At 35.6% G+C, this 72,089-nt stretch overlaps 2 protein-coding genes, 1 long non-coding RNA gene and 3 pseudogenes across 3 annotated transcripts; 3 read left to right on the forward strand and 3 right to left on the reverse strand.

Moving 5' to 3' along the window:
• LOC132190876 (putative inactive purple acid phosphatase 27) overlaps nucleotides 1-22,398 on the forward strand; it is a 26,923-nt pseudogene extending 4,525 nt beyond the window's left edge.
• Nucleotides 22,399-27,261: 4,863 nt separating this feature from the next.
• On the forward strand, nucleotides 27,262-35,876 carry LOC132190196 (putative inactive purple acid phosphatase 27). Its single transcript, XM_059605109.2, has 13 exons — nucleotides 27,262-27,635; nucleotides 27,735-27,822; nucleotides 31,235-31,501; nucleotides 31,797-31,905; nucleotides 32,428-32,542; nucleotides 32,719-32,851; nucleotides 33,112-33,299; nucleotides 33,484-33,670; nucleotides 33,758-33,825; nucleotides 34,895-34,985; nucleotides 35,092-35,280; nucleotides 35,389-35,469; nucleotides 35,549-35,876. The coding sequence occupies exons 1-13, from the start codon at nucleotides 27,262-27,264 to the stop codon at nucleotides 35,615-35,617; spliced, it is 1,959 nt and encodes a 652-aa protein (XP_059461092.2). The 3' UTR covers nucleotides 35,618-35,876.
• Nucleotides 35,877-36,297: 421 nt separating this feature from the next.
• On the reverse strand, nucleotides 36,298-38,376 carry LOC132190395 (uncharacterized). Its single transcript, XR_015909148.1, has 4 exons — nucleotides 38,154-38,376; nucleotides 37,959-38,026; nucleotides 36,682-36,756; nucleotides 36,298-36,536 (listed from the first exon to the last, which is right to left on the reverse strand). It is a non-coding gene; the product is annotated as an uncharacterized LOC132190395 (long non-coding RNA).
• Nucleotides 38,377-41,528: 3,152 nt separating this feature from the next.
• On the reverse strand, nucleotides 41,529-44,463 carry LOC132173373 (putative disease resistance RPP13-like protein 1 pseudogene; annotated as a pseudogene).
• Nucleotides 44,464-49,315: 4,852 nt separating this feature from the next.
• On the reverse strand, nucleotides 49,316-57,493 carry LOC132173369 (putative disease resistance RPP13-like protein 1). Its single transcript, XM_088510740.1, has 7 exons — nucleotides 53,254-57,493; nucleotides 53,094-53,163; nucleotides 52,480-52,542; nucleotides 50,828-51,560; nucleotides 50,509-50,704; nucleotides 50,252-50,399; nucleotides 49,316-49,647 (listed from the first exon to the last, which is right to left on the reverse strand). Exons 1-4 carry the CDS (start codon nucleotides 57,491-57,493, stop codon nucleotides 51,314-51,316), a joined length of 4,620 nt encoding a protein of 1,539 aa, XP_088366866.1. The 3' UTR covers nucleotides 49,316-49,647; nucleotides 50,252-50,399; nucleotides 50,509-50,704; nucleotides 50,828-51,313.
• A 9,783-nt stretch (nucleotides 57,494-67,276) lies between these two features.
• On the forward strand, nucleotides 67,277-67,385 carry LOC132183511 (U6atac minor spliceosomal RNA; annotated as a pseudogene).
• Nucleotides 67,386-72,089: the final 4,704 nt, after the last annotated feature.

Raw genomic sequence — 72,089 nt, forward strand, 5'->3', positions numbered from 1 at the left:
CTTTAAAAGTCGACCCTAATACTTAAGTATTAGGGTCGACAAAAGTCGACCCTAAAGATTAAGTCGATAAATGAAAAAAAAAATTAAAAATTAAAATTGATGACCAATAGCGTCCACTAAAAGTGGACGCTAAAGATCCATTATTAGGGTCGACTTTAAAAGTCGACCCTAAAGAGAAGGTCGATAAATGAAAAAAAAAATTAAAAATTAAAATTGATGACCAATAGCGTCCACTAAAAGTGGACGCTAAAGATGCATTATTAGGGTCGACTTTAAAAGTCGACCCTAATGCTTAAGTATTAGGGTCGACAAAAGTCGACCCTAAAGATTAAGTCGATAAATGAAAAAAAAAAATTAAAAATTAAAATTGATGACCAATAGCGTCCACTAAAAGTGGACGCTAAAGATGCATTATTAGGGTCAACTTTAAAAGTCGACCCTAAAGATTAAGTCGATAAATGAAAAAAAAAAATTAAAAATTAAAATTGATGACCAATAGCGTCCACTAAAAGTGGACGCTAAAGATCCATTATTAGGGTCGACTTTAAAAGTCGACCCTAATGCTTAAGTATTAGGGTCGACTCCTAAAGATTAAGTCGATAAATGAAAAAAAAAATTAAAAATTAAAATTGATGACCAATAGCGTCCACTAAAAGTGGACGCTAAAGATGCATTATTAGGGTCGACTTTAAAAGTCGACCCTAATGCTTAAGTATTAGGGTCGACTCGACTCTAAAGAGTAGGTAGATAAATTAAAAAAAAAATAAGAGTACGATCGATCGCATTCGGCCAAGGATGTGAGTGGTGATTCTGTTACTGCGATCGATCGCACCTTGGGTGTGATCGATCGCAGTAATAGAATGTTGAAATCCAATATTCGATTACTGTGATCGATCGCACCTTGGGTGCAATCGATCGCAGTAACAGAATGTTGAAATCCAATGTTCGATTACTGCGATCGATCGTACCCATAGTGCGATCGATCGCAATAACAGAAAGGCTCAAATATATATATTTTATTGCTGCCCAATAACGTCTACTAAAATTGTGTATATATCACTGCATTATTTAAATTTTTTAAATAAAGTGACACAATATGCACCGTCAATTCCATCCTCCTAAAGAAAGATTTTAATTTGTATATATTTGTCATTTGGTTAGTAGTTACATTTGGGCTAATTTGAAGAGTTAATTCCCATTTCATAATTCATATTAAATTTTACAGATCTAATAGTGTATATATATTATATGATGAATATATTGATACCTTATGGAAAGATTTTACACTGTTAAATATAACAAAATAAAATCTAAATTGTAAAATAATTCATCTCAGTTTTAAGTGAAAATATATTGATACCTTACAATTCAAAAACCGGCCATGTGCAAATACGGGGTCATTCCCATAAGAAAACACAAAAGCAAGTCAAAAGAAACAAAACTAAAGACAAATAAAAAGATTAACTTAAAACATACGAAACAAAATAAAAATGGTAAACTATGGGGTGCCTCCCATGAGCGCTAAGTTTAATGTCTTCAGCCAGACGGTAGTCCCTGCTTACTGTTGTCCAGAAGATGATGCTCTTGCAGATGGTGGTGGCAACCGGTTGACAATGGACTGCATCAATTCTTCTAAGGCGCCTAGGCGTTTGTCCATCAATTCGTTATTTTTCCGAGCCTCCTTTCTTTGGCCAGCCAACTCTCTCCGAAGGCCCGCTATTTCTTCACTAAGTGAGCGGTTTCGTGCTTCACGAACAATTCTCGGGGCCTGCTCCTCAGCTGTCTCTGAATCAACTACAGGTTCATCTTCGGCCATTGGCTCGGCCTCATACTCTTCCGCACCAGCTGCAGGTGCTGGAGCTACTTGGGGCATGTGGGAGAGACTCTTGTTCCATTGGCGAATGCCAAATATGGGAGTAGTAGTGACTGGTTCATCAGCTGCGGTACCCTTGACGCCTTTCTTCCGGAGGATGTAGGAGATTAAGTATGGGAAAGGCAACCCCCATGAATGTGTGGACCCCGCTCCTCCAACGTGCACCCCATTCCAAAATTTGTAAATTTGCTTCCAAATTATGTCGGGAATGGAGTACCAAGCACCTTTATGGAAGGCGTAGAGTGCTTGAAGAAATTGATCCCGCCTCTGACTTTTGTGCCCCAAGGGAAAAGCATTACTGTGTAATACGGAGTCCACAAACCAAAGCCGTTGAGGTAGCTTGGATCGGCTGGCGGCATTATGGTGGGCATCAGCATATATCCCTTCGCACATGTCCTCAATAATTTCCGCCACGTAGAAGCTGTCTGGTTGGTCAGCAAGTTGTGTGGCTTCTGGAGGTTGCTCATCATTGCATTGAAGGGCAGCAGCAATGTCAGCCCGTGTTACGTCAATAGCTTTGCCTTGTACTTTCGAAGAGAGGACAGCCAGCCTCCTGCAGTCATGAGATAGGTGGGCATAAAACTCAATCACCAATTTTCTGTCAGCAGTGGGGGTGACCGGCTTGAAAAGCTTCTTGAGCCCCCATCGCTTGAACTCGGCGATGGCCCATTGAGTCCCCTCAAGATTTTCAAAGTCTTCGCGAATGACGAAAGTGGTCTCAAATAGCAGCTCCCGTTCCTCAAAAGTGGGTGGGGGAGAAATAGCTCTGGTATCAGACCCTCGGGAGGACGAAGCTCGAGTTCTTGGCATGATGAGCTTGATTGGGAACTTTTGTCGAACACCTGGTGTGTACTAGAAATAGGCAAAATTGCAAAACAACGCAACTCCGCTCAAAACCCCCTGCAAAAACAGCAAAATCCAACCACAACAAAGCAATGTGGGTGGATGAACACCCACAATTGCAGAAATATGAGAGAAAAAAAAAATTCGAAAGTGATCGTGGTTGGGGTGTTGATGGGAATGGGGAATGGGGTGTAAAGTAGAGGTGGTGAAAAGTACCTGGTATGGTTGCCGGAGAAGAGAGCCGTGTGGTGGTTGTGTGGTAGAGGTGATTAAAAATGGTGGACGAGTGGTTGTGCCGGAGGTGCGTGGGTGGGGTGCTTGGAGAGGTGTACGGCGCAGGGGGAGGGGGAGAAAATGTTGTGGGGGGCGGGGGGAAAGTGACCTAAAATAGGTCATGTGGTGTGCTGTCCGAGTGCGATCGATTGCACACATGGTGCGATCGATCGCATTCGGCGAAGGGTGTGCGTGGGGTGATTCTGTTATTGCGATCGATCGCAATAACAGAATGGCTTATATATATATATATTATGCAATTATTATTATTATTTTTTAATTTTTATTGCATAATGCACAACAACTTCGATCATGATATGATCAAATGATCGAACAAACTTGAAACAATTGAAATTGAATGTTTGATCAGACATCCAATTGGTCCTACCTAGTGCATTCGTTCGATTGATCATGATAAGATCAAATAATTGAACAAAATTCAAACAAATTAAATGTTCGATCGAACATTGAATTGAACTCTAAGCATTTTATATTATATTAGTGCATTACTTAAATTGATCGGGATACAATCTATAAAACTTGACATGATTGAAGGTTCAAGCTTACATCTAATAAAATCAATTCCAATCGATACTATTACATATTAGTTCGATTGATCGCGATAGGATCAATCGTTCGATCAAACATCCGATCGATCATAATGAATTAGTTCGATTGATCGTGATATGATTAAATGATCGATCAAACATCCAATCGATCCTAATGAATTAGTTCAATTGATCGCGATAGGATCAATCGTTCGATCAAACATCCGATCGATCATAATGAATTAGTTCGATTGATCGTGATATGATTAAATGATCGATCAAACATCCGATCGATCCTAATGAATTAGTTCAATTGATCGCGATAGGATCAATCGTTCGATCAAACATACGATCGATCATAATGAATTAGTTCGATTGATCGTGATATGATAAAATGATCGATCAAACATCCGATCGATCCTAATGAATTAGTTCGATTGATCGCGATAAGATCAATCGTTCGATCAATCGTTCGATCAAACATCCGATCGATCATAATGAATTAGTTCGATTGATCGTGATATGATTAAATGATCGATCAAACATCCTATCGATCCTAATGAATTAGTTCGATTGATCGTGATAGGATCAATCGTTCGATCAAACATCCCATCGATCATAATGAATTAGTTCTATTGATCGTGATATAATTAAATGATCGATCAAACATCCGATCGATCCTAATGAATTAGTTCGATTGATCGCGATAGGATCAATCGTTCGATCAAACATCCGATCGATCATAATGAATTAGTTCGATTGATTGCGATAGGATCAATCGTTCGTTCAGACTTCCGATCGATCATAATGACTTAGTTCGATTGATCGTGATAGAATTAAATGATCGATCAAACATCCGATCGATCCTAATGAATTAGTTCGATTGATTGCGATAGGATCAATTGTTCGATCAAACATCTGATCGATCATAATGAATTAGTTCGATTGATCGTGATAGAATCAAATGTCGGATCGATCGTACTGAATTAGTTCGATTGACTATGGTATGATCAATTGATAAATCAAACTGGATACAATTGAAGATTCAATCGAACATTCAATTCAACTGTTAGCTTTTTATATTATCTCAGTGCCTTAGTTATATTGATTTTATATTCTCTTTGGATTTTGTATTATTTTATAATTAATTATAAGATAAATATCAACTTAATGATCTTTATCATAAAAATTTATTAAACGAAAATTTTTAGTTAATATTATAATAATAAAAACATATTATAAGTGACAAATTTAAAATGAATAACAAAATAAAAAAATAAAAATTAAAAAATTGGAAGTATATTTTTTGTTTGGAAAAAATATAAAAAAGCCACTAAAAGTACCAGTCGCTTGCAATATAACCCTCAAATGTTCAAAAGATACTAAAGTAGCCTCCCGAACTACCAAATTGTATAAAAATGCCACTTATTTTTAATATTCCTAGAATACCCCTATTATTTTAACAAATAAATAATAAAATAATTGAAAAAAAAAACGAAACAATTTTTTTTAAAATACAAGAAAACCAATGGGTGAATAAAAACAAAAAAAGAAAATGTTATTTGGAATAAATAATAAATAATTAATCACTGTAGCTTACCTAAATCACAAATTGCTTCATATCGTATTAAAGTAAAATTAAAGGTACAAAATTTGACTTCAGGGAATAAACTGTTTATTTTTTTAAAATATCTAAAGAACCGTACATTTGATTTTACTTTGTTAAAAGAATAGGGGTATTATAGAAATATAACAAAATAAGTAGACTTTTTGATACAATTTGGTAGTTTGACAGGCTACTTTAGTCCGTTATGAACATTGAAAGACTATATTACAAACGGCTCGTAGTTTGGAGGGTTTTTATTTATATTTTTCTCTTTTATTTTTTTTGTAAATAAAATACCCCAAATATATATTTAGCTGCACAAAATAGTTTACCAATATAGATGGCGGTAAACTGGCGGGGGTTCTTAAATTTTCGGAACAAAATTTTCACCAAATCCCACACCTCCTGCCAATCGTCTCTCACTCTCACTCTGTCTCTCACTCGATCTCACTCTCTCACTCTCACTCTCTCCCTCCCTCTCTCTCGAGCTCTCTCTCTCTCACTCACTCCACGCAAGTTTCTCTCTCTCTCCGGCAGCTGTTTCCGGCGCACCTCTCTCACTGCAAGCTCTCACTCCGACGACACTTGGGATTCTCTCCTGTAGCTCTCTCAGGTATGAGTTTCTCCTAAACCCTTGCAAACCTTAAATGCCTCTCAATCACTCAAATAGTATCCATGAATTGTGATTTGAAGAAATTATGTATTTGGGTACTTCCTCTCTTCTTCTATTTCTAGTTTTTTCCCTATCGAACTGATTGGTTTCATTCAAAAACTGAGGATATTTTGTTACTATGTCAGTGGGGTAGAAAGGTGAAAGGGTGCTCAAATATCCATTTTTTTCACATGGATATTTGTCTCAAGTTCATACGAATTTAGACTTTGAAGTTCTCAAACGAGTACCTTAAATTTGGCTCAGAAAAAACAAAAAACAACCTTAAACAAGATAACAGTGGTAGTGCAAAGAGTCGAAATTACAAAAAGGCAGACAACAATAACATAACCTGCTATTGGGCAATTAAAGACGTGAAATCTTAACTCATATGTATGTGTTTATCAAAAGATCATACCGAGAAAATGTAAGCTTACTTTTTATTGGTCTATATCTAGCCATTCCTTCATCGAATTATTTATTTTTGTTGATTTTGAATCGAGTTGCTTGTAATCTATGTTGAGGTGAGAATTCTTATTAAAGGCATCAGTGGTGATGCTCCCACATATAACGTATGAGTATGATGTTGTAGACCATCTTGATGGCTTTCTTGGTTTTTAGAATTGCACGATCCACAAATCACTTCATTTCATCTTATTTTACCTTGTAAAAAAGGCGCTTCATTTTTAACATTCACAATTTTGTGGTATTATTTTTTAATCTTTGCTTTGAATATGTGTGTGAATCATTAACTAGTCTGGATTTACTAGTTAATGATATAGTATGTAAATCTGGTATAGTATGTAAATCTGAGGATGTATTTACCTAATAATCTGATGACTGAGTTATTGCCCACGGCATCTCTGTCATTGTGGGCCTTGTTGGCACATATTGGAATCTTTAGTGTGAATGAAGAGAACCATACTATGGGAAATTGGGAATGGCCATTTTCTATGATCCTTGGTATAAATACTATAACCTAAAGCACCATGAAAGTGAGTGGAATGAATGCCTTGCTATGTATTTAGATCCTAACAACAAACATTGGATTATGAATGAGGTCGTAGATAGAAAGAAAAAAGAAGAAGAGAAGTTTGGTAGGATGAGGTATGGTTAGGCCCCTCTTAAGTAATTTTCCAACAGGGAGAGGCTTTGGACATGCCCAAATATGGGCGCCACATTTGACATTCGGTTGCCCACTTGCCCCCCGATGTCTCTATTTCATATTTGCTATTCAAATAGCTAACCAGCGATATGATATTTAGGATTACTCATTTGTGACCAAAAAAAAAAAAAGGCAGAGTAGTGTGTATGATTGTAAGGTTCATGATCTCTTTGAATAAGTGAGCTTGAATCCTTAAAATATATATATTGTGAAATTATCCAATCCTTTAATCCTTTTAATCAATTAATTTAATCTCATAATGACTTCTGTATGAGAAGGTCCAAGGTCAAATATTTATAAAAAAAAAAAAATTGTGAAGATATTATGTAGTTGTCTAGGGTAATTTTGTCAAATGATGTGCATCGTTTTATAGTTGTCCATTTTAAGGTCCTTAATCTCCATCATTTTGGTTGGAGTTTGGATATTTGACATTTTGTGCAGAAAAGCACAAAGCTTCAAATCCAAGCATCAAATCTATAGTGATTGTAGCTAGCTATATATATATGGTTCCTTGATATGATAGAAAGCCTTGTATTTTCCTTATCCCTCATCTTGATAATTTAGCAAAGAAAGAGAAAGAAATAAGCGTTGGCCTTGACTCATCTTGAGCTTTCAAACTTCCAAGTGATGAGAGATTGAAAGCATTGTTAAAAGCTGGAAATCTAGATCATCACAAGTGGGAAATACAGGCTATAATGAAGTTTTTTCCTTATGTTTTTTATGGCATTGAACACCTATCTGCGATCGATCGCATCAGGCCTGCGATTGATCGCATCAGGCTTGCGATCGATCGCAGAGTACTCTGATTCTCAGTTTGAGCTTTTGATCCTGCGATGGATCGCAGTTTGCTCTGATTCTCACATTGAGCTTCTGATCCTGCGATCGATCGCAGGATCGATCGCAGTTTGCTCTGATTCTCACCTTGAGCTTCTGGTACTGCGATCGATCCTGAGATCGATCGCACGTGCCCTGCGCTCGATCCCTTAAGGACAAGCTTTAACATATATAAACACATATACTTTTGCGGTTCCATTAAACCTATCTTCTTCTCTTGTGGTTGTATTAAACCTTGCTTCTTCTCTTATTACTTTTAGATTAGTATTAAGTCTTATTCTTATATTAGGATTATGTTATTAATTTTCTACTTCACATCTACTTCTGTTATCAAAGTTGGTATGGATTATGATTGTATTGTCTTTCCTATTTAAGTTCAATAAGGAAGCAGCACAGTAAACTTGAAACAAGACAACATTCTATAATAAATATCAAACCTAACAACAATACTAAAAAAATGTAAAACTGTCATTGAGCTAAACTACTAAATAAATTACAAATAGAAATTTGTTCTAAACTAGTAACCCACTTCTAGAATATTTTGTTAGGTAACATCGCATTGAGCTAGCATCATTTCGTGTATATTTGTTCTAAACTAGTAACCCACTTCTAGAATTCTCTCATTACCCATGCTCCTTTTAAACGTTCCCTCCCTTAATATTTGAGAACAGACCTCCCATTTAATTCTATTAATTCTTAAGAATCTGATCTTCTAATTCCCTTGTGTGCGTACATGTACGTAACGAATAACCTCTAATAGGGACATCAATATGGATAGGAGTTGGATGCGGGAAAGTACTCGATGTTCAGAGCGATTTCAAAAAGGTGTGGAAGAATTCATGGGAATGGCAGTTAAATCAGTTGATTCACGTGATATGACAAAGTGTCCATGCCGTGATTGTGCAAATCGATATTATTCTCATATTAGCGAGGTGAAGGGTCATTTGTATATGAATGGATTTACTCCAACGTACACTAGATGGATATTTCACGGGGAAGAAGATCATTTTAGGGAAAACACTTCTACAAACATGCACACACATACAAGTGAAATGATGGAGGAGGTTGATGCTAACATCGGAGAATCCTCTACTTCACAGGGCCCTACAACTGATAATCACGAACAAACAAGCTCCTTCTACCAATTTTGGGAAGATGGTTTACGAGAACTTTATCCAGGCTGCAAGAAATTTACACAAATTGCTTTTATACTGAAGATGCTTCATATAAATGCGTTCTGCAACATGAGTAACAAGGCGTTTGATATGATGATTGATTTGATAAAGATGGCTCTCCCAGATGGAGAGACATTGCCACGCTCGTATAGAAAAGCAATACAGTTTAGGCGACATTTGGGATTCGGTTACGATAAGATACACGCATGCAAGAATGGTTGTGTGCTTTTTTGGAAAGAACATGCAGACAAAGTGGTATGCCCAAAGTGCAACAATTCAAGATGGATTGATGGCAAAGGCAGAAAAAGTAATATTCCTCAAAAGGTCTTACGGTATTTCCCAATAAAATCGAGGTTACAACGGTTGTTTATGACAAAAGAAATGGCCAAGGAAATGCTGTGGCACAAAGAAGGTCGAGAAGATGATGGCAATACTCTCAGACACCCCGCCGATTCTATTGTATGGAAAGAGTTTGATAAAAGACATGAGTGGTTTGCAAGTGATTCCCGCAACGTGCGGCTTGGTTTAGCAAGTGATGGTTTCAACCCATATGGTAATATGAGTACAACATATAGCATATGGGCAGTAATGTTAACGGTGTACAATCTCCCTCCGTGGATGTGTATGAAGAGTCCAAATTTGATGTTGCACCTTATTATCCCAGGGCCTTCAGATCCTGGAAAGAATATTGATGTATATTTGCTGCCATTAGTTGATGACTTGAAAGATTTATGGAATGAAGGCATACGCGTGTACGATGCATCAAAGAAAGAGACATTTCAATTGCATGCGACATTACTATGGACTATAAATGATTTTTCCGCATATGGAAAATTATCTGGGTGGTCTACAATTGGAAAGCTTGCATGTCCAGTATGTAATAAGGATACATTGTTCAGGTATTTGAAGTATGGGCATAAGGTGTGCTTCATGTGTCATCGTTGGTGGCTTCCTCAAGAGCATCCATGGCGCAAAAGAGGAGATTTGTTCGATGGTACAGAGGAGCATAGATTGCAACCTGAAGAATTGTCTGGAAGTCAATTGTTGAAACAGCTAAGAGATGCTGAGGGTTTGCAATTTGAAAAAACAAGCGGGAGAAACAGAAAGTACACAGATGTTGTGTTGAATTGGAAGAAGAGAAGTATTTCTTTGAGTTGCCTTACTGGTCAAGCTTGAAACTACGTTATAATTTAGATGTAATGCATATTGAGAAGAACATATGTGAAAGTATCTTAGGTACGTTGATGAATATCGATGGGAAGACCAAGGACACAATCAAGGCACGAAGAGATTTACAGTTGATGGGTATACGTAAAGAATTGCATGTGCAGCCAAATGGTGAAACTTATAGGATGCCACTTGCGAAGTACACCTTGACAAGAGATGAGAAGAAGAGTTTATGTGAGTGGTTGAAAGGTGTTAAATTTCCTGACGGGTATGCATCTAACATTGGTCGATGTGTGAACAAGCTTCCTGGTAAAATTTCGGGTATGAAAAGCCACGATTGTCATGTCTTCTTACAGCGCTTGCTTCCTGTTGCAACTCGAAATTTCTTTACGTCGGAAATACGAACAACATTGACCGAGTTCAGTACATTTTTTACGCAGTTATGTGCACGGACGTAGAAAGTTGATATCCTAAAACAAATGAAAGTCGACATTGTAATAATTTTATGCAAAATGGAAAAAATATTTCCGCCAACTTTTTTTGATGTTATGATCCATCTAGCACTTCATTTACCTCGGGAGGCCGAGCTTGCTGGTCCCGTACAAAACCGTTGGATGTATCCGTTAGAAAGAGAACTTGGAAGATATAAGAAGTGGACGCGTAACAAAGCGCGTCCAGAGGGGTCTATTGTCAAGTGTTACCTAGCTGAGGAGAGCTTGACCTTCTGTTCCAGGTATCTTCGGGGGATTGAGACAAGATGGAACCGTGAACGGAGAAATGTTGACGTTGATGTTGTAGAAATGAGCCAGCGCTTGGATGTGTTCTCCCAACGAGTTCGGCCGTTAGGAGCATCTAAATTAGTAACACTGGATGCTAATGATTTTGCTAGGGCACGATGGTATGTGCTTACAACTGTAACGAAACGGCCTCATATTTGGAGTAAGTTTAGTAATGGCCTTTGTGTTTTACTTGTTACGACATGTTATAATTGTAGGGTTGATGATCATTGACCAATACATTTATTTTTCATGCAGTGAACATTATAATATGATCAAAAGAGAAGGCGGCCGTGACATTGATAAAAAGCATGAGGCTAACTTTGAACGTTGGTTCCATAAACGTTTATACAATAGTGGGCGTACTGCAGACAATGACTCAAAACAATTATATGATCTTGCATGTGGGCTTGATTGTCATGTTAGATCGTATAGAGGTTGCATCGTGAATGGGGTTAGGTATCACACGAAAGAATGTGCAGAAACTCGTACTACCCAGAACAGTGGTGTTTCTGTTTCAGGTGAGGACGAAACTTCAATAACAGAGTATTATGGTGAGTTAAAAAATATTCTAGAGTTACGTTACCCTGGCCAAAATCTCGTGTACTTGTTTGAGTGCGATTGGTGGGACACTGAGAGTGCAACAGGAGTACGAATGGACCAAGGCTTCACGATTGTGAATACTTCTCGTAAATGGTGTGAATCTGACCCGTTCATCTTAGCATGTCAAGCTTCGCAAGTGTTTTACTTGGATGATCCCAAATTGGGTGGTAATTGGAAAGTGGTGCAGAAGTGGATCAATAGAGACATCTATGATATTCCAACAGTACAAAAGGGAGATAATACAGAAGATGACCAAAGACTTAGTGATGACGTATACCAAGAAGGTGAATGTGTTGGGGGTAATATGGTCTTTGTTGATGAAGCAAATGTTGAAGCCTCCACTCAATTACGTAGAGATGATGCAACAATAGCAATTGACGAATTATATATTCAACTTGATGCATGCATGTTTGCCAACGATAACTTGCCGGACGAGGACCATGATACAAACTTTGATGAGGAAGAGGAGTTATGTAGCGACAACAATATAGACTCTGAACACGAAGAGGACTCTGAACACGAACAATCACCTTCAAGTAACAGTGATACAAATTCTGAATATGAATCTGATGATGAAATGTGTTGAACACATAAGCTCACATTTGGTGTAAGTACAAAGTGTATTAGCATATTTAATGAAGTTGATGCTCTCTCTCTCTCTCTCTCTCTCTCTCTCTATATATATATATATATATATATATATATATATATATATATATATATTGTGGTTTTTTTTTTTTTTTTACCAGCATGATTATTGTATGTTTGTAAAAAATATTGAACATGCTATATGGTTATAAATTGACTAATATAATTTTGTGGTTTTTGACTTGTTAGCAGATTGATCATAACAATGACAACAACATGACGCAAACGTGTTCCAGCAGCACGAGGCCGAGGCCGAGGCCAAGGTCAAGGTCGAGGCCTTATTGACGAGCATGAGAGTCCGACTCTCAATTCTGGGTTTGGTGATACAGATATGCAAGTGTCGCCCTTGCCCTCCCTCCTCCTCGAGTTAGTGGATGGGCATCCTTCGCATGAGTCTAATAATCCTATTCACTCAGTGGCAGGATTGGATTCATAGGGAACCGCCCCTACTGCATCTTGTAAGTTCATGAATTTTATGTTTATGAACTGTTATTTTTGTATTATTTTGGTTTGTTATAGACATTTGACAATATACTTTTCCAAATATAACTTACTATGTTACCATGTTTTGCGTAACAGCTACCACGTCTGTCAGAAGTGTAAGGGGTAAGGCCAAGTGTAAGAAGTTGAGTGACCACGTACTTAAGAATGGTCCCTTAGTGCTAAACATCCCAAATAGACACCGGGCACCTGTAGGCGAGAATGCATCATGGTTTGCAAGCAAGATTGGGGAGATTATTCGTAACATGTGCGAACTCCATCACGGTGAATGGAAAAAGGTCCCAGCTGAAGAAAAGAGCAAGTTGTTATTTTATGTTTAGGTATGAATATCAATGTAATGTTTAATAATATGTTTCGTATGGAAAATTAATGTGACAGATTTTTTACCATTGTTTTCTTATCTATTATGTATCAGTCAAACTTCGCACTGAATATGGAACGATACGAGCACATCAAAGCTGTTGAACATAAATTGGGTCGTGCATATGCTGGGCTTCGTTCGAACTTGTATAGGGATCATTACAAGAAATATTTTGACGGCATTGATAAAGACGATGATGAGGGGATTGCCAAGGCTAAGGCAATAGGGAGGGAAAACGTGCCAGCAGGGTATGGTCCTCAACAATGGAACCTAATATGTGACTCATTTGATGACGGTAAATGGAAGGTAAATATATATTATTATACTGATTAGAATATTCAAATTGATATAATTTGCATGCACTTGAACACATTTTATGAATAATTGTGTTTTTTTTTTCCAAATTTCATAGAAAAAGTCTGAACGAAATATAAAAAATAGAAGCAAATTGGAAACAAAGCACACAGCTGGGACTTGTTCATTTGTCAACGTCATTTACAAAAAGGTAAGTATCTCGTACCATAATTTAATGAAAGTAACGTTATTTAGTGTAAACTTTGATTATATGTATTATGTGTAGGAACAAGAAACAAAAGTGAAGCCTAATCCTGTTGAACTATATGAGGCTACCCATACAAGAAAAAAGGATAAACAGTTTGTGAACGACAAATGCAAAAGTCTATATGTAAGTAACTGTTTATGCTCCGATCATTAAGTTGATTAGTGAAGAACATGAATAGTAAACTTGTATGAAGTATATATTAAACTAAGGCCAACTATGACTTGTGCAGCTTCAAATGCAAGAATTAACAACCAGTGAGGCCTTAGAGGAAGGCAATGTGGAGGGAACAAGTGTGGATGACCGAATGCAAGAAATAGTCACATAAGTACTAGGGGGCCGACGAGCTGGGCACGTTAGAGGAATGGGATGCGGTCTTATTCCTACCCCTTTAAGAACTTCATCTCAAGCGTTCACCCACTTCGACAACCACGATGAGTGTAGGAAAAGACAAGAAGATACTCAAAGCGAGCTTCAACAGACGAGAATCGAACTTCATCAGTACAGGGAGAATTTGCAAGCCAACGTTGAGGAAACGAACAAATTGAAAGCCACTGTTGAGTTCTTAATGTCACGTATTGGAGGGTTAGTGAAACTCTACCTATGTATTAATTTTACAAAAACACACGTACTAAGTAATCGTTAAAAAGCTTATTGATCATTATATGAAATTTTATTCTTCTTAGGTCTGGAGGGAGCTTGCTTGGAGGTGCATCAAGTGAAGCCAACAATTGAGGGAGCTTTGGAATAACTTTATTTAGGATGTAGTCTTTGATAGCATCTATTTGTGATATATTTTTTGATACTATGTATTTGGATAGTTGTTGGTACTTTCTATTTGCTAATGTGTATTTGACTATTTGTTGATCGTGATCTGTTTGGTAATGTATATTTGTTGGTACTTTTTATTTGGTTTATATTATATTTAGATATTCGCAAAATTTTTGGTTCAACAACTTTTGAGTTAGTAAATCTCCCTTGACATGGTTATCAAGGTTAAAGAACTTTGAGTAAACAATGTAAGGGAGTAATAATATCTTTCTAAATTTTATTTTTAAGTGTATGCAGGATGACAAGAGTACAAGAAAGTTAAACCACCCAAGCAGGTTCTCGCTTTAATATATTTCATGAAGAAACACATTTTTAGTATCTCTTTCTCTATCATTTTGGGTTTCATTTTCATTGTCTTTGATATTATATATTGGTCCATTGTGGTAGATTACTCAAATTGCTTATGAGGATGAATTGGCAAGGAAGAGGATGTAGATAAGTACTTTATTTTGGGTTCTGGAATTTTGCTGCCCATGGATTGTAAAACATATATTTAATAGTTTTCTCCCTTGGCAGGTTTGGTTAATGGGGCAGTTCTCACATATTTTTTATGATTTTGATGAGGTTAGTCATTTTGAGTTATGTTTCTTGTGGGCATTTAGATTAGTTTGATTATTTCATACATTAATTGATTCATCAAACAATGTTGTTGTGTACTTAAACATAAATGCAATGTTTCTTATAGAGGTACTCTACGTGCATTTTATTTGCCCATGCATGGAGTTATATTTCTCCGGATAAGTTTTCCTGCTGAATTCTTTCAGTGTTGGTTTCTTTATAGTGAACTTTTTTTTTTTTTTTTGCCTCAATCTTGTTATTAGGCACACACTGCTTATCATGGTGTTGACATTGTGAAATTGATGGGCCGTAGCAGTAGATATATAGCTATGCATGCATCCCTAGCTAGTGGACAAATTGACATATGTTTGATTCCTGATGTACTTACTACTAGCAATTAATTGGATAGTTATCTTTGTGAGCTGTTACTGATTCTACTGATATGCACATCTAAGGTATCTTTTAATTTGCACGGGCCTCATGGTGTTTTGAGTCATCTGAAATACCTGATTGAGACAAAGGGTTCGGCTGTTATTTGTGTCGCAGAGGGAGCACGGCAGGTGAGTTACGTAAGGAATTCATATTTTCGCTTGTGGGTTGAATACTATTAATTGATCAGGTGATTTAAATTGTGCAGTTCTTTTTTGGCTTCATGAAATACTATGAAAAACCGCCTGTGTTCATTTCATTGCATTGCATAGATCTTATAACTACTTCATTATATTTTTCCCCAAGATGAAGAGTAAAATTCAGTATGTCGTTGTTTTTTGATGCAGAATTTTCTTCAGAAAACTAATGCTAAAGATGCGTCTGGGAACATTGTATTTGGAGATTTCGGTGTCCACATTCAACAAGAGGTTGGTGGTTGTATTTTGACTAATTTCATGTGGTCTTCATCTCTCCATGACACTTGAGACAAGTTAAGTGGGTTGATAAATAATGAGCTGACTGAAAGTCTAATTTTTAACATCAGTTGATATGTTTTGCATGGATAAGAATGGACTGCAGTTTGGCCTTTTAGTTGTCATTTGTCAGAGTTACAAATATGCTATATTTAAGCCTTCAAGATCTTACTCTATTAGTGACTCTTTTTGCTAAGACTAGTCAGTTGACTTTTGATGTTATTTGTGTGAATTGTTCTTCACTTGAACTGGAAATCATTAGAAAACCTACTGATGCTGTGATCGATCGCACTCCAAGTGCGATCGATCGCAAAATTTCGAAAACCTACTGATGCTGCGATCGATCGCACTCCAAGTGCGATCGATCGCAAATTTTTGAAAACCTACTGATGTTGCGATTGATCGGACTCCAAGTGCGATCGATTGCCAAATTTTGAAAACCTACTGATGCTGTGATCGATCATACTCCAAGTGCGATCGATCGCCAAATTTTGAAAACCTACTGATGTTGCGATCGATCGCACACTTGTGTGCGATCGATCGCAGTTGTTTTTTTTTTTTTTGATTTTTTAGGACCATTAGGGTCCACAAATGTGGACCCTAATGGTCAACTATTAGGGTTCACTTTTGAAGTGGACGCTGATAGTCAATTTTTTTTAAATATTTTTTGGACCATTAGCGTCCACAAAAGTGGACGCTAATGGTTGACTATTAGCGTCGACTAATTCTTTTATGTACATCATCTTTAGAGTCAAAACATGCGTCTTTTAGGGTCGATAAAGTGGACGCTAAAAGTCATCATTAGGGTCGACTCTAAGTGGACGCTGATAGTTAGTTTTTTTTTTTTAATTTTTTAGGACCATTAGCATCCACAAAAGTGGACGCTAATGGTTAACTATCAGCGTCCACTTTGATTTGGACGCTAATAGTTATTTATTATTTTTTTTAAGGGCCATTAGGGTCCACAAAAGTGAACCCTAATGGTTAACTAAAAGTGGACGCTAATGCTTGACTATGAAGGTCGACTTTCGCTTCCATTTACATCATCTTTAGAGTCCAAACATTGCGACTTTTAGGGGCGATAAAGTGGACGCTAAAAGTGATCATTAGGATCGACTTTTAAGTGGACCCTGATAATCAGACATTTGATCATTAGGGTCGGACTATTAGTGTTGACACCTTTAGGGTCGAAAAGTGGACGCTGTTGCCAACAGCGTCCACTTTAGGACCTTTAGGGGCGACTCAAAGTCGCCCCTAAAGACCTAATTTCTTGTAGTGAGGGTGGCTTCCAAGGTTTTTGCCTTGTGTCCACCGGCAAAATTCATTTCTAGAGTCTAATTTTGTCCATTTCTTTGTTTAACTTCTTATGATGATCATATAGTTTCCTGAATTCCTAGTTTGTGATGCAACAAAGTTGCTGCGGGTATTACAGATTTTATTATAAATTCATTCGTACAATCTGATATAACACGTCAGCCAATAAAAAATTAAATTCACCATCTTATATGAGTTTAAGTTTTTGAGATAAATAATAATTAGATGAATCATTTAAACACAATTTGATATTCCGCATGTTCTATGTTTCCTTATAAAGAATATGAATTAATAATATAGAAGTCCTTATATATATATTGAATCTTAATAATTTTGTATTTATTTAAAATTTGCGGGCAATGTACATGAGTAAAGATCCAGGCTATCTGAGTTGCAAGAATAAGCATCGAAAGAAATATAGGAGGGGTAAAGGTATAGTGACCAGCTGCAGAGGAATGTTAACATTTCATGTCATTAACAACAGAACCGACATCGAATTTGTCTTCTTCGGCGGCGGATTTGAAACGCCTTGCGTTTTGGCAAGATCACCTCCCATCAATTTTGCTAATCCAATCAAGCCTTTATATGGACATATCTGAAGTGTAGATTCAACTGGAACCGCGGTGAGTCACCATCCTTAATTACTCATTAAGATTGCATTCATAAAAGGAAAGGTAATATAAAACAGGATTTGGGTCTCCAGTAATTTGCTTCTTGAATTAGTAAAATTGATGGGAATTTTTATCCTATAAAAAGAGGGGCCAATGCGCACCTCAACATCTAGTACAAACATTATAGTGTAAAATAGAATCGAACATTTGAAAATTTGTCAAATAAATGATTTGGACCAATAGTCTCTTGGCCCGTAGTCCAAGAAAGGGACGGCCAAAAACTACATTTTTGAGACACGGTCCACATTGATTGTATTTTCTAAGTCATGTGGTAGATTACGAAGCTTGAAAGTGATTATCTTGCAATGAGCATTCACATCTTTTTAGCAAATTTTCTTTTCATTTTAGCTAAAAAATACAAAATTTAACTATCCACTTTTTCAAAGCACTTACATGTCACTTTCTATTTTAGCTATCCACTCTTACTATTCTACTTAAATATTTTTTTCTCAAGAATTTCTTTATTGTTTCTTTATCAAGAAGAGAGACAATGACAAACTTTTTTTTTTTTTCGTCATTGGTAAGTGAATAGTGCTCATCAACTTTAGTGAGTATTGTAGCATCTCACCAAATTTGGAGTTAAATTATATTAGCTTGCCAGATCTGGGTTATACTTCACCCAAATTACATCCCGGCTAGCCCAAATAACTTTTCGCTAGCAGGGTGTAAATGCTCAAACGGCTTAAGAGTGATATCTTGCAATAAGGCCATATATATATATATATATATTGCCTCCTGGAATAGATAATGAGGCTTGGCGACTTGAGTTTGAGCCATAAGAAGCAGCTTGTTTAACAAAATAACAAATTGTCAGATTAGAAATTAACAAATTGTCGAAGGTGCATCTGTTGCTGCTGATATTAATTATAAGCATCATGGGGCTGGTTTACTTTAACCCATACTAAGAAACCATGCAAAGCAACCATGCATTACTCTAATTTGAACTCTTGAACATGACATGAGATGCAGATGAGATTAACATGGGTTGGTGGAGCTAAGGAACCTCAACAAGTACAATATGGAGATGGAAAAACACTGACATCACAACTTACTACATTTACACAAGATAACACGTGTAGTGAGTTCCTCAACATACTACTTTTCTTTGCTCCTTCGATTCCAAACATAAGTATCTAATTTGACATTGACACGTAATATATATATATATTACGTGTCAATGTCAAATTAGATACTTTTGTACTTTTCTCTTCAAAATTCCTTTGACGTTATAAGTTTAGAGGCATAAATGCTAATATGATAGTAACTCAGGAGCCTAAAGTAAATTTTCTCATTTTTTGGTGAATATCATATATAAAAGAGGGCAATTACATATGGCTGTCACCATCATATATATATATATACCCTTTTCCTTCCTCTTAATTATCTTCTACTTAGATTTTGCCCCTATGTTCTGAAATTGACAAATTCAAGTAGTTTTCAAAGTCCAGCAAAGGATTTTGGGTGGCATGACCCAGGATACATTCATTCTGCAATAATGACAGGACTTGAACCTTCAAGCAACTTCTCCTACAGATATGGAAGGTTTTAGCAACCTTCTTTTCACGAACTACAGATATGGAAGGTTCCCAAATTTAATCATTTTATTAAGGGTTAAATACTAAATACCTCCTTGGGTTTGATAACTTTATTTTTTCCCCCTTGGGGTTTGGTTTTTATCACAGGAGGTCCTTGTGGTTTTGATAAATGACCAAGTTAGTCCTCCGTCAGTTGACCGTTAGTTGACCTAATAGAATTCCACATGGACCAATCAGATATTGACACGTGGCACATACTTAATTTTTTTTTAAAATTAAAAAAAAAGGAAAAAAAATTGGGGGTGGCTCTTGGCCATTTGAGAGTGGCTCGGCCACGGGGGTGGTTTCGGCCACCCCCTAGGCTCCATGGGGGTGGCCGAGCCACCCCCAGCACCCATTGGGGATGGTTTTGGCCACCCCCTTTGGCCATGGGGGTGGCCAGGCCACCCCCATCTGGCCGGATGGGGGTGGCTCAAATGGCCAAGGAGACACCCCCAATTTTTTTTCCTTTTTTTTTTTTTTAAAAAAAAAACAATTAAGTAGGTGCCACATGTCAATATCTGATTGGTCCACGTGGAATTCTGTTAGGTCAATTAACGGTCAATTGACAGAGGACTAACTTGGTTATTTATCAAAACCACAGAGACTTCCTGTGATAAAAACCAAACCCCAAGGGAAAAAAAATAAAGTTATCAAACTCTAGGGGATATTAAGTATTTAACCCTTTTATTAATATTCTAACACGTACTTACTGTAGTGACTCAGCTGGTTGGAGTTAACAAATCCAATTTCGAACTCCACCTGCAGGAGGATCAGATGAGCTCAAGTTCATAGCATATGGGGATATGGGAAAGGCTCCTCGTGATGCTTCTGCCGAGCACTTTATTCAGGCAAGGATAGGATACATTTGCTGCTGCAAATATAGTAAGACCCAAAATTTAATTTGTTTTCACAAAATTTTCAAGGTCTTTTGGTTTATGCAAATCCCAATGAATGAACAAAGTCTAGTACCATCCAAAATGAAGAAATCTTGCACTAATAACATGTTAATAACAATGCATTATGGTGATTTTAGTCTTTTACTTCTTGAAACACAAATATATTGACCCCTGTTTTTTTTTTTTTTTTTTTTTTTTTTTTTTTTTTTCAATTTTGTGATACATATATAGCCGGGGTCCCTTTCAGTGATTGATGCCATCGTTGATGAAGTAGATTCTAACAAGGTAGACTCAATCTTCCACATTGAAGATATAAGCTATGCCATTGGCTTTTTAGTTGAATGTGATTTTTTCCTTCAACAAATAAGCCCTGTAGCATTACGAGTTTCTTATATGACTGCAATTGGAAACCATGAGAGGTACCTTTCTCATCTGCATGCTTTAATAAGTATAGTTTTTTTTTTTTTTTTTTAAGTCATTTTTGTTAGAATATATTACAGAATTTGATTGATTTATCAATTTAAATTATATTATAATACTCTCCCATATGTATGAGTTAAACTCCTCGATCTTTAATAGGTGGGGTTTAATACATAAAATATTTAACTGAAATAAGAGGTGAATAACGGAGACAGGGTTTAAACTTATAACCTCTGCTCTGATTTGCTTCTATATCAGCACTATATATATTTTTTTCTTTTCTTTTTAAGAGATTATGAAGATTCGGGATCAATATATTCATTAACTGATTCAGGAGGAGAATGTGGAATTCCTTATGAAACATACTTTCCCATGCCAACCTCAGGAAAGGATAAGCCATGGTATTCCATAGAACAAGGAAGTGTTCACTTCATAGTGATTTCAACTCAGCATAATTGGACACAAAAATATGAGCAGGTTTGATTAATCAAATGCTTTATGTCCTTTATGCATGTTTATCTCCTAATCTGACATCACCTTCTTTCAAATATATGCAAAATGTTTCAGTATGAGTGGATGAAAAATGACATGGCTTCCATCAATCGATCAAAAACTCCTTGGTTAGTTTTCACAGGGTAAGTGAATCTTACATATTTTAACACTATTCTTCGAATTAATGTTGATGCTAAGTGAAAAGACTAGGTAGTTTGAGGGATATTGTGATCTTTTTAATGTTAATTGTACATTGCAAATAAGATGGTAGTTTCTCACATTAAATTAACTACCTCTTGTCTTGTAACTATGTGCTCAAAATAGACATCGGTAAATTGCAAGCATAGACCCATGTATTCTTCTGCAATAGGATTACTTAATGTGGATGACAGATTTGTTGAGGAAGTAGAACCATTACTCTTGGAAAGCAAAGTAAGTCCTTTTGGCCTAAGTAGCCATATTCCTAAATTTCTTTGAAATGAACTTGTGTTCTTCTCTTTGGTTGCTATTTATCAGGTTGATCTGGTTCTCTTTGGCCATGTTCATAATTATGAGAGATCCTGCTCGGTTTACAGAAAAGAGTGCAAGGCCTTTCCTTAAAAAGATGTAAATGGGATAGATGTATATGATCACAACAATTATAGTGCCCCAGTGCATGCAATTATTGGTATGGCTGGTTTTTCCTTGGACAAGTTCCCAGATCATGTAAGTTCATCCCAGACTCCCTATCTCTCCATATATATTATGCACGCATATATACATGCAGGGACGGAACTAAAATTTCTCATTCGAAGACCAAAGTATGAACAATGGGCTAAGCTGAAAGAGGGAAAACGCGCCCATGGTTCCCTCCCCTGCTCATGCATGTATGCATAGGTCTGATAAGTGAACTTTGATCTCTTACATTGGAATAGGTGGAAAGCTGGAGTCAATCAAGGATTTCCCAGTTTGGTTATCTCAGAGGGCATGCAACAAAGAAAGAGTTCAACTTAGAGGTTAGTATATATATGCATGCACTTCTAGCTAGAATCTACTCTTACACATTTATGTTGTCTCACTCATTTCCTTCACTTTGGCAGTTGGTAAATTCAGGTACAAAGAAAGTTGAGGACAGCTTCCGCATCATTAAATCTCAAGCTTCCTCATGAAAGATTGTTGGAGAGGAGAGAGAGAGAGAGAGCACCTCCCCCCTTCTGCAAAGTATCACGGAAAGATCTAATTTGTACAATAAGTAATCAATTTTGATGTGTTTTGAGCAAATATAATGAATTGAAATGATAAGAGTTAAGCGGAATCTCAACTCTTTGATTATGTTAATTGTGAGCTTTTAATTTAGGGTAGGTCTTGAGTCCTATGTGATGAGGCTATTTGATAATAATTAAGAATGCATGACACCTTAACTCGTGTCTTGTGTGCGCAGGCACATGACACAAACCAAAGCCTCAAGAGTATATACAAAATTAACTTGGTTGGGACAGAAAAGTCAACTTTTTCATTTAAAATTAAGTCATATATTGATATATATACTCAAAAGTTGTAGACCTCTAGATGAAAGAACCCAATTCTACAAGTGAACCAATGAATTCACAACATTATATATATATATATATAAGACCTTAATTCCTTCCAAGGGACAGGGACCCTAGTTAATAGAATTGTTGATCCTACAGGGGCCGCTTGAAATTGTTTCCAAATAGAATTTTACGCGACTTAAAAAAAAAAAAAAAAACTTTTAGCCTTGTCCAAGTAAATACTTTTCAAATATAGATATAAATTTCTTACAAATCGGTCCAATAAGTTCTTTTTTTTAAAAAAAAAAAATGGTATTCCCTCATCTCATTACTGTAGAAAAAATTGCTCTAACAAGACAGTCTAAAATACAAAGAGGGGTTGTCCCTCTCCACTCAGTATCCTCTCCTAAATCTAGAGCCTACTTTGCCAAACAGTGAGCTACCCCATTGGCACCTCTCCTAAAATAGCTGATTCCCCACTAAGAAAATTCATGAGCAAAGACTTAGCATCATTAATTACCAATCCGTAGCTAATCCAGTAACTACCATCCTGCGGTAGAGCTTGGACCACCTCAAGCGAATCACCTTCAATGATAATATTTGTGAGGCCTAATAACCTTTTACCCAGGGCATATGCTTGCCACACTCTAACCGCTTCAGCTGTAGCAGGATTTATGATGTGATTGTCCTTAAACGTACATGTGCTTTTAACACGTTTTTTTAATTAACTTATGTGCTTTTAATCAAATGGAAGAATGGCATTGTCACGTCAACGTACCAGGATGAGGGTGGGATCAGAGTCTCTACTATATAGCATTATTTAATTTAATTTTTTATTTTATAAAAATATTTCTCAATTTTTAATTTTTACAAAACACCTCAAAAATTTTACAAAAATCAATTTTTAATTTTTCTCAATTGTGGCCCATCAAATCAATTCTCAACTTTTACTTTTTTCAGAACTCAAAACCCCCCAAAATTCTCAAAATTTTATTTAACCAGCCCATATATATACTTTTCAAATATTTGTACCATTGCTTCTCTAGATAACCCCAAACTTTTTCTTCGGGATCCAAGTAATTATCCTACTCTAAAATCGAAGACGAAGGTTAATAAATTAAAATAAATTTTAATATTGTAAGTTGTGATTAAGAAAGAGAGAGATAATTGTGGGATGTTATTGAAAACAAGTGAAAAACGAAAATACTTCACAAAAAAGAAATAAAAACGAAATAGACATTAAAAATTGTTTCCAATTAGAATTTTAGAAGACTTCACAAGGGTGTGTTGGAGATTATTATTTCATTATAGATAAAAAGTGCGATTTTAAATAAAATTGTAGAAAATAGAATTTTGGTATTGGGTTTTTAAAAAATTATGATTTGAAAATATAAAAAATCAGCATTTTTAAAAAGCAGTCAATACGGTGCTTTTTTGAAAATGCAAAACTTTAAAGATTAAATTGCGATTTTACCAAATACTTAACTATATTTTTCAAATCATTATTTTTAGATCGTACTTTTTAACATTGCAAACTTATGACCCTAAGCCATATAAAGCAACACAAAATAAGAGTTACAGTGATAGAGCTAGGGGTGGCTAGTGTAGGCCATGGCCCCCCAACACAAGGAAATATATATATATATATACATACACGGGAAAAAAAAATTTAAGGTAAAAAAGCAAATTATAATGTAGTGTTTTTTTTTGCCTATTGCCCCTACCCACTAATATTTTTAGCCCTTGCCCCCTACCCATACCAAAGTCTGCTTCCGTCTCTAGTTGCAAAATAGAGTAATTGTCATCCCATCGTCCCTGGTTGCAAAGTATCCAACAATGTTGACGTGACAATCTCAACCAACTTTTAATTTCTTTGTTTTAATCAAAAATTGATCAAAGAGGACCAAGAGTTAGTTGTGACTACTACGTTAGCATTAATTGTGACTACTACTACGTTAGCATTATAGTTTCTATATACCACACCAATATTACACTATTATTCTACTTTGTTAACATGACACTATAAATCTACCATTGAATTAGCTCTTGTTAAAAAATTTGACATTGGAATGAGGATGAAATATCAATGTAATATGTAGCATTACGCACACACATAGGTCTAATACGCGAACTTGGTCTTGTGATCCATTGGAACAAGTGGATAGCTGGAGTTTAGTAAGGATTACCCAGTTTGGTTATTTGAGAGGGCATGCAGTAAAGAAAGAGTTCAACTTAGAAGTCAGTATGCATACAATTCTAGCTATAATGTTCTACCCTCTTAAATACATTTAATTACTTATCTCACTCATTTCCTTCACTTTGGCAGTTGGTAAACTCAAAGACAAAGGAAGTTGAAGATAGCTTCCGCATCATTAAATCTTAATTAAGGTTCCATTTCAAAGAAACAAACTCATTTTTGCTTCTTTGAAATTTTTGTTACTCTCTATATAGGAGCTATATTTCTCAACAAGAAGTTGAGACTTCTTTTGTCTTTGTAAGGACTTTCGTAGTTAAAAATAGTATCATAGGAATTGAATAATTCTCCATGCATTGGCTGAATCCATATATTATGTCTAGCTAGCTTAGGGTCTGTTTGAGATTGCATTTGAAAGGCCTAAAAGTATTTTTAATACTCAAAAAGCCATTTTGAAGAAAGTATTCGTTTGGTAAAAAAAAATTAAAAGCGCTTTTAAGGGTCCAAAAAGCCTAAAAATAGCCAAAACGTACTTTTGTCAAAAACTTAAAAATGAAGCCTTTGCTGAAAAGCTCTTTTTGACTTAAAAACTCTATTTCTCAAACGCAATCCCAAACAAGCTCTTAGTCTTCAGTAATCTTTATAATGAAATATTGCTTTTTTTGATTTCTTATTTCCACTTTGTACGAAATTAATTAGAGGAATGATATTTTTGTTTACATGCATCTCAAATTTTTCTTTCATTTTCCTCAGTTTATTTGATTTTTTTTTCTTAATTATGAACAATAATTTTATTGACGAAAACCACAAAACCATCGAATAGGCTTCTAAAATGTAAAATATTAATCAGATCTATTAGGGAAAAGTTAGGAACATACACAGCAATCCAATACAAATGAAATCTCAATTATATGTATTGACAATTAATATGAGAATCTGATTGGTTTGAAAAATGTTGTTCTTAATTTAGATGGTTAACAGAAAGTTAATCATGCCATAAATGTACAGAAAATTATTATGTGGCACCTGCATTCAAAAGTTGAGGATTTATACAAAAATTTATTCACTTGGTAATTGGGACAGAAAAGTCCAGTTGATATTCATTTAAAATTAAGTCATATATATATATTGAAATACACACTCGAGGGGTTGTAGACCTATAGATGAAAGAACCCAATTCTACAAGTGAACCAAGGAATTCACAACATAATATATAGCAATGATATTATATGAAGGCTTTAGCTATGTTAGTCTTTTTCTTTGTCTCACTACCCAAGAGGGGTTGGCTCACAAGCTTGCCCATCAAAGTCCTTAATTAGGCTTTATCCGTAATTGGTTTGGCTCGGGTCCAGTTCCCCAATCTATTGAGATTAGGACATGTGTATCATAACAAGATACAAAGGAATACGTGTTTCAATTCTAACGAATCTTATTTCATATGAAATTATAAATATTTGGAGTTAGACCCAAACCAAATCCTACCATAAGCAAAAGAATAAATAGTACTTGACGTGATTCTTGCAAACTACCTTCCTTCCAAGGGATGTTATATCTTTAATTAGTCTAACAAATAATGTGTGCTACACTATAACTAGTGTTGTCCACTACCTAACTTAGTTAATATAATTGTCGGTACCAATTATACTTTTCAAAGAGAAATGATTTATGTCACTAATTTGTCTATATTTTTTTTTCATATTCTCTTGTAAATTCAATGAATCAACCAATAAATTTGTGAGATTCATCATTGATTTGTGTAAGGTCCACATAAGTCTACAAATATAATAAATGATTTATAAGTTGAGATGAAAAAATATGAAGAAAAAAAATATTGACTTGAATCATTTCTCATTTTCAAATATTTTATATACTTTGGACAGCTTTCTCTAGATGACACCAAACTTAATTAATTATCCAACTCTAAAGTCAAATCAGAAGGTTAATAACTTAATTAATTAATAAAATTGACTCTTAATATAACTTGTGAAAAACAAAAAAAAAAAAAAAGAAAGAAAAAGACAGAATTGTGGGAAGTTATTGAAAATAACTCAAAATTGGAGGATAAAAAAAAATAAAAAAAAAATTGAAGAAAATACAAAATGAACAGTTAAGCCTCCTCTGTAACATCAATCATCAAAGCAACCAACAATGTTACTTCAAGAAACCAAAACTCTCTCTATCTATCTAGTATGAGCGTATTCTCTCAATAATTATTGGATTCTTAACCACATAATTATCTTCCAACCTTAGAATCTGCTGTCAATTGTCATGCCCATAAGCTTGTTTTCTCTCCCTCAAACTTGCAAAATTTTCTATGCTTCCAAACATGTTTTCTCCTCATAATTTTCTCATGGAACCTTGGAAATATTCTTCTTGGGTTTTCAGATTCTTCTTCATCATATTACTCGTTTTCTTTCTCAGCTCTTCTCCTTCTTTGTCATGGTCGTCGTTGCACCCTTTACATATAAACTCCACCGCCATGCACCGAAACCACACTACAATCTCAGATTTTCGGCTGTTAAATAGAAAAACATTGACGGAGTGCCCGGGCTCAAGCCCTTTTCTCCAAGTTAATGTCAGCTCGAATTCCAGCCTTTCAGATGAAGAATATCTCACGGTTACCGTTAGCGGAGTTTTGTTCCCTTCACACCGTGATTGGGTCGCCATGATTTCACCTTCTCATTCTAAGTAAGAAATTCCTCATTAATTAAAAATAATAATTACTTTCATTTATATATAATACATATGTATTAGAGTAATATTAATTCTTTTTTCTGACATATGCAGTGTTGAAAATTGTCCATTCAATGCGGTTCTTTATGCACAAACTGGCGATCTTAGCACACTTCCTCTACTCTGCCATTATCCTGTCAAGGTAAACACCATACTAATTCTTTTTTCTTTTTTTTTTGAAACCAATACTAATTAATCTAAACATGAAGCAAACTTTTTGGTATCTTTGTTTGTTTCTTTAAGGGTTATTTTTATGCATTTGGCTTGCCTTCGTGATTAAATAAACGGTGAAAATTATTTTATGTAAAAAGATAACTAGAGTTCTTCCACAATCTTACAATCTTTACCGTTAATTTAAAGTAATTAATACAAGAAGAATAAGAAGATAACAAAAATCTTCATTCTATAATTACTCGCTAAATTTATAATTTACTCGTATCTTTATTTACTGAAATTTGAATAATTTTGATTACTCTCTTCCTATCAAACTTTAAATTATATTGAGAGCTATAGGCTATAGCATGGGTCTAGTGAATTATATCTATCTTGCAAATCTTCCCTGTATGGTACGTAACTCAATATATATATATATAGGGTTGTCTTGCAAATCTTCTCTGCATGGCAATTTATCTATTTTCATTTTTTTAGAAATGAGTCATTAATTAACACTTTTAAAAATACAGTATGAATGACACGGCAAAATCTTATCCTTTAGATTTTTATTTTTTTACCACGCGACACCCTCCTATTTAAAAATGAGAGGAAATAGGCTCTCCAATTGAAGGGAAGCCCCTCTCTTAGGAATGTGTTCATTTTACACACAAAAGATGTTACAAATCTATCTATAATACTTCTTTTTTGTAAATTTACTATTGAATCTATAAAACTTACCTTGAGTCTCACATATTAATTAATGATGAGTATGCTCATCTTCTATACGGATCGGAGAAGACAAGAGATTGAATAATGACGGAAACAAAACATTTCTTTTACACTATAGTCGGGAGCATATAAAAGCAAAAAATAGATGAGACGGCCACTTTTATAACGTGAATAACAAAGTCACGTCAAGAAGCCATAACGTTCACGTAAGAGAGAGGGCCTTTGTGGTTGTGGGTGATGGCAATGCCAATGTGGTAACTTACAAGTTTAGCTAATCATGCAGCTTCATGCCTAGTTTTCATTAAGGCATCCTTTGTCACTTCTAAAAGTTTATTCCTTTGTGTCCACTGGCAAAGGTATTATGAAAGTGACTAATATGCATGTGGAAATTCTTTTCGTCTATGTTAAATATTAGATAAGTAATGATTTAAAGATAAGTATTCCTTTGATAAAAAAAGATAAGTAATGATTTAATATTGTATTATATTCACTCGATCTAATTTTAGCTAAATATTCACATGTACATGCTGAGCATCACTTATTGAGGGTGAGTTCAAGCCCATGTGAATTGGAGTGTTATAATATTAATGAAATTTTAAGATCACCACTTCTTATCAACTTGTCAAATAGCCGAATCCATCCTCATTTTGGAATCATTTAGATTTTATTGATAAAAAATTAAGAGCATAAAGTTCTTACATCACAGAGCATAAAACTCTGATAAAACATAGCTACAAGCTATGAAATTACAAAGTCATAGATACGATCGATGACATCAACTTCCGCTAACATATTTACAGCTTCAGTAATGGAACAAATCTGCTTCAAGCAAACTAGATTTATAAGACATAGGTAACCCATATTTCCAAACTTATTTTTCGGCCGTAAGAGATAAACCCCCACACCGATCTAATCCTCCTCGACCCAAAGGTCAGGAGACAACTAACGTCATCGACCAAAGGCTAGGACAAAAAATAACAATAAAAAATAAACAAAAACAAAAAAACGAAGCGAAAACTAAAAAACAAACAAAATCTCCACCAAAAGCAGCAGCAGAGGAGTACAACATCGTAGACATCCCCACGAAGACGTGCCTTAGCTAACGAAGAGGAGTAAATCTGAGTTTGAAAAACTAGATCTAGATTTACAACAAAACCACCATAAATGAAAACTAGAATAGACTACAAAATAGACACCGAGCAGTGCTACCAGGAAAAGGAAGAAGAGAGGAATAGCTTTTGATTGTGGATTACTTTAAGGTTTATCTACATTTTAACTTGAATTTCACTCTAAAGATAAATATTGTTATAGTTTAATAGATTACATCGAAGGATCGAAAAACTTGTCTACTAATCTCTTCTTAGATACTTTTAAAGAAACATATCATATTAATAGTATATGGAGGGAAAACTATCTATTCTCCTTGTATTCCTCTTGAACATACAACGCATCCATGGGAAACAAAGACAAAGAGGGTTATTAAATAATCGGGAAAAATTCACCTATATCTTTTAAATTACCGCTCAATTAATAATGTTCTTTTAAACTTTCGAATAATATCGGGTATAAACTATCAAAATCATAATCAATATATCAAAATTAGCTTTTTAAACAATTAATACAAACATTTCCATCAAGTAAAATTCTGGATTAAAGGGGTTTATCAATCAATTAAAAACTTCAACTTCATGCATAAAGCACCAATTTAGGGATACTATTTCACTAAAAAAAAAAAAAATAGGGTTACTATAAATTCTAATTCTCCAAATTTCTAATTTTTCACAAATTAATGATAACCCAATAAAATTGAATGATCCAACATGTAATTATAACATTTAATAGTGGAATCCAGCCTTCAATTTTCAACTGAATCATAAAAATCCCCAAATTGGCCTCTTGAAACATTAACCTAAAACATTTTAATTCACCCTAATCCAACCAAAATTACCTCAAATTGACATCATATGATGAAATAACACATCAGAAAACATGCCTCTACACAATCAATTTGTGAAAAAATCTCAATTTTTTTTTTTTTTTTGGCTATGGCCGGGTTGGTCGGATTCCGGCTGGTTTTGGTCGAAATTCGACTCTTCTGGCCACGCGACGGACATTTAAAGGCTGGTTCGGTTCTCAGGCAAAAGGAGGCCGGCCAACCTACTGGTAGCCCTGGCCCAACCTAAATTCGGCTGGATATCTGAGTTTCAGTCAAAAAGAAACCGAAACTCCCTTACTCCGATGACGGCGAAGGAGATGCCAGCTGGTGGTGGGGACGTGGCTAGTACCTTCAGCAGTAGGTCTCTCCTGCATTTGACCGTTACTCTTATTTGGAGAGAAAGGAACTCTAGACTGTTAATGGGTGGAATTGTTGGTTAACTCGTATAGTGAGTACTGTTTGCTTTGGCTTGTGTTCTTTTTCTGTGCCTTCCACGGTAACTACTTGTTTGTATTGTTCCTTTGGTTTTCTTCTTATTATATTCTTTGTTTTTCATAGAAAGTAATGATTTAGATGAACCCATCAGGACATTATTCGATATTCCCAATTCTATATTTGCTTATAAAGAGTGTAAATAATTTTGAAATCATGGATTAATCTTATAAATGTATAGATAGAGTCAATATATTGAATCCTAACACAATTACATATACATGTTTGCATTAAAAATTTGCAGGCAATGTACATGAGTAATGATCCAGGCTATCTCAGTTGCAAGAAGAAGCAATGCAAGAAATATAGCAAGGGTAAATGTATAGTGCCCACTTGCAGTGGCACGCTAACATTTCATGTTATTAACATCAGAACCGACATCGAGTTCGTGTATTTTGGTGGGGGATTCGAGACCCCTTGCGTTTTCAGTAGGTCAGGCCCTATCAGTTTTGCCAATCCAAATCAGCCGTTATATGGACATATCTCAAGTGTAGATTCAACTGGAAAATCGGTGAGTGGCCACCTTTTCACAATTAGCAATTGATATATGAACTGTGAAAATGCACTGAGAACAAATAATTTTAGTGATTTTTATCATGGTAGATTAACTAGCTTAAGAGTGATCATCTTGCAAACTTGAGTTTGAGGCATAAGAACAACTTCTTTAACAAAATTGAAAATTTGTCAAATTCTAAGCCAAGCAAAGGTGGATCTGTTGCCACTGATTTTATCGGCATCATGCAGTTGGTTTAATCTATTAGGAAACCATGTGAAGCATTATTTTAATTTGATGATTTGTGATGCAGATGAGATTAACATGGATTAGTGGCAATATGGAACCTCAACAAGTACAATATGAGAATGGAAAAACTCTGACATCAGAAGTTACTACATTTTCACAAGATAATATGTGTAGTGAGTTCAGCAACATACTTTTGTTTTCTCCTTTGGTCCCAAACATAAGGATTTAAAACCCCACGTCCTATTTTCTGCACTTGATATATTAAAATCTCACCAAGGTAATATAAAACGGAAATTCAAAAGGTAACATTATAATTCTTACTGCTGTAGCTAGCAATCATTTCCAGCTCAAAATAGTGTATGTTGTGCATAGCTAGTTTTGAAAGTTAACCATAATGTTGGTCAAGTTTGTATATATACACTACTTTTTGTTAGAGCCCTTCTCTTTGGACAACCTTTGTTATTTTTATTTTTTTTGTGAACATCATGTGAAAAAGGGGGCAATTACAACATATGGCAGCCAATGCAACATATTTTAGTAAAGTTCACCCCTGAAATTATATATATATATATATATATATATATATATATATATATATATGTGTGTGTGTGTGTGTGTGTGTGTGTGTGTGGATATACCCTTTTCCTTCCTATATCTCCTACTTAGATTTTGCCCCTTTGTTCTGAAATTGACAGGTACAGCTTTACCAAGTCCAGCAAAGGACTTTGGGTGGCATGACCCAGGATACATTCATTCTGCGGTAATGACAGGACTTGAATCTTCAAGCACCTTCTCCTACAGATACGGAAGGTTTTAGCAACTTTCTTTATAACAACTACTCATAGTTTCAGAAAGGAAAATGCTATTCTTACTCCAAATTCATTAATGCTACTCCATCACTTAGTTATTGACTTTTGCCATATGTATGTGTGTGCGCTTGTCTATGTGTAGTGACTATTTTTATTTAATTTCAAAAAATACTGCAGAGACTCAGCTGGTTGGAGTGAACAAATCCAATTTCGAACTCCACCTGCGGGAGGATCAGATGAGCTCAAATTTTTAGCATTTGGCGATATGGGAAAGGCTCCCCATGATGCTTCTGTCGAGCACTACATTCAGGTAGGATGCATTTTCTGTTGCAAATAGAAAGACCAGAAATTTTTTTCTGACAAAACCTTCAAGGTTTTCTTGTTTATGCACATTCCAATGAATTAGCAAAGTCTATAACTAGCAAGTTGTGCATTATGGTGATTCTAGTCTTTTACTTCTAACTCGAATTTCAGAGATGAAAATTGATACTTCTGGAATCACAAAACTAAACTGATACTACAAAAGCAACTCATGTAATAAACCTGTTTTTTTTATTTTGTGATACATAGCCAGGGTCCCTCTCAGTGATTGAAGCCATCACCGATGAAGTAGATTCTAACAAGGTAGACTCAATCTTCCACATTGGAGATATAAGCTATGCCACTGGCTTTTTAGTTGAATGGGATTTTTTCCTTCAGCAAATAAGCCATGTGGCATCACGAGTTTCTTACATGACTGCAATTGGAAACCATGAGAGGTACCTTTTTCAGCTGCATACTTTAATAATTATTGTTTCTGTCATTCCAGATAAAAGTAAATTCACAAGTAATCAGCTTTGGAATTTGAATTATATTCATTCCCAAGTCTATTTCTTGGGTTAACTATGGTTGACATGCACGTGGGGTTTGCTGTTATATCTGCATATGTTTTCTTTCTTTTAGGGATTACATAGAGTCGGGATCAGTATATATAACTCCTGATTCAGGAGGAGAATGTGGAGTTCCTTATGAAACTTACTTTCCCATGCCAACCCCAGCAAAGGATAAGCCATGGTATTCCATAGAACAAGCAAGTGTTCACTTCACAGTAATTTCTACTGAGCATGATTGGTCACAAAATTCTGAGCAGGTTAGAAACAAATGCTTTATATCCTTTATGTTTATCTCTTAATCTAATCTGATATCACCTTCTTTCAAATCTATGCAAATCTTTCAGTATGAGTGGATGAAAAAGGACATGGCTTCCATTGATCGATCAAAAACTCCTTGGTTAATTTTCATGGGGTATGTGAATCTTACATATATGTACATTGTTCTTCAAGCTAATGTTGGTGCTCTTGAAGATGCCATCCGAGTGTGCATGTGTGTTTGTGGACGTGCGTGGCATGTGCATGTTTATGGTAGTAAAGTCCTTTCGGAGAACTAACTTTGTTGGCCTTGCATATCATTTCAGCGTATGGTGTGTAATTTGCCATGGAAATCAGGCGTATATAAATTTTCCATCCAACAGAAATATAATTTACATTATTTTTTAATGTAAAAACAAAGGAATTTAAATTATTACCACGAATGATTTCATGTCTAACTCCACCACATAATGTTATATTATTAAGGGTTGCAGACTTGCATTCAATTGCCCAGTGCAAATGGCCTCAATTACCCTGTTTCTTCATAGCATTTGAACTTTCCTTTACACTAAAAAAAGGTAACAAAATCAAATAAAATACGAGAAGAAAAGCCTATTAATATGAAAGTTTACTCGATTTCCCCCAATCAACAAGAGTTCCTCTTTTGCCTTTTTGCTGCATCATAGTTCCACCATATTTCAAATTATTCAAATCTGCAATTTTTATAACAAACTCATGAAATGAACCCCCATATCAAGGTGAACTTAATTTCACCTGCAAAGTAAATTTACTTGACCTGGTGTATTGTACTATTCTTACTTATATAATTAACTGTGCCTCCGTTACTAACTAGGTGGATACTGTGGATCCAAACAGTATTGATGAAAGGCAATCCCTGCCTCACATAATAGTTGGGCAGATAATACTTGAGAGAGTCTTCATATGAGGTTTTAATATAGATGTTAGAACACCACCTTAATTCAGATATAACTATAGCAATGCCTCGATGTTTTCACAATTATTTTCAGATACACGTTAAATCCTTGTAAAATCCCTTTCTTTCCAAGAGAGGGAGGTGAACTCATGATGTTGGAATATAATTTATATTGTGCCTGTGGCTTTCTTTATTTAAAATGTGTATATAACATTAAACTATCTTCTGATTTTGTAGCTATACACTCAAAAGTTCATACATTAGAATAAACTGTATCAATTTTAAATTGCAGGCATAGACCAATGTATTCTTCCTCAGATGGTGTCTTTAACGTTGATGAAAATTTTGTGGAGGAAGTTGAACCGTTACTCTCGGAAAACAAAGTAAGTCCCTTTGGCCTAACTAGTGATCTTTTCTTTGATTATGAAATGTACTCTTTCCTTGCTTGACTTGGTATGAAATTTGCTCTGTTTGGTTGCTATTAACCAGGTAGATCTGGTTCTCTTTGGCCATGTCCATAATTATGAGAGATCATGCTCGGTTTACCAAAACGAATGCAAGGCTTTGCCTAGAAAAGATAAAAATGGAATAGACACATATGATCACAACAATTATAGTGCCCCAGTGCATGTAGTTATTGGTATGGCTGGATTTACCCTGGACAAGTTCTCAAATTATGTGAGTAAATCTCATATTTGCTCTCTCCCCCTACATATTATGCATGCATGCATATACACATGTATGCATATGTTTGATAAGTGAACTTGGTCTTGTCCCTTGGCGCAGGTGGATAGCTGGAGTCTATCTAGGATTTCCCAGTTTGGATATCTGAGAGGGCATGCAACAAAGAAAGAATTAAACTTAGAGGTCAGTTTCCATGCACTTCAAGGCTAGAATCTACCCTTGTACACATAAACTGTCTCACTCATTTTCTTCTCTTTTGCAGTTTGTAAATTCAGATACAAAGAAAGTTGACGATAGTTTCCGCATCATCAAAACTCAAGGTTCCTCATGAAAGATTGTGGTCACAGAGAGAAGAGACAGATTACCTTCCCCCACCACAAAATATCTTGGGACTTGTTTACGAATAATAAATCTTGAAGTGTTTTGTTCAAATATTTCCCAAACTCTTTGATTACATGATGAGCTCCAGTGGACAATGGGATATAAATCCCATATTCATCATTTCATTCAATTTTTGAAAGTGTCTTGGGGAGCTACTTCTCTTTTGTTCTTATCACAACATTTGTATGAGAAACTTATATCATTGGAAATGAAAATTCTCTAACAGCTAAATCCATATGCTCTGTTTGGCTTGCCCTTAAATTCTAGTAAAGCTTCAAAACTTCCAAGACCTTTAATCTTCTCATTTCCCACCTTTTATGAAATCAACGAAGGGATGTTTTTATGTTTGCATCTCAAACTGTTTTTGCCTTTTACTCATTCTGTATTTCTGTGTGTCCAATTTTATCTACAGACAAATATGAAGGCTGGATTGGTTTGAAAATGTCATCCTAAATTCGATAATCATGCCATCAATTTCCAAATTGAACTGAACAAGATCGATTGGCTTAGGAACATGTCTTTTCTGACCATTTCATTTAAGAATGTGAAATAAATCCAAGTCGAGACTAATATACAAAACATTGTTTTAAATCAAAACCTCTTTCTATATTACATATACTGCTACTCTCATTTACATTGCATGATATGAAAGTCCATAATAAGGATTAAAAATAGGAGTAAAAAAGGCAGTTGAAAAATAGGAATACAAATTCGTCCACAATAAGATGAATAAGGACTTAAAATAGTTCTAATCCGCCACTGACTTGCTTTGAAAACAAGTCACGCCACAATATTCCCACTAGCAATTGAACCATCACATCTTTAGTCTGCCTCCTTGGCATCTCCTTTCGTGCACTTGTGTCTTTCTTCTAGTCAAAAACAAATAGTTGAAGCCATAGCGAGTAGTATAAAGCTTTTTGCTTTGCGATAACAATTTTTAAGCACACACTATTTCAAACAGCACTCGTTGATTTGCAAATATAAAGTTAACAAAAGAAATAAAAAGGAACTCACAAGAAGAGAGTAGGAATGGGCAAGAGATAGAAGTGTCGGGTACATAATGACAACCTCCTCTATAATATGTGGGACCTGCATTCAAAATTTAGGGATATATACAAAATTATTCACCTGATTGTGACTAAAAAATCTAGTTGTTCATTTAAAATTAAAGTCATATATTGAAATATATATACTCGGGTAACCTAGTTCTAAAAATGGTATAACATTTACATTTTCCAATGGTTCTTTCATAGCTAAAAACTTAAGGTTCCAATACATGAAGGACAAAGAACACATCCAGAAATAGAATTTAAGGGCAATTTTCACGTCTCTAAGTCCCAAGTGCACAATTTTTCTGCAGCCAATATGTTTCTATAAAAGCACAAATGCAATTGAATGTGCAGTTTCCCAAGTGCACAATTTTTGTGCAGCCAATATGTTTCTATAAGAGCACAAATGCAATAGAATGTGCAGTGAGAAAATCATTCGATTTGTGTCATTGAATTCATTACGAATAGGAGATATTGAAATAATATTCTATAAAGTAAACAGACATTTTTCGTCAACATGGATTGACTCAAATGACCATTAGACTTTCATTTTACTTCCCACAAAAACATTCATACTTGCATGAGCTGAATTGCAAATGCATCGCTGGCTATCATTTTATCCTGGTCTAGGCACCTCTTGAAAAATTCAATGGAAAAAGAGCCACTAATGTTCTCTGCACATCAAATCCCTCCAGAATTTCTGTTGTAAACAACAAGAAGGCACAAGACGAAATGTAAGGAGGCAAAACCAGCATACTATCCACTCTGGTTGCTCAATTGACCATTGAAAGAATCAATGTCTCATAACTTCAAATAATCAATCCAATCAAAAACTGCCCTGGTCATTCTTTAGGCAAGGATTACTTTGCCAATTCAATCTAGGATAAAGAATCTAGGTCCTGTATTTACTATTCTTATTCCATATGTTCTAGCTGATAGCAAGACAGGGTGTAGCATCATAACCAACATATTCTTCTTTTGTTCTATACACCAAAGCAATGTCTAATAACAATTCAACCCATTCCAAAGTAGCATGCAGCAAAAACAAAGGACTAGTAAACAAATACAGTCAAAAAAAAAAAAAAAAAGTTTATAGATACAGTATCTAATCCAAAAGGCTAAGAAGCACAACACCATATGCCAAATGAAGGTCAAAATAAGAAGACACCCTATACATCTTTTCGCATAACACTTCACCTACTTAAATAGCAAATAAGGCATTCATTAAAAAATTGTGCCCACCTATGATATTGGGAAAATCGTTTTGAGTATTGTACCCATTCTTCATTCGGAATTGCTTGATTTGAAACCTGGAATGGAGGGAGAAATCAAATCATCACAAAGTGATCATTATTACGATGATATACAGGACAAGGTTCAATCTCCCACACAACATTTTATATATATGGTAAAAAGAAACCTGGCTCTTTGACATACTTTTTATAAAAATGCTTAAGTTGTCTTGATGCTCTCCGTAACTTCAGAAGAACTTTGGCCACCTTGGATGAGATATATTAGCTTCAAGTCCACACCTCTTACAATCTGAATTTAACACCTAAAAATGTCCAGATGATCTAAAATATCAATGACAATCATAACTTTTCATACAAACATATATAAACAGAATATACGCAGAGTCTCTCAAATAGAAATGATTTTATGTTCAATCTCTCTGTCTCTCTCACTCTCTCACACACACACACACACAGAGGCTTGTTTGTATATTAACTTTTCAAAGTATGATATAATGAAAAATCAAATGTATATTAGAGTATGTCATATACACTACAAGCTAGTTAATAAATATTCGTTTCCCTCCAATAAGAATACAGAGAGAATGACCCATGTAATCAAGATGTTATTTATTCAAATTTTAACTGATAACACCAATGCAATGGAATGCATTTGATTATATTGGTCACAGATGAAAGATCAGAATGAGATATGTTTTTCATTTTTTGGTCTAAATCTCAAACATAATGGAAAAGGCTTGATAATATGAATTTCTCTAGCTATTGGCGCAAAACCACTCAGAAAAAGCATTTCACCAATCTCAGTTCACCAGAAAAATTTTTGGGGAAACTTCAGAAAACCCCCCTGAACTTCCAGCCATTTTGAAAAACCCCCTTCTGAATTTCCAAAACTCTCACTTAGGCCCCCTGAACTTTGGTTTTCTCTCACTTTGGACCCTTTTAACGTTAAAATCAAACAATTTGACTTTTTATACCCATTTTGCCCTTCCCTAAAACTACGTCATTTTGTGTCCTAAAACTACAACACCTACCCAGCTCAAAACGATGTTGTTTTAGGCATTAATTTTTTTTTTTTTAAAAAAAAGCAAAATAAAAAAATAAAAAAAAAAGGGGGGAAATCGGGGGTGGTCCGGCCACCCCCATGGCCAAGGGGGTGGTCCGGCCACCCCCCGGCCAAAAAAAAAAAAAAAAAAAAGGGGATTGGGTGCATTTGGGGGTGGCCGGACGACCTCCAAGGGGCTGGGGTGGTTTCGGCCACCCCATACCGGCCGTATGGGGTGGCCAAAACCACCCCTAGCCCCTTGGGAGTGGTCCGACCACCCCAATGCAACCCATCCCCCCCCCCCCCCCTTTTTTTTTTTTTTGGCCTTTTGGGGGTGGTCCGGCCACCCCCAGACCGGCCAGGGGGTGGCTCAACCACCCCTTTGGCCAAAAATGGGGTGGTTTGGCCACCCCATTTTGGCCAAGGGGGTGGCTGAAGCCACCCCCGATTTCCCCATTTTTTTTCTTTTTTTTTAAAAAAAAAATAAAAAAATAAAAATTAATGCCTAAAACGACGTCGTTTTGGGCTAGGTAGGTGTTGTAATTTTAGGACACAAAACGACGTAGTTTTGGGGAAGGGTAGAATGGGTATAAATCATCCAAAATGACTTAGTTTAATGTTAGAAGGGTCCAAAGTGAGAGAAAATCAAAGTTCAGGGGGCCTAAATAAGAGTTTTAGAAATTCAGGGGGGGTTTTCAAATTGGCTGGAAGTTCAGGGGGGTTTTCTGAAGTTTCCCCAAAATTTTTACTATTCTTGTGTCCACTAATGTATTCTTTGATTAAGAAGGAAGCAATACACAGAAGTAAAAAATTCAGTTACATACCTTTTTGTAATGATTCGCAAACCTATAATGATTAGTAACATGACAATTAGTGATGAAAAACTCAATGGTCAAAAGCCTTCTCTCTTTGCTTGGTCGTTTGGGTATTTTAACAAACACTTGTGATGCCGTTAACTCCACCAAGAATAGTCGCACGTTCACCAAGCCAACATAACAGCAGCAAGAGGGTTTTCCAACGGTAACATTCAAAAGACAGTCAAAGGAGCCTCCCATTCTGGGATGGAGAGCCAGAATGCATTGGAAATCAAAGAAGAGCCACAACCAAAAGAGTTGTCTTACTGAAGACCAAACACAAACTCTAGGGAGATTTGATCCATGGGCTGATTCTCCTCTGCTAGTTCTGGGTCATAGATGAACTTGCCATCAATTTTAACGCAATGGATGTGGGCTATCTTGATCCATGCTCGTCCTTGATCTTTCTTGCAGCATTCTTTTAGCAGAGGACAATTTGCAATATGAAGTTTCTGGAGTGAGGGAGACAGACCATCCTCTGTAAAGGATGTGAGCTTTTCACAGCAAATGATGCGAAGATCCAAGAGTGAGGGAGGCAGACCATCATCTGGAAAGGACATCAGCTTTTTGCACCAACCAATTTTCAGAGTTTTAAGAGAGGAGAGGTATCGAAAGCCTTTGGAAGATAAGTATTTCAAATTATGGAAGTTTCTGATGTAGAGGCAGGTTAGAGAGGCAGGCAGCATCTTCTCTGGAAAGGATTCCAGATGCGGACATCCACCTTTAATCTCAAGATGTTGAAGAGAGGTAAGCTTGTGCAATCCCCACTCAAGCAAGGACTCAATGATGTTGCAATCTCTGATTTGAAGTGATGTTAGGTTGGTGGGCAAACCTTCTTTTGGAAAGGATACAATGCCTGGACAATTGTATATTCCCAATTTTTGAAGAGATGTGATGTTGTGTATGCAGTTGGGTAGGGCCTGCATTTTCTCACAATTGAGAATCCACAGCTCTCTAAGGTTGTGAGGGAGTAACCCACCATCTGGGAAGGAAACAAGAGTTGAGCAACTGTAAATAGAAATATGATGTAGATGGCTAAGGTTGTGTATGCCCGTGGGTAAGGATTTAAGGTTTTCACACCGCTGAATATTAATTGTTTCCAAAGACGAGTTGTGAGGGAAGCTTTTCGCCACTGACTCTAGCATTTTACAATCCCACATTTCAAGGCTTTTAAGTGTTGCAGGTAATTCTCCCCTGGATGTTAAGGATTTGAGGGATGAACAATTACAAATACCAAAGTACTCAAGAAGAGAATTGCTGCTATTACAATTGATAGTATCATCCCCGTCCAGCAAACTCTGCATATTCTTGCAATTATATACCGTTAGCTTCTTTAGAGTTGGAGGTAGCTGTCCTACTGCTATGTGCGTCAGCAAATCACATCTATAAATAAAAATATGCTCAAGACACGTGTTGTTGTACACCACTGCCTTGGGTAAAGATTTTATGCCATTGCATGTGGATGACATACCCTGTTGTGGCTGCTTTTTCACTTCTTCTGCCACCAAAGATACTAGTTTTTACAATTGCGAACCTCCATATTATGAAGACGAGGGAGGGTTTGTAGTAATCCCACATCACTTGACCACAAAGGCGTTAGCTCCTCACAATCTTCAATAGTTAGAACTTCTACATTCATAAACTCTTTTACTGGACATCTGAATTATGAAATTGTTGAAAGAAACTTAAAGTGTAGTGAGGTGAAGTCCACCTTACTTTTGTGCACCACCCCTTTTGATCCTTCAATTTCTAGTTTGCAGAGCTCTGGAAAGCTTGAAATTGAAACTATCAACTGCTCACATCTTTCTCTAACAAAATTTTGTAGTAAAGGAAAGTGGTTTGGTAACGTCCCCAACAGCTTGGGATAATTTTTAATAGAAAGGTCGTGTAGGTGCGGGAACTCTCCATTAGGGCTCCAATTCTCCCATTCTTCCATATTCTCGAAACACAAAGTCTCCAAAGATCTAAAGGTTTGTGAGCAACCTTCCCCATAAAACTCATGACCAATATTTTTCACCCTAGCCATGCCTTTAATGAAAAGATCTTCGAGTACTGGTAGTTGGCCAACTGCTGGCAATGATGTGCACTTTCTACAATTTTCAATCCTTAGGAGCACCATATTAGGAAATGAAGGACCTTTTAACCAAGTCGAAAATTCTATACCACCATAGTATCTGATACTGAGCTCTTTCAAAGTCTTGTGAGGCAATAACATGTTAAGTACCTCTAATTCACTTGTTCTGTCTTTTGATTCATCCACATTGACGCTCCATTCCAAACACAAAGCAGAAAGATCGAGCTTTTCAATTAACATAGTGTCCCTTGCATCCTTGGATTCAATGGTGTTTTCCAACTATGAGATGATAAGTGTCCCTCGAAGATGCAACAAAGAACCTAGCTCTTTTAATGTGAAGCAATTGTCTTTTCCCACAATTACATTAGTCAATGTTTGGAGAGATGTTAATTTACCTATTTGAGGAGGCATTCCTTCTAGTTTATTTGCATCAAGTACGTTGATGTGGCGCAAGTTGACTAGGTTCCCCAACTTTGAAGGCAATTTCTTTAGATAATAACAATTATCCAATATCAAAGTTTGTAAGTTGCAAAGAGTTGTTGTTGATTCATGCAGACCTCTAATATGAGTGTAAGAAAGGTCAAGATACCGTAGATGCTTCAAATCACCAATTGATTCTGATAGTTCAACTATGTAGTACCCACTCAAAGAGAGCACTCTTAAGCATAGTAATTTTGGCAACAATTTAAGAGGAGCATCATGAGTCAAATAACAGTAACCATGTTCTGGAAGCATAAGAGGCAGAAAGGTACGTAGACATCTGAGTTCAAAAAAAGACTCAAACATTCTAGTACTATCGAATTGGCCACCCAAGTAAGAAGAGTGTCGAGCCTTTTTAAGAAGTCTCATTCCATGACTACCCCCTACTCGATCCTCTATTCTAAAGCATATATCTCCTGCAACCCATTGAGCCAAATTGTCGATGAGGTCATGCATCACAAATCGTGATTTTCTTGTGTTTGATTTTTGGAAAAAGGACCTTGCCAACAAATTGTGAAAATACTGGCTACCCAAATCTTCCATTCGCTTGTCCGCTTCTAATGGCTGAATTAGACCTTCTGCCATCCATAATAGAACCAACTCCTCTTCCTCAAATTCATAGTCCTTGGGGAGTATTGAACAATAAGCAAAACACCTCTTTAAATACGAAGGCAGATGGTGGTAGCTCAACATAAGAGCTGGAACAATTCTACTTTTCTCTTCTGATATATCTCATATCTTGCTCTTCAATACATCTTCCCACTCATCACAGTCTAGTGTAGTGCGTAAGAGGCCTCCAAGAGTCTTTGCAGCCAAAGGCAAGCCTTTACACCTTTCAACAATTTTTTCACCAATATCTTTAAGGTTTGGATATGCAGTGAAGTCGTTTTCTCCTAGTGCATGTTGGGTAAATACAGACAAACAAGCATCATTTGACAATACTTGCAAATGATAGGTTGAAATGGTACCAGTGGTTGATGAAACTCCTTGATTGCGAGTTGTGATGATAATCATACTTCCCGAAGCCCCTACTTGAAAAGGAGCACATAGAATAGTCCAGTCATGGTAGTTCTCATTCCATAAATCATCGAGAACGAATAGAAACTTCTTCCCTTTTAATTGCTCCTTTAGTTTGACTTGCAACAAATTTAGTTCATTGTCATCACAACTTTGAGAGGTGACAGATTTTAGAACTGCTTTTGTCACCCCGAATAGCATCAAAGTCTTCAGAAACACAAGCCCATGCTTTCAAATCAAAAGAACATTGGACTTTTTCATCATTGAATAAAAGCTGAGCAAGAGTTGTCTTTCCTATACCCCCCATGCCAAGTATAGGAATCACAGATACTCCAGCATCACTACATTTTTCACCCAGCAACAATTCAAGTACAGCCTCTTTATCTTTTTCCCTACCATAAACATGAGTTTCTGTCACTACAGATGTTGGTGCCAATAATTTCGTTTTCCTATATGACCTCCCATCCGGGGCAGTTTCATTCAAATTCAGTTGACCTTTCCGAGTCATGATATCATTGAATCGATCTGTGACCTCCTTTATCTTTGACCTTAGCCTACTATTGATCTTAAAATGACTTGAACTCGAAGGAGTAAACCAAGCAGATGGGGTGAGTTTCTGTACCTTACTTGGGCGCGCCTGACTTTCAGCAGCCATGGATGCATCAGTGGCGAGCTCATCCACAATGTCGTCCACATCGTAAGCCAAGTCTCTGAGATCATCCAGCCACTCTTTCACAGCCCTCTCAGTATATTGCTTCTCCTCCACATCATCAAGCATTGCCTGAATTGTTGACAGCATTTTCTTCCACTTTTCCAGATTTTCTTGAAGTCCCGCTCCGCCTACAAAGTCCAGAAACTCAGGAACCACCAATCGATCACACAGCGACTGAATGAAGGAAGAGACAAGGAGCTCTCCCACTTTCTTGACTGAAGAGACAATCAACTCTTTCACGGGTTCCATGGTAGGAAGGAAGGAAGAAAGGAATGAAAGAGGAAACGATGCAAATGAAGAGATTGGAATCAATCTTGTGTGAGAAAGCTTGGGCACTCTCAAAACTTGTGTTATTGCTTTGAGGAAGTAAGGACTGTTTATGGCGTACGTGCTTTGTTGGGATCTTTCTCAAATTTCTTTTCTTTTTTTTTTTTTTTTCATGTTTTCGTCTTTCTTGACTACGTACAAAAATACTGTCTGATGTGGGAGGACCTATGAGTACTTATAACATTATTCATGCTGCTATATTTCTCAATTTTTATGTTGTGTTTTTTAAATTGTAATATCTAACACTTTACGTTTTGTGATATCTTTTAAAAATGCAAATTATTCTTGCGAAATCGCAAGCTTAAACACACCCACAACCTAAAATAAGAAAACAATTTGAATCCCTTCTATCATTCTAATCCAACGGCACATGCAGGAAGATGCAAAGTATTGTGGGGAAAATAAACAATAGATGTATCTGTTGTTAGCACATGCTAGTAACATGCATCTAATGATTTTTTTTCTTTTTATTTCAATTCATATCCCTTTCTACATTTCTTATTGGTGAGGTAGAAGCTGAAGTAGTACATCACATTTTTATCATACTTTCTGATATATTTGTCAATCATCAGCGTTCGTTAAAACTTTAAATTGATAAATATATATATATATATATATATATATATATATGTAATTATTTAATTATTATTTTAACACCATATATGTACAATTGTTACATGTATTACACTAATTGCACAATAATCCAAGTGAACAAATATCGATGGTTTTATGAACATGTCTTAATGGTTTTATGAATTTCTGACAAATATGACACCTTAATTTGTTTGATTATGTTGTCCTTAATTCAGACGAGTTTTAAAAATGTAGTTAAGCATTTAGTAAAATCTAGAAAGAAAAAAATTATTTAATTTTTTGTTGCGCGAAATTGTTTTTAGAACATCTTCCGCACACTTTCGAACAAAACACCGCCGCGATTTTTGTTTAAAGACATGTGTTTCGCCTGCAAAATCACGAGCCCAAACACACTCTAACACACGCTTGATCACCGTGCTAGGGGTTGGGGGTTAAATTTTTGTTTAAAAACTCGCTTATCAATATTCTACTATTTTTGTTTGATCAGATGATGTCTTTGACGAAGCTAACAGTGTCACAGAACATGTCTTCATGTCAAAGCTATTAAATTGTGTCCCTTCTATTAGATGTAATTTAAGTTAGGAAGGGTGTATAATGACGAATTATATTTGGTTATTTTCTCAGGATTTTAGGCCGATTCCATTTTGTTATCATCATTGGCATGCACAAATATCACAGCTTAGTTGGTTTGAAAATATTGTCCTTAATTCCCATGTCCATCAACGTGAAGAAATTCATAATAAAATAAAAAAATAAAAAATAAAAAATGGAGACGAGAAAATTTTGGGGTAGTTTTATGTTAGTCGACACTCACGTCCACGAAAAGCCCAATAAGGTTGCATTTTCGCTCTTATTACTTAGTTGTTTTATATGACAAACGATTCATATTTATAGAAAAATTGTACAGCTATAACATGGACTATACTAATTGTACAATAATCCAAGTTTATTAAGATCCATCGCCGTATGAAAATGTCTTTTCCACCATTTGTAGCGCCCCACATTAAAGAGATTTATTTGATGACAAATGCTAATTAATATTCATATTAGGCAATAATATTTATTTATAAGGATTTAAGAGATCATATGAATATTATAGGAATAAATATTGATTTGGGGTTATTATATCAAGAGGTGATCATCAAAGGTAAAATTATCTTTTATTAGGCCTTGATTCTTGTTTCAATTGGGTAACACCCCGATTTTCATCTTCTTTTTATTTCTTGTAAATTCGCGAGTGTTATACTGAAATTATCCTACACAGCGGAAAACTGTACAATATTCTAGAACTTATAATTTCTCAATAATATAAATTCAACCAAAATACTTTTGTATTAAATAATTATATTTATTCTTGAGGAATTTATGAGATCATACGAATATTATAAGTGTGAATACTGAGTTGAGGTTATTATGAGAGATTATAATTGATAATATTATTGGGTGATTTGAGAGATATAATGATTTAATAAGGCAAATAGAATTTTAATTATTAATTTAGAGTATGATTAGAAATAATGGAGGATTGATGATCGGATTTTGAGTGGGATTCGATAAGTTATAAATATGTGATAGTGGGGTAAGTTTGGTGCAATAATAATACTTCAACCCCTTTCGAACGCACATTATTTCTCCTTTTTCCTTCTTTTCTTCCTCCATTTTTCCCTTTCTTTATTATTTTTCTTTTCGTTATTTTCTTCCTCCACTTCCACGCCGCCGTCCCTATCTTTTCCTTCTTTTTTCCTTTCTTTTCTTTTATTTATTCTTTCTTTTCTTCACACGTTTTCTCCCATTCAACCTGTCTTCTTTTCTCCTTTAATTATTGGTTTCTTATTTCACTCTTCCCCTCCTCTCTTCATCACAGAACAGACAAACACAGAGCGAGAGAACAAGACGGAGAGAAAGAAAGAAAGAAAGAAGAAACTCGTTGGTTTTACATATAGATAGATATCTTAATTTTTGTTCTTGAAGAGCTTTTCGTAACAGTTGAATAAACAAGCCTCATAATTATCGATGTTAAGGTCTCCCATTGTTGGAAAGCACAAATCCATGTACTCTTTTACATGAACATAAAATATGGCGTCCCAAAATTTAATAATAAGTGATTGGAGGTTATAAGTGCAGGAAAAAATTATAAATGAAACACTAATTAAATTCAACGCTTCTAAGTTCATATTTTCTTATACATTTTCCAAGTTCCTTCCGAATGCATTTCTCTAATACGCCCCTACGACCCATAACATCAAGTTGAGAGCGATGAGAAAGGCAGTTGGGAAGTGAAGAGGTGTAGAGAGAGGGTAGGACAAGGTCAAGGTCATTAGCTTGTACTTCAAACGCTATCAGGATAATCAACTCCATTATCACCATATATGTACAAAGCATTTTCTTGCGTACCAAATTTGGTTACTTAATTGAACATGTGGTTTTATGGTAAAACCACGCAGAGAAAAAAGTAGCATGTAAGATTGAAATATTTGTGTATTTTCACTTCAAAAAATATTATTCGTGCACTTGATCCTTCTAAAGCAATGTCTACGAAATTGCTCTCTTCCTTCTTGTTTGATTTACATTTTTTCCTTCTCATTTTGCTACGAAAGGGCCTTCTTTTTTTCTTAGTTGTTTTCTGTCTTTTTCACAAAGAAATGTTCATGCCACCCCATCAATTGTGTTGGGTGGTCAGCATAGAGTTAAAGAACCAAAATGGAGTAGTGGTAGAGAACCATCGGATCTACCGAATGAAACCAAAATGGGCTTTTGAGCTTTCGGAGTTGACTAGTCTCTAGAGTGGTTTTACTTTTGGAGAGAGACATTTAGAGGTGCCTAATATTGTGTCATGGGTCGCTTAAAATTAGAGTTTTAAGAGTATTTTTTTCACAGATTGTTTCAAAGAAAGTGTTAAAACCATTAACATATGTTTCTACAATACAAAACGTTGCTAAAAATAAAAAATAATAAGACACAAATCCAATCCCTTGTCTCAAACTTCTATGAGACAATTGCTTTCAAAGCAATAGGATGGTAGTGGTTTTGTTCAACCACTCAAAAGAAAAATGTAATACAAAAACTACATAAACAAGAAGTTATTAGCAGATGAGTATAACGCATAACCAAATAAGATTAGCATACTCTCAATCACCCTAAGAATACTTTAATAACATAAATAACTCCTTAATTACCCAATTCCAGGCCCATCGTGCCCATAAAACAAAATTACAATCCAAACAAAATATCAAATAATAGTGTCTTTGCATCTTCATATCATTATAACTGAACAGAGACATAAACAAAAAGAGCTATTAAACAAAGAGTTGTTATATATCTACACCAAGTCCAAGATCCCTCAAACCTGCAATTCCATCTTACTTCTGACCCTCAAATTAATCATCAACACAAATTAAAGGAGTTAGACAAGCTTAATTTATAAATTAATTCTCAGAAATGATCTTATTAAATGTTAAATGATTTATTCTGAGAAATAATCTTATTAAAAGAGCTGGCTGTTTAAAAATTGCGGCCTTCCAGGATTTGATAATACTCCAGTTAATTGACTTTTCATTCAAGTCATGCCTTCTAAGCAAGATCAATTAGTACACCCATAGCTTTTCTCATTTACACTGCTAATGTGACGGTCTACTGTAACCAATGAGGCAGAGTGCTTTTGCTTTCATCAACAAGCTTTAGGACCTAGGAATCCTTGTTTAGTTGGAGAGAATTCACAAAGCTCAGCTGCCCCAAACATCTCCTTGTAAGCATCTCCTCTTGTGTCCAAAACAGATGGTGGAAGCTAAAGTGAGTAGGATAAAGGAAAAATTACCAAATAAAGTTTCTGTTTGGTGAAAAGTCCAGTTCTTCATTTAAAATTAAGTCATATATTGAAATATATACTCAGGGACTGTAGACCTGTAGATGAAAGAACCCAGTTCTACAACTAGTACAGACCATATTCAAATTTTCAAATGGTTCTTTCATTACTAAAACTCAACAAACTTAATACGTTAAGGAAAAGAACACATCCAAAAATAGATAGATCTTAACTTAAGGGAAATTAGTCACCTGATTGTGATTGAAGAACAGCAATGTTCTCTGAAGATCATATCCCTCTAGAATTTATGTTGTAAAACAGTCCAAGGCCACAATACGAAAAATTTGAGAATGCAGATTAGAAAGTAACAAAGCACAACATCATATAAAAAAATGCAGGTCAAATAAAACACAAGGTAAAAAGTTTATACTCCCCATACATGTCTGTGTTCGCCTATTAAAATAGCAAACAAGACATTCATTAAAAATTGTGCCCAGCTGTGATATTGGGAAAATCTTTTTGAGTATTGTATCCATTCTTCATCCGAAATTGCTTGATTTGAAATCAGGACATTCATATTTTGGAATGGAGGGAGAAATGAAATCATCACAAAGTGGTCATGATTACAATCTCCCACACAACATTTATATAAACGTTGACATACTTTTCACAAAAATGCTTAAGCTGTTTTGATGCTCTCGGCAGCTTCGGAAGAACTTTAGCCCACCCTTGATGATCTAAAACCATTAGCTTCTCAAGTCCACACCTCTTACAATCTGCAATTTTACACCTAAAAAGGTCAGGATGATCTAAAAAATCAGTGACAATCAAAAAAATTCACACAAACAGATATAAACAGAATATACACAAAGAGTCTCTCAAATAAAACTAATTTTTTGTTCAATCCCTCTCTCTCTCTCTCACGCACACACATACACGCTTGTTTGCATATTAATCTTTCAAAATATGATATAATGAAAAATCATATGCATATTAGAATATGTCATATAAACTACAAGCTAGTTAATCAATATTATTTTCCCTCCAATAAGATTACAAGGACAGTGAGCCATGTCATTAAGATGTTATTTATTCAAATTTTAATTGATAACACCAACGCAATGGAATGCGTTTGATTATTTCGCACACAGATGAAAGATCAGAATGAGATATTTTTCCATTTTTCTGGTCCAAATCTCAAACATATTGGAAAGAAAGCTTGATAATATGATTTTCTCTTCCTATTGGCGCAAAACCACTTACAAAACACACTTCACCAATCTCAGTTCACTAGAAAATTATTTACTATTCTTGTATCCATTAATGTATTCTTTGACTGAGGCGGAAACAATACAGACAAGAAAATATCATGTTACATACCTTTTTGAAATGATTTGCAAATCTGTAAACTGTAATGTTCAGCTCAGTCGCACATTCACCAAACCAACAAGAACATCAGCAAGAGGGTCCTTCCAACGCAAACATTCACAAGTCAATCAAATGAGCCTCCCATTCTGGGGATCGAGACCTTGAATGCATTGGAAATAAAAGAAGAGCCCCAATCAAAAAATTGCAATAAAATCAATTATATTTTTTAACCAATGAATAAACCAGAAAAATAAAGGAGGACTAATTACCATCAATATTCTTTCCATGATAAACATTTTCAACATTGAAAACTTCGGCTTCAACCTACAACGGTGTGATTCCAAATTATTGGACAAAAAGTACATATGCTCCTGGTTTGACGATTAGGCTCAGAGTTTGGGATTTACAGGGTTCTTCCTCTTTTTTCTCAAGCCAACAGATGCGCTTTGTTTATAATCGAATACTCTGCAAAATGAACACTGTCAACTGAGTTACTGAATATGGTAGACCATTAAAAACTGTTCATAATTGGCTACTATCACAACACACACTCCAACATTACCAGAGGATCAAAATTCATTTACTCACCTTTTTCTTTGGGGGTCCCAATAATTCACTGAATCTCTGACAATCAGCAATATATAGTAATGAAAACTCTGCATGGTTACTGGAACAATTTAATAAACACTTCTATGCTGTTAAGTGAAACCAGAAAGAAGAACATTAAGAAATAGGAGCAACAAGATCTCTCCAATGCCAACGTTCAGAGTCCAGACACAACGACAAGAGCCTCTTACATCTATGCATCACAAATAGCAAATATAAAATTCCCAAACAGAAAAATTAACAAATATACAAACCCAAGTTCCAAAACATCCAAATTGTTTCTTAGGCAAATATAAAGTCTACTTGATCATACTTGGAGAGATTACAAGTGAAATTGCGTGGAATGATGAATGTTATGCTGGGCCTGGTTCTCCTGCGCTGCTGATGGTTAGAGGCCTCTTGAACAGAGTGATGTGTGGATCATGGCGATGATGATTTGCGTGGTAGGCAAAAGGGTAGGGGAGCCCCTCACACTGATATCACCGATTCTGTGTCAGAAATGGGTTCGTGCTCTTCAGGGTCATAGATGAACCAGCCATCAATCTCAATGCAAGGGATGTGGGCTATCTTGAACCACTCTCGTCCTTGATCTTTCTTGCAGCCTTCTTTCAACCGAGGATACTCATATTTTTGAAGTTGCAGGAGTGAGGGAGGCAGGCCATCCTCCGGAAAAGATGTGAGAACACATTTACAGTTTCCAATGGTTCTTTCATAGCTAAAAAACACAAGAAACTTAGGTTTCAAAACGTGAAGGACAAGAACACATCCAGAAACAGATAAATCAGAATTTAAGGGCAATTATCAAGTCTCTAAGTCCAAGTGCACAATTTTTGGGCGGCCAATATGTTTCTATAAAAGCACAAATGCAATACACTGTGCAGTGAGAAAATCATTCGATTTGTGTCATTGAGTTCATTACAAACAGTATTGAAATCATGTTGTATAAGTAAACAGACATTTCTCGTCAACATGGATTGACTCAAATGACCATTAGACTTTCATAGGTTACTGTTTTCTTCCCACTAAAACATTCATACCTGCATGAGATGAATGGTAAATGCACCGCTGACTATCATTTTACTCCAATCTTGGCATCTTTTGAAAGATTCAACGGAAAAAGAGCCCTTAATGTAATATGCACATCAAATCCCTCCAGAATTTCTCTAGTAATTAAACCTACATGGCACAAGGAGAAACTTTGAGAACAGATGTTAGAAAGTAATTCTAGGACTTCAGTACTCATCCAAAAATAAAATTAAAATAAAAGGTCATTGGAGGGGTGGGGTGGGAGTTTCCTGTACCCATGCCATAAAAGTTCCTTGCCAATTAACATGAGACAGAATACCAGAAAATGGCAATGGAAAGATAATGCTAATTGCCTAACATGAGAAGCAAAAGTATTCTGATAAATCATTCAATAATAATAATCAATTATGCAGAGGTTTGGAACTTCCAAAAACGATGTGTGGATTAAGAACATGGCTTGCTCAAATACAACCACGTATATTTGATAGGCCAACTATCGAGCATTCTATATCAAGACCATATCCATGGCTAAATAAGATCATTGCATTGACAGAAACAATGTAAATACGTTAAGATGGAATGGAATAAGATCATTGCATAAGAATCACCATTTCGAGGATGTAAGACAGCCTTTCGATCCTTTCGGCAGCTTCAGAAGAATTTGGGCCACCCTCGATGAGATATATTAGCTCCTGAAGGCCACTCTTCTTACAATATGATCTGAAAAACCAATCACAATTGTAACTTATCACACAAACAAATATAAACAGAATATACACAAAGAGTCTCTCAAATAGAATACACACCAATGCAATGGAACACATTTGATTATTATCACAAAAAGAGATATTTTTCCATTTTCTGGTCTACATCTCAAACATAATGGAAAAGGCTTGATAATATGATTTTCTCTGGCTATTGGCTCAAAACCACTCAGAAAAAACGTTTGACCAATTTCAGTTCACTAGAAAAAATGTTTACCATTCTTGTGTCCATTAATGTATTCTTTGATTGAAGATGAAACAATACAAAGAAGAAAAAATCCAGTTCCATACCTTTTTGTGATGATTCGCAAATTTGTAATGATCAGCAACATGGCAGTTAGTGATGAGAAACTCAATGGTCGAAAAACTTCTCAGTCTGCTTGGTCACTTGGCCATTTTAACAAACACTTGTGATGTCGTTAACTCCAACAAGAACAGTCGCCGTTCATCAAACCAACAAGAACAGCAGCAAGACGGTCTTTCCAACGCCAACATTCAAAGTAGCCTCCCATTCTAGGGATGGAGACCCTAAACACATTGGAAATCAAAGAAGAGCCCCAACCAAAGGAGCTGACGGACGTTTGGGTTTATATGTAAGGCAACCAAAAGAGTAGTCTTACGAATAAAACACATAAAATAGGTCGGAATAACTCATAAGCTGATCCTGCTCTTCTGGTTCTGGGTCATAGATGAACCTACCATCAATTGTAACGCAAGGGATGTGGGCTATCTTGACCCATGCTCGTCCTTGATCTTTCTTGCAGCGTTCTTTCAGCAGAGGACATTTTGCAATACGAAGTTGCTGGAGTGAGGGAGGCAGACCATCCTCGGTAAAGGATGTCAGCTTTTCACAGCAAACGATGCGAAGATCCAAGAGTGAGGGAGGCAGACCGTCATCTGGAAAAGACATCAGCTGTTCGCACCAACCAATTCCCAATGTTTGAAGAGAGGAGAGGTATCGAAAACCTTTGGAAGATAAGTATTTCAAATTCTGGAAGTTTCTGATGTAGAGGCTGGTTAGAGAGGCAGGCAGCATCTTCTCTGGAAAGGATTCCAGATGCGGACATCCACCTTTAATCTCAAGATGTTGAAGAGAGGTAAGCTTGTGCAATCCCCACTCAAGCAAGGACTCAATGATGTTGCAATCTCTGATTTGAAGTGATGTTAGGTTGGTGGGCAAACCTTCTTTTGGAAAGGATACAATGCCTGGACAATTGTATATTCCCAATTCTTGAAGAGATGTGATGTTGTGTATGCAGTTGGGTAGGGCCTGCATTTTCTCACAATTGTAAATCCACAGCTCTCTGAGGTTGCGAGGGAGCAACCCACCGTCCGGGAAGGAAACAAGAGTTGAGAAACTGTCAATAGAAATATGATGTAGATGGGTAAGGTTGTGCATGCCCATGGGTAAGGATTTCAAGTTTTTACAGTCCCAAATATCAATGCTTTCGAGAGCTGAGTCGTGACGGAAGCTTTTTGCAACCGACTCTAGCATTTTACAATGCCACATATCAAGTTGTTTAAGTGTAGCAGGTAATTCTCCGCTGGAAGTTAAGGATTTGAGGGATGGACAAAAATTAATCCTCAAGGACTCAAGAAGACATGTGTTGTTACTGTAACTCTTGGTATTATCCTCGTCCAGCAAAATCACCATATTCTTGCAATACCATATCTCTAGCTGCTTTAGAGTTGGAGGTAGATGGCCTATTGCAATGTGCGTCAGGGAATCACATCTATTAATATAAATACGCTCAAGACATGTGTTGTTGTACACCACTGCCTTGGGTAAAGATTTCATGTCATTGCGTATGTATGACATACCCTGTTGTTGCCGCTGCTCTTTCACTTCTTCTGCCACCAAAGATACTAGTTTTTGACAATTGCGAACCTCCATATTATGAAGACGAGGGAGGGTTTGTAGTAATCCCACATCACTTGACCACAAAGGCGTTAGCTCCTCACAATCTTGAATAATCAGAATTTCTACATTCATAAATCCTTCTACTTGACATTTGAATTCTGAAATTGTTGAAAGAGACTTAAAGTTTAGTAAGGTGAAGTCTACCTTACTTTTACACATAATCCCTTTTGAGCCTTCAATTTCTAGTTTGCAAAGCTCTGGAAAGCTTAAAATTGAAACTATCAACTGCTCACATTTTTCTATAACAACGTTTTGTAGTGAAGGAAGATGGTTTGGTAATGTCCCCAACAGCTTGGGACAATTTTTAATAGAAAGGTCACGCAGATGCGGGAACTCTCCATTAGGGCTCCAATTCTCCCATTCTTCCATATCCTTGAAACACAAAGTTTCCAAAGATCTAAAGGTCTGTGAGCAGCCTTCCCCATAAAACTCATGACCAACATTTTTCACACTAGCCATGCCATTAATGAAAAGATCTTTGAGTAATGGTAGTTGGCCAACTGGTGGCAATGATGTGCACTTTCTACAATTTTCAATTCTTAGGAGCACCATATTAGGAAATGATGGACTTTTTAACCAAGTCGAAAATTGTATACCACCATAGTGCCTAATAGTGAGCTCTTTCAAAGTCTTGTGAGGCTGTAACATGTTAAGTACATCTAATTCACTTGTTCTATCTTTTGACTCGTCCAAATTGACACTCCATTCTAAACACAAAGCAGAAAGATTGGGCTTTTCAATTAACTGAGCATCCCTTGCATCCTTGGATTCGGTGGCATTCTCCAACCGTGAGATGATGAGTGTCCCTCGAAGAAGCAATAAAGAACCTAGCTCTTTTAACACAAAGCAATTGCTTTTTCCAATAATTAAATTAGTCAATGTCTGAAGACAGGTTAATTTACCTATTTGGGGAGGCATTCCTTCAAGTTCATCTGCATTGAGAATGTTGAGGTGTCGTAAGTTGACTAGGTTGCCAAATGTTGATGGTAATTTCTTTAGATAACGACAATTCTCCAATATCAAAGTCTGTAAATTGCAAAGAGTGGTTGTTGACTCGGGCAAATCTCTAATATGAGTGTAAGAAAGGTCAAGGTACTGTAAATGCTTCAGATTACCAATTAAATCTGGTAGCTCAACTATGCAGTACCCACTCAAAGAGAGCACTCTTAAACATAGTAATTTTGACAACAATCTAAGAGGAACATCATGAGTCAAATAACAACTCATCATCTTAGGTAGCATAAGAGGCATGAAGGTACGTAGACACGTGAGTTCAGAAAAAACCTCAAACTTTTTAGGGCCATCAAAATAGTCACTCAGGTAAGACAAATGCCGAACTTTTTTAGAAATTTTTCCTTTGTTGATGCTCTCAATTCTATCTTCCATTCTAAAGCATACATCTCCTGCAACCCATTGAGCCAAATCGTTGATGAGGTCATGCATTACAAATCGTGATTTCTCCGTAGTTGACTGTTGGAAAAAAGACCTTGATAATAGATCGAGAAAATACTGGCTACCCAAATCTTCTATTTGCTTGTCCCCCTTTCGTGGCTGAATTAGACCTTCTGCCATCCATAACAGAACCAACTGTTGCTCTTCAAATTCATAGTCCTTTGGAAGTATTGAACAATACCCAAAGCATCTCTTTAAATGTGAAGGTAGATGGTGGTAACTCAACATAAGAGCTGGAATAATTTCACTTTTTTCTTCGGGTATATTCCATATCTTGCTCTCCAACACATCCTTCCACTCATGAGGATCATGTTTAGTGCGTAAAAGGCCTCCAAGGGTTTTAGCCGCCAAGGGCAAGCCATTACACCTTTTAACGATTTCCTCACCAATTTCTTGAAGGTTTAGATGTGCACTAAAATCATTTGCCCCCAATGCATGTTGGGTAAATAAAGACAAGCAAGCCTCCTTTGGTAACACCTGCAAATCGTAAGCTGGAACGGTACCCGCGGTTGATGAAACTCCCCCATTGCGAGTTGTGATGATAATTGTACTTCCCGCAGCCCCTACTAGGAAAGGAGCACGTAAGATAGTCCAGTCATGATATTTCTCATTCCAAAGATCATCTAGAATGACTAGAAACTTCTTGCCTTTTAGATTCTCCTGGAGTTTGACTTGCAACCAATTTCGATCCTTGCCATCACAGTTCTCAGAGGTTAGAGATTGTAAAATTGTTTTTGTGACTCTATCAACATCGAAATCTTCAGAAACACAAGCCCATGATTTTAGATCAAAAAGGCCTTGAACATTTTTATCATTGAATAAAAGCTGGGCAAGAGTTGTCTTTCCTATACCTCCCATACCGAGTATAGGAATTACAGAGAGTTGAGCATTCCTACATTTTTCACTCAGCAACAGTTCAAATAGAGCCTCTTTATCGTTGTCCCTGCCATAAACGTGCGTCTCAGTCACTACAGAAGTTGGTGCCAGAGTCCCCATTTTCCTATATGACCTCCCATCGGCAGTTCCTTTCAATAATCTCAATTCATCTTCTTGAATCACCAAATCGTTGAATCGATTGGTAATTTCAGTGATCTTTGACTCCAGCCTAATATTGATCTTAAAAGCATGTGGAGTCAAACCAGTACAACAAGTAGGGATGAGGTTGCGTACCTTACTTGTGTTGGCTTGATTTTCTCCCTTCAATTCGCGTAGCAAAGCTTCCGTGGTGAACTCATCAAGTATATCCTCCACATCGTAAGCCAAGTCTCTAAGATCATCCAGCCACAGTTTCACTGCCCTCTCAGTATGTTGCTTCTGGCCTGCATCATTAAGCACGGCTTCAATTCTTGACAACGTTTTCTTCCACTTACCCAGCTTTTCTCCAAGTCCCTCGTATTGACGTGCAAACTTCAGCAACTCCGGAGACAGCAATTTGTCAAACAGCACTTGGAGGAACGCAGCAAGGAAAATCTCTCCTATTGGCATGGATTTCTTCGTGGAAAGGAATATTGTATCAGGAAAGGATGCAAAGATAGCAAAGCTCTCAAACGCAGAAGCAATTGGTTTCTTCTGTGAAAGCTTCAAGAGTCTCACAAGTGGTTGTAGTAAAAATTTCAAATTACTTAAGCTACTCATGGTAGTACACAAGACTACCTCAATCCGGTAGTCATTCAATAAAATCTCAATGCAGTTTTTATAAAAAATATCGATGGTTTCATCAACATGCCTTTTTTGACCATTTCAATAAAAAATGTGAAATAAGAACCAAGTCCTACCATACTATAAATTAGGAACAACTTGATTAGCATTCAATTATTATACATATATTCTTTTTTCTGGGCAATAGTTTAAGGGCGACGTGCTTTAATTTCCACCACTTTTGGCTTGTCCATTCCGATACAATATAAATAAAGAGCAATTTGGTTGTAACAATGATATTATATTTGTTATCGATAATGATTTCACAACTACCAAAATGTTGCTGTTTCCCTTGATGAAGACTTATGCCAAATTATGTAATAAAGACTAAAGAGTCTGGTTTGTTAAAATATCCGCTTCTGCATTTCTTATTGGTTAGGTAGGAATCTCTGACAAATATGTTTGTCTGATTATGTTGTCCTTAATTCAAGACGAGTTTTAAAAATGTAGTCAAGCATTTAGTAAAATTAAAAAAAAAAAAAATTATTTAATTTTTTGTTACGCGAAATAGTTTTTAGAACATCTTCTGCACACTTTCAAACAAAACACATCTGGTTTTTGTTTAAAGATGTGTGATTCGCGAGCCCAAACACACTCTAACACACGCTTGACCACCGTGCCGGGGTTGGGGGTTAAATTTTTGTTTAAAAACTCGCTTGTCAATATTCTACTATTTTTGTTTGATCAGATGATGTCTTTGACGAAGCTAACAGTACTAGTCTTCAATCATCCTTAAAATGAAATTAATATTGCTTTTTTTCAATTTCTTATTTCCCACTTTGTACGAAATTAATTGGAGGAATGATGTTTTTGTTTACATGCATCTCAAATTTTTCTTTCATTTTCCTCATTTTATTTTTTTTCTTATGAACAATAATTTTATTGACGAAAACTGCAAATCCATCGGGAGTTATGATAGAGAGAACACAGGCGTGATGCACGCCCATATTTTTTACTATTTTTTAATATATATATTTTTTAATTATAATATTATTTTAATATTAAAAAATATTAAAAAACACGGGCGTGGTTCTCTCTATCATCACTCATCCATCGAATAGTATACAAAGGAATCCAATCACCTTATAGGCTTCTAAAATGTAAAATATTAATCATATCTATTAGGGAAATTAAAGTTAGGAACATATACAGCAATCCAATCCAAATGAAATCTCAATTATATGTATTGACAATTAATATGAGAATCTGATTGGTTTGAAAAATGTTATTCTTAATTTAGATGGTTAATTAAAAGAAAGTTAATCATGCCATCAATGTTCAGAAAATTATCATGTGGCACCTGCATTCAAGAGTTGAGGATTTATACAAAAAATTATTAACTTGGTAATTGGGGATCTTCATTAAAATTAAGTCATATATACTCAAGGGGTTGTAGACCTCTAGATGAAAGAACCCAATTCTGCAAGTGAACCAAGGAATTCACAACATATAATATATAGCAATGATATTATATGAAGGCTTTAGCTATGTCAGTCTTTTTCTTTGTCTCACTACCCAAGAGGGGTTAGCTCACAAGCTTGCCCATCAAAGTCCTTAATTAGGCTTTATCCGTAATAGGTTGGCTTGGGTCCAGTTCCCCAATCTATTGAGATTAAGACATGTGTATCATAACAAGATACAAAGGAATACGTGTTTCAATTCCAACGAATCTTATTTCATATGAAATTATAAATATTTGGAGTTAGACCCAAACCAAATCCTACCATAAGCGAAAGAATAAATAGTACTTGATGTGATTCTTTCAAACCACCTTCCTTCCAAGGGATGTGATATCTTTAATTAGTCTAACATATAATGTGTGCTACACTATAACTAGTATTGTCCACTAGCTAACTTAATTAAAGTTTTCAAAGAGAAATGATTTATGTCAATAATTTGTCAATATTTTTTTCATATTCTCCTGTAAATTCAATGAATTAACCATTAAATTTGTGGGATTTATTATTGAATTTGTGTAAGGTCTACATAAGTCTACAAATATAATAAATAATTTATAAGATGAGATGAAAAAATATGATAAAAAAAATTTTGCCTTGAATCATTTCTCATTTTCAAATATTTTATACTTTGTATAGCTTTCTCTAGATGACACCAAACTCGTTCTCTTGGTAATTAATTATCCAACTCTAAGGCACTACAAGAAAGTTACTCATTAGGGGCGACTTATTAGGGGCGACTAAAAAGTCGCCCCTAATACTCAACTATTAGGGGCGACTTTCAAAGTAGCCCCTAATAGTTCCGTATTAGCGTCCACCTACAAGTGGACGCTAATAATGGGTCAAAAATTGGACTATTAGCGTCCACTTTACAGTGGATGCTAATAAGTCGACCCTAATATACGCGCGGGAATTATCCGAGGGGCGGGAAAAATTTAAGCGGCGAAAAAAAAACTTTCAGGGTCGACAATAGTCGACCCTAATAATTAACCAATTAAGTGGACGCTAAAAGATAAAAAATAAAAAAGAAAAAAAAATCACATAAAAGCTCAATAGGGTCGACTTTGATCGTCGACCCTAATAGTTAGTTATTAGGGTTGACAAAGTCGACCCTAAAGAGTGCGTAGAAGAATTAAAAAAAAAAAAAAAAAAAAAATTGATTACCAATAGCGTCCACTTTTAGTGGACGCTATTGACATATTATTAGGGTCGACTGTGAGAGTCGACCCTAATAGTTACTTATTAGGGTCAACAAAGTCGACCCTAAAGAGCGCGTACAATAATTAAAAAAATAAATTTGATGACCAATAGCGTCCACTAAGAGTGGACGCTATTGACATATTATTAGGGTCGACTTCAAAGTCGACCCTAAAGAGTAGGTAGTAAATCAAATAAAAAATAAAAAATAAAAATTGATGTCTAATAGCGTCCACTAAAGTGGACGCTGAAGATACATCATTAGGGCCGACTTTGAAAGTCAACCCAAATGCTTATGTATTAGGGTCGACAAAGTCGACCCTAAAGAGTGGGTAGTAAATCAAAAAATAAAATAAAAAATAAAAATTGATGACCAATAGCGTCCACTAAAAGTGGACGCTGAAGATACATAATTAGGGTCGACTTTCAAAGTCGACCCTAATGCTTATGTATTAGGGTCGACAAAGTCGACCCTAAAGAGTTGGTAGTAAATCAAAAAAAAAATTAAAAATTAAAATTGATGACCAATAGCGTCCACTAAAAGTGGACGCTCAAGATATATCATTAGGGTCGACTTTGAAAGTCGACCCTAATGCTTATGTATTAGGGTCGACAATGTCGACCCTAAAGAGTGGGTAGTAAATCAAAAAATAAAATAAAAAATAAAAATTGATGACCAATAGCGTCCACTAAAAATGGACGCTGAAGATACATAATTAGGGTCGACTTTGAAAGTCGACCCTAATGCTTATGTATTAGGGTCGACAAAGTCGACCCTAAAGAGTCGGTAGTAAATCAAAAAAAAAATTAAAAATTAAAATTGATGACCAATAGCGTCCACTAAAAGTGGACGCTCAAGATATATCATTAGGGTCGACTTTGAAAGTCGACCCTAAAGAGTCGGTAGTAAATCAAAAAATAAAATAAAAAATTAAAATTGATGACCAATAGCGTCCACTCTAAGTGGACGCTGAAGATACCTCATTAGGGTCGACTTTTAAAGTCGACCCTAATGCTTATGTATTAGGGTCGACTTAAAGAGTCGGTAGTAAATCAAAAAAAAAAAATTAAAAATTAAAATTGATGACCAATAGCGTCCACTCTAAGTGGACGCTGAAGATACCTCATTAGGGTCGACTTTTAAAGTCGACCCTAAAGAGTAGGTAGATAAATTAAAAAAAAAATAAAAAATCTGTTATTGCGATCTATCGCACCCAAGGTGCGATCGATCGTAATAACAAAATGTTGAAATCCAATATTCGATTACTGTGATCGATCGTAACCATGGTGCGACCGATCGCAATAACAGAAATGCTCAAATATATATATATATATTTTATTGCTGCCCAATAACGTCTACTAAAATTGTGTATATATATATCACTGCATTATTTAAAATTTTTAAATAAAGTGACACAATATGCACCGTCGATTCCATCCTCCTAAAGAAAGATTTTAATTTGTATATATTTGCCATTTGGTTAGTTGTTACATTTGGACTAATTTGAAGAGTTAATTCCCATTTCATAATTCATATTAAATTTTACATTTCTAATAGTGTATATATGTTATATGATGAATATATTGATACCTTATGGAAAGATTTTACACTGTTAAATATAACAAAATAAAATCTAAACCGTAAAATAATTCATCTCAGTTTTAAGTGAAAATATATTGATACCTTGCAATTCAAAAACCGGCCATGTGCAAATACGGGGTCATTCCCATAAGAAAACACAAAAGCAAGTCAAAAGAAACAAAACTAAAGACAAATAAAAAGATTAACTTAAAACATACTAAACAAAATAAAAAGGGTAAACTATGGGGTGCCTCCCATGAGCGCTAAGTTTAATGTCTTCAGCCAGACGGTAGTCCCTGCTTACTGTTGTCCAGAAGATGATGCTCCTGCAGATGGTGGTGGCAACCGGTTGACAATGGACTGCATCAATTCTTCTAAGGCGCCTAGGCGTTTGTCCATCAATTCGTTATTTTTCCGAGCCTCCTTTCTTTTGCCAGCCAACTCTCTCCGAAGGCCCACTATTTCTTCACTAAGTGAGCGGTTTCGTGCTTCACGAAAAATTCTCGGGGCCTCCTCCTCAACTGTTTCTAAATCAACTATAGGTTCATCTTCGGCCATTGGCTCGGCCTCATACTCTTCCGCACCAGCTGCTGGTGCTGGAGCTACCTGGGGCATGTGGGAGAGGCTCTTGTTCCATTGGCGAATGCCAAATATGGGAGTAGTAGTGACTGGTTCATCAGCTGCGGTACCCTTGACGCCTTTCTTCCGGAGGATGTAGGAGATTAAGTATGGGAAAGGCAACCCCCATGAACGTGTGGACCCCGCTCCTCCAACGTGCACCCCATTCCAAAATTTGTAAATTTGCCTCCAAATTATGTCGGGAATGGAGTACCAAGCACCTTTATGGAAGGCGTAGAGTGCTTGAAGAAATTGATCCCGCCTCTGACTTTTGTGCCCCAAGGGAAAAGCATTACGGTGTAATACGGAGTCCACAAACCAAAGCCGTTGAGGTAGCTTGGATCAGCTGGCGGCATTATGGTGGGCATCGGAAAATATCCCTTCGCACATGTCGTCAATAATTTCCGCCACGTAAAAGCTGTCCGATTGGTCAGCAAGTTGTGCGGCTTCTGAAGGTTGCTCATCATTGCATTGAAGGGCAGCAGCAATGTCGGCCCGTGTTATGTCAATAGCTTTGCCTTGCACTTTCGAAGAGAGGGCAGCTATGTTCCTGCAGTCATGAGATAGGTGGACATAAAACTCGATCACCAATTTTCTGTAAGCAGTGGGGGTGACCGGCTTGAAAAGCTTCTTCAGCCCCCGTCGCTTGAACTCGGCGACCGCCCATTGAGTCCCCTCAAGATTTTCGAAGTCTTCGCGAATGGCGAAAGTGGTTTCAAATAGCAGCTCCCATTCCTCAAAAGTGGGCTGGGGAGAAATGGCTCGGGTATCAGACCCTCGGGAGGACGAAGCTCGAGTTCTTGGCTTGATGAGCTTGATTGGGGACTTTTGTCGAACACCTGGCGTGCACTAGAGATAGGCAAAATTGCAAAACAACGCAACTTCGCTCAAAACCCCCTGCAAAAACATCAAAATCCAACTACAACAAAGCAATGTGGGTGGATGAACACCCACAATTGCAGAAATATGAGGAAAAAAAAAAATTCAAAAGTGCTCGTGGTTGGGGTGTTGATGGGAATGGGGAATGGGGTGTAAAGTAGAGGTGGTGAATAGTACCTGGTATGGTTGCCGGAGAAGAGAACCGTGTGGTGGTTGTGTGGTAGAAGTGATTAAAAATGGTGGACGAGTGGTTGTGCCGGAGGTGCGTGGGTGCCTTGGAGAGGTGTACGACGCAGGGGGGAAGAAAATTTTGTGGGGTGTGGGGGGAAAGTGACCTAAAATAGGTCACGTGGTGTGCTGTCCGAGTGCGATCGATTGCACACATAGTGCGATCGATCACATTCGGCCAAGGATGTGCGTGGTGATTCTGTTATTGCGATCGATCGCACCCAATGTGCGATCGATCGCAATAACAGAATCACCATACATATATATATATATATATATATATATATATATATATATATATATATATATTTTATGCAATTATTTTTTTTTTTTAATTTTTATTGCATAATGTACAACAACTTCGATCATGATATGATCAAATGATCGATCAAACTTGAAACAATTGAAATTGAATGTTTGATTAGACATCCAATTGGTCCAACCTAGTGCATTCGTTCGATCGATCGTGATAACATCACATAATTGAACAAAATTCAAACAAATTAAATGTTCAATCGAACATTGAATTGAACTCTAAGGATTTTCTATTATATTAGTGCATTACTTAAATTGATCGGGATACAATCAATAAAACTTGACATGATTGAAGGTTCAATCAAACATCTGCTAAAATCAATTCCGATCTATACTATTACATATTAGTTCGATTGATCGCGATAGGATCAATCGTTCGATCAAACATCCGATCGATCATAATAAATTAGTTCGATTGATCGTGATATGATTAAATGATCGATCAAACATCCGATCGATCCTAATGAATTAGTTCGATTGATCGCGATATGATTAAATGATCGATCAAACATCCAATCGATCCTAATGAATTAGTTCAATTGATCGCGATATGATTAAATGATCGATCAAACATCCGATCGATCCTAATGAATTAGTTCGATTGATCGCGATATGATTAAATGATCGATCAAACATCCGGTCGATCCTAATGAATTAGTTCGATTGATCGCGATAGGATTAAATGATCGATCAAACATTCGATCGATCCTAATGAATTAGTTCGATTGATCGCGATAGGATCAATCGTTCGATCAAACATCCGATCGATCATAATGAATTAGTTCGATTGATCGTGATATGATTAAATGATCGATCAAACATCCGATCGATCCTAATGAATTAGTTCGATTGATCGCGATAGGATCAATCGTTCGATCAAACATCCGATCGATCATAATGAATTAGTTCGATTGATCGTGATATGATTAAATCATCGATCAAACATCCGATCGATCCTAATGAATTAGTTCGATTGATCGCGATAGGATCAATCGTTCGATCAAACATCCGATCGATCATAATGAATTAGTTCGATTGATCGTGATATGATTAAATGATCGATCAAACATCCGATCGATCCTAATGAATTAGTTCGATTGATCGCACGGATATCCTATTAGTGTTATAATTTATTTACTTCATTTTTTATCGATCAAACATCCGATCCGATCAATCCTAATAAACATAAAAATTAGTGTCATATTTATTTACTTCATTTTTTATTCTTTTTCACTTCTCTCATTCTATAATTCTAGTGCAATTTTTTCTTTTCTTTTTGAATTTCCCTTTATTGACAAATCAGGGCATCTGTCTCCAACACTAATCTAATCTTCAACTGTCCACGTATCAGGCCATTTTTTTTTTTTTTTAACAAAAATTTAAAAACAATAACAAAATATCTCAATATATAAAATACTAAAAACTACTTTTAATTTTATATTATATTACAACCAAAGCAAAAAAATAAAACACACACACACACATTTTTAAAAATATTAAAATTTAGAGCATCTCCAGTAATATTTTTAAACTAGCTTTTTAGTTAAATTTAGCTATTTTGTTAACTTTTCTTGCTCCAATAGACACTGTAAAATAGAAGATTTTCCTATTACTGCTACAATGAACTTTCAAGAGCATCTTCAGCAGTAAGATGTATTTTACCTAGTCAAAGCACAATTCTATATTTTAGCTACTCATTTTTTAATACCAACTCCATATTCTTTATTTTATTAAATATTATTTTTTAATCTTTTTTTTTTTTTTTTTTGATTCGGGATTGCTTTTGCATCGTCTTGTAAATTGCAATAGAATTGATTCACGTAGGATATCCGTGTGTTATTTTTATTAAATGTTTTTTGGAATAAATAATAAATAATTAATCATTGTAGTTTACCTAAATTACAAATTTCTTCATATCGTATTAAAGTAAAATTAAAAGTAAAAAATTTGACTTCAGGGAATAAACTGTTTATTTTTTTAAAATATCTAAAGAACCGTACATTTGATTTTACTTTGTTAAAAGAATAGGGGTATTATAAAAATATAACAAAATAAGTAGACTTTTTGATACAATTTGATAGTTTGACAGGCTACTGTAGTTTGGAGGATTTTTATTTATATTTTTCTCTTTTATTTTTTTTTTGTAAATAAAATACCCCAAATATTTAGCTACACAAAAAAGTTTACCAATAGCCTTTTTGTGAACTAAATTTTCACAAAAAAATTTCGGAACTAAAATTGGCGGGGGTTCTAAAATTTTCGGAACTAAATTTTCACTAACTCCCACACCTCCCACCATTCGTCTCTCACTCTCACTCTCACTTGTAAGAAATTCCATTTCAAGTATATCCCTTATGTCACATATATTGTAATTATAAAATATATGTAATTACGGTATTAGTAATTTATTCCAATTAAAGCTTATTGTGTAAATCAAATATTCTGAATTAAATTACTGATTTAATTCTTGTGGAACAAGTATTTGATTTCAATCAAATATTCTGAATTAAATCACTGATTTAATTCTTGTGGAACAAGTATTTGATTTAATTAAAAATTTTATTTTTGTGGAATCAATTAGCTGTATTGATTTGATTTTTATTCCTTGATGGGAGAAATAATTAAGATAACAGCTCTAATTGAGGGTCCCCTGACCTACCTATAAATAAGGCCTGTGTATTCCATCAATTGGCACTCACTGGTAGGCATAGGTCAGAAGAACTTCTCAATATTTTTTGTTTTCTAAATTTGGTTGCTGTGAAACTGTTCTTCAATTGGCTTGAGCAAAAGCATGGCTAGAGGTATTTATATAATTATTCATTCCGCTGCTAATTTTATTGTCAATTAGCATTTAATTATATATTGAATTCTTACATGTGGTATCAGAGCCTCCTCTAGGCCATATTTGCTCAGTCTAATTTTTTAGATATGCCTGCTATAAATTTGTATTTTTGTTTCAATAATATTCATTTTGTTCAATTAATTATTGAAACAAAAATAGCTTGAAACAAGCTGAAACCCAAGATATTTTTTTATTTGTTGCACGGTCCTGTTGATACTTGTTTATGTTGAAATAAAATAAAGCTTGTGTTTTTACGTGAAGCTTATATATGGATGTTTAGTTTTGGTTCATTTGGATACATTGTTCTGTTTGGACTTAAAAGCTAACAATTCTTGGTGTTTTTTTTTTGGGGACTTGACCATATTGTCCTTATGGCTTGGGAGGGTGGTGAAAAGAAAGAAACCCACGGCCCTGTTAAAATTTTGTTGAAATAAAATAAGTACAGGCCATTAATGTTTGTAGAAAGGAGAGATGGTTGGCATCTCGAAAGGCCGTTCCTGTTATCCACACGTCCAGTTAAGGCTTCCCACCCTTGGGGTGGATCTATAACTAGCACCGGCTTTCCCCACCTGCAGTGTCGGTCTTTCCCCACTTGCAGCACCGGTTTTCCCCTACCTGCAACGCCGGTATTCCCCTCCCACCTGCAGCGGTTTTGGCCGCATAAAGGGTGCAGCGGCCCCTTGCCGGTGACAATGGCCGTTTGCCGTTGGGTGGCAGCTCTGCGTGGCCGGCGGATGGGGAAGGGGAAGGGGAAAGGGCGGCGGCGCTAGGGTTGGGTATTTTTCGGGTTGGGGAACATGATGATCCAAGGCATAAAGGGCCTAAGGTCACTTCAAGACCATTAGGCTATTGAGATTATTATGCTTTTATGTTGCATTTTTATTCATCTTATGATTTAAATTGTTCAGTATTAAATTATTGTTTCTTTAATGCATGAACTTAAGGATATATTTATTCTTTTAATTATTTAAATATAAATTGTTTGATGCCTAGACCTGAGAATAATTAACTAAGCCTCATGTATTGGTAAATGTTTATGGTACTATCCAAAATTGCAATCGGAAAGCTCTGGCAAGGTAAGTCTGGGGACTTAAGTGTGCCGTTGTGCGCCCCCTCACTTATCTGGGACACTATCCGGTTATACTTTGGAAAAATACTGTTTACCCACTAACATGATGGTTTTTTCTTTTATTCTTGGGAACTTTATTTGTGGCATCTATACAGTTATTGGATGTTAATGAAGTAGTGATTATCATAATAATTTTGGGAGAGCCACAACATCCCAATTTTATAATGATAATTGCATCAAGATCATATATGTGAACTTCATAAGGAAAATTAACATCATGTTGTAATTAATTCATAAATTTAATTACTAATCCCCACAGGGACGTTATTATTTTTATGATTTAATTAGAATAAGATAATAAATTTAACTTTAAAAATAAAATTTCTCTTAGGCCCACAGGTACGGAGAATTTTATTTATTAATGTTAAATTTATTAGTCCTATTAAAGAGTAAATTTCATGCGTGATGCAACCTTTGCCCATAAGTAGGTTGAAATTTACTATTAAATTAGCATTGGTTCATTTAAATAAATTCGATGTTAATGAAGTCATAATTGTCATAATAATTTTTGGGAGAGCCACAGCATCCCGATTTTATAATGATAATTGTATCAAGATTATATATATGAACTTCATAAAGAAAATTAACATCGTGTTGTAATTAATTCATAAATTTAATTTGCCAATCCCCACAGGGACGTTTTTATTTTTATGAGTTAATTAGAATAAGATAGTAAATTTAACATTGAAAATAAAATTTCTCTTAGGCCCACAGGTACGGAAAATTTTATTTATTAATGCTAAATTTATTTGTCTTATTAATAAAGAGTAAATTTCATGCGTGACGCACCTTTGCCCACAGGTAGGTTGAAATTTACTATTAAATTAACATTGGTTAATTTAAATAAGGTTATTTCATAGCATTAAAGTATATAATTTTTCTTGGTTACTGGATGTATTCCTACTGCTTTAATTATTAGTATTTTATGTTCCAATAATTCCTAGTGGTAATTTTTCCTGACTGAAAAGAAAAATGTTTTTTTTTTTTTTTTTTTTTTTTTCACTTTGGGGTGTTTGGAGACTGAATTGGCGTTTCGTGTGGACGAATCACCTTCTCCCACGGAATCAAGTACGCCACATGAGATTATTAAACATGAACGATTATAGTGATTTAAATCGCTTAAGTTTCAACGTTCATGAAATCTCATATCAAGGAAAGCATTAGGGTTTTATTCCTTAGTGTTTTAGGGCCAAAGAAAGGTCATTGAGGAACATTTAGTGAGTTCCAATAAGGCTTTGGCCTGCACCTTAATAGAAAAGCTTTAAAGTAAAACCTTTTACAGTTTCAAAATGTGCTTGAGCACATTATGGAAATGAAGGACATAACAGCTCATTATAAAGTCCCTAAATGTTGAGTTTTTGAGTCATTATGGTCAATTTTATTCTCTCATCTAAATATGATATTTTTTCAAATATCTTGTGTCACACATAAGGATAACTGATCAATTAAGGAGCTTCTGATCATGTGTGTTCAAGAAGATGAGAGATTAAGACATGAGAATCCAGAAAGTTATTCATGTTAAGGGAAAGACCTTTATAGGCAATCATGTCCAATAGTTGATGAATGAAAACAAGGTGCCAACAAAGTGTTATGGCAATTAAGATACTTTGTTTCTCTCACACTAAGGAAAATTATGGGCATATAAAGAATGATTGCTTAAAGTATCATAAATGACTTGAAATAAAGGTAATCTCATACACCTAGTGTGTCATGAATCTCTTTTATTGACTCTCCTAAGGACTATGTGGATTGAATTTGGTTTAGCGGTCCACGTTGTCAACATAATGCAGGGTTTTCTAAATAATACTTGTTTACAATTGGAGGTTGTTGGGATCTATAGATTAATTAATTAATTTTTTTTTTTTATAAAAAAAATTCAGTTACATTATTTTGACCTTAATAATATTTTTTTATATATTCCACAATTCTTTTAGAAATTTAATTTCTATTTTAGTTTGTTAAAATCAAGTTTGAATATTGTTAAAACTTTTGGGTGGAATATTAAATTAATGGTCTATTTAAAATTGATCTAGATCCCAATTTTTGGAAAATTAATCCCTGCATATAAATGTTGACATAAAGCAGAGTCTTATGAATGAGAAAATCCTCTATGTTATGGCATTGGAGATTGAAATATATCTCTATAAAGAATAAAAGGTTGATAAATAATAGAGTTTTTACGACTCTTGAAATTTACTACTTTTGGTACTTATGTGGACTGCATTAAGGAAAAGCAGACCAACTATACCACTAAAGGTGCCAACAAAAGGATTTTTGAAATTCTTGAGATCATGTACAAGTGTAACATTTTCCATACTTCTTGCCTAAATGGTTAGAGATATCCTATCTCTTTCGGTAATAACCATATAAGGTTTATGTATCTCTATCTTCTAAATCATAAGGTTGGGGCATTAAATGCTTTCAGTACCTATAAGGTGGAAGTAGAGAAACAAAACAAAAGAAAATCAAGATCGTAAGATCTGATAGAGGCAGATAGTATTATGGTAGGTACACAAAAAGGGGACATGAATGGTAATGTTCTATTCTCCTAATGGAGTGAAGCCTTGAAAACCGTTGTGTATACATTTAACTCGATTCCAATCAGAGTTGTCCATAAGACACCTAAATTAAGGAATGAATGGAACCAAGCTCAAATTGTTTACACATATGGGGTTGTCTTGCTATAGTGAGGATTTATAATCCACACCTAAGGTAATTAGCTTCAAGGACAACTAGCGGAATTTTATAGGTTATACAGTAAACTCCAAGAGGTTTAGGCTTTACTGTTCTTCATTTAGTCCTAGAATTGTTGAGTCTAATATTCAAAATTTATAGAGGACACTGAACTTAGTGGGAGTGCTTATTCTCAAGGGATTGAATAAGAGGAAGCACAAGAGTTGACTGAAGCCCCTTCACATGAAGGGTGTTTGACTGTGCTTAAGAAAAATCAAATTGATTATCTTCAAGCACAATCGGTTTCAGAACAGTCAACTCATAAGGAACAAGTTTAGAATGAACCTACTTAGACTTTGTCAAAAGTAAATGAAGTAGGATTAAGAAGATTCTCTAGAATAAGGAGACCAACAATCTCTATTGATTATGTTGTATACTTCCAGGAATCTGATTTTTATGTCGGACCTAAAGACGATCCAAAATCTATTTTCACATCTTTTTGGGTGGAGATAACTTCACATTGTGTTTCAATGCCATGAAGGAGGAGATGAAATCATTGGCTAAAATTTAAGTCTGTAATCTTATTGACTTACCAAAGGGAGTTGTAGCCATAGGCCGCAAATGGGTTTATAAAATCTAAAAGGATGCTTCCGGGTAATGTTGAACGATATAAAGTTAGACTTGTAGCCAATGATCTTACTCAAAAAGGAAGACATTGATTATCATGATATGAATAACTCATTTTGTTTTAGAGCTATATCAAAAGGATGTGAAAAATAATTTTCCTGAATAAGGATCTTAAGGATGAGGTGTACATAAGACAACTTAAGGGGTTTTATTAATAACAGTCAGAAAGCTTACAAATTAAGGATATCTATTAATGGACTACGATACGCCTCTCACTAGTGGTATATAATACAAGGTTGTTACCTCACATAGGTTTATTGAGAACCTTGTTAATCATTGAATATACCTTAAGGTCAGTGGGAGTAAAGTTACATTTCTTTTAGTCCTGTATATAGATAATATTTTGCTTGCAAGCATTAATTTAGGTTTGCTACATAAAGTTCCTCTCACTAAAGTTTTGGGAGTGATTCAGAATGAAGAACTATGAATCTTCAGTAGCACCTACTATTAAAGGAGATAATGTCCCAAAATGTATTGGAACAAAGGCAAATGAAAAATATTCCATATGTATGCACAGGTCTACATTAGACCTGACATTGAAATAGCAGTTGGACTATTGGGTCAATATAGTATTATGGAATATGCAATGAACCAAGAACTACAGTTTAACCTAAAGATACACTTACCATTTGGTGGTGTTTATTCAGGTTTGATTTTTGCTAAATGTGTAGATACTAGAGAATCAACTTTAGTATATATGTACTGAAGATGCAGTAAGCAGACTATAGTTGCTACATCTACCATGAAAGCAAAAGTCATTACATGCTGTGAATTAA

The sequence above is a fragment of the Corylus avellana genome, chromosome 9 (genome assembly GCF_965113065.1).
Source record: "Corylus avellana chromosome 9, dhCorAvel1.hap1.2, whole genome shotgun sequence".
NCBI lineage: Eukaryota > Viridiplantae > Streptophyta > Magnoliopsida > Fagales > Betulaceae > Corylus > Corylus avellana.

Excerpts from the sequence above, each read along its gene's own strand:
- LOC132190196 (XM_059605109.2), top strand. The coding sequence starts at position 27,262 with ATGCTTCCAAACATGTTTTCTCCTCATAATTTTCTCATGGAACCTTGG. Across the intron at positions 27,636-27,734 it reads ATTTCACCTTCTCATTCTAA|TGTTGAAAATTGTCCATTCA; the intron begins GTAAGAAATTCC and ends TGACATATGCAG. Across the intron at positions 33,671-33,757 it reads GGTCACAAAATTCTGAGCAG|TATGAGTGGATGAAAAAGGA; the intron begins GTTAGAAACAAA and ends CAAATCTTTCAG.
- LOC132173369 (XM_088510740.1), bottom strand. The coding sequence starts at position 57,493 with ATGCCAATAGGAGAGATTTTCCTTGCTGCGTTCCTCCAAGTGCTGTTT. Across the intron at positions 53,164-53,253 it reads ATTTTATGTGTTTTATTCGT|GGTCTCCATCCCTAGAATGG; the intron begins AAGACTACTCTT and ends CAATGTGTTTAG. Across the intron at positions 52,543-53,093 it reads ACCGTCTTGCTGCTGTTCTT|GGTGGCCCAAATTCTTCTGA; the intron begins GTTGGTTTGATG and ends TATCTCATCGAG.